Here is a 72,089-nt window from a genome sequence, read left to right on the forward strand (position 1 = left end):
AGCTTCTTACCAACATATTTTCGTATACTTAGTGTACTTACATGACTGGTTATACTTGCATATTTGACACGCACATATTTTAATTATATGTTATATTACATTATTTTGTTACATGCTTTATTTACCTATACATATCGTATTGATATATACTTTATTCATGGTAAAGTTTCTTTTTTATCTACTTTACTTGTATACTTTTACTGCACATATCGGAATTCATGGTTCTTTATGGTCGGAGGTCCCTAGGAAGCAGCCTCTCTGCTCTACAGAATAGGGAGGGACGACTTCCTCTACCTGGGGACCGATAGGTATCCGTGGGTGGAGGAATGACTTCCCTTTTACTTTAGGGTAGAGGAAAGGACTGTCTACATCTAACCTCCCCCATACTCCACTCTAGTGGAATTGGGTATTGTTGTTGTTGTTGTTGTTGTTGTTTGGGGTAAGTGATGAACCTAAAACCCATTTGTTAGTAAATTGGGTATTATGGGTGAATTTGGGTTATGTTGACCCAAAGATGACTAACTAGGGTTTTCAAAGTATTAAACTATGTTTATGAGCCTAAATTGGTTAGTTAAAGTACTAGCACACTTATATATATGTAAATGGGTGTTAAGTGGGTTAGTGGGTGACCCGAAATGGGTGTATTGACTTTAAATGGTCAAATGGGTCATGATGGACCTAAGTGGGTAAATGTATGTGTTTAATGCATAAACCTTGTATTGGAAAGTGTCTTAGGACCTAACTTGGATAATGATTAGGGTTTTAGGGATGTTAACCCAAATATTAGGGTTAGGGTTGCAAATGGGTCAAAATTGCACCATGGGTCAAGATAACCCTAGAATGGAGTTTTAGTGGGTTGACCAACTTGAGTTTGTGATTGATATTATGTATAATGTAATAGGTACGTTACATTGAAGGTTCTCGGACTTGATTATCTTTCACCGAAGGCGTAAGGTGAGTGGAATAATTATATGTGTAGGTATATAATGTATCTATTTGTTGTAGCGTGAAATGTGTAGTGTCGAGGTGCTAAGACACCACGCTTCACATGATGAGTGAAGCATCGAGGTGTTAAGATGCCACTCAGGGTGAAGCATCGAGGTGTTAAGATGCCACCTAGGGGTGTAGTGCCGAGGTGTTAAGACACCACTCCATAAAATAATGAGTGAAGCATCGAGGTGTTAAGATGCCACTCGGGGTGAAGTACCGAGGTGTTAAGGTGCCACCCTAGGGGTTAGTGATACGAGGTGTTAAGTACCCTAACGGATGTTATGAACACCGATGGCGTTTTCGCGAGTGCCATTCCCTTGTACGATTGGTTAACCATGGTTATTTATGTTGTAAGTGTAAGCATAATATATTATTCGAATTATATTATATGCGTTGCTATGCTAGCTTATGGTATTGGAGATTTCTAGCTTGTATTCGAGATTATAAGCTAATTGTGTTGCTAGCATGTATGCGGTGTTTGAGTAAGTGATTTGCAAGTAGGTATATTATATATGTATGTGTATAATTATTGCATTCACTAAGCTTTGCTTACCCTCTCGTTGTTTACCTTTTTATAGGTTCGGTTGTGGACAAGGGTAAGGGCATCATCTTGGATTAAAGATCCCGTCGTTGTTAGAGAATGCTTTTGGGATATTTAGCTTTTGGAGTTTGACCGAGACTTAGGTAGTTTAATCCTAAACACCATGCTCGTAGTGTAGTTTGGTACTTAAACTTTTTGATGGTCGAAACTCATATTTTGAATTAAACTAGTAAAATGGCCGATGTGGGCCCCACTTCGTAAAATTCATTTTATTAATGGAATGTGTTAGTTTTACATATTTGAATATGTTGTTAAAAGCGTTTTGTCTAATTATGTCTGGAAGTGGCCAATCTTTTTAGCATTTCAAGACTTTTGGGACAGACCAGAATGGCGCGCCGCGCGGCCTTCTGGCGCGCCGCGCCATATGCTGTTCCAGCAAAAAAAAAATATTTGATATTTTTCGCGGGTTCGTTTGTGTTTTGGTTAGGGTCGTTACAGTTATGCATTCTGGTTTTACTATGACTACTTCCCATCCTTGGTCTTGTGGAACATAACCGTTGTGACCGTTGACAAGACAACATGTTATAATGTCGTCAAAAGGACGGGGGTTTTGTAATGTCCAACAGCCCCATAATAATCTAAAAACCTTGTTTCTCACCCCAACTACTGAATCCGTCACTTGTGGGAAGGTTTTATTTAAAAGTTGCAATCCGATGTTCTTTTTCTCACTTTGGTAAGAAGCGAACATTACTAACCCGTAAGCATAACATGCTTCTTTATGTTGCATGTTAGAAGCTCTTTCTAATTCACGAAATCCTATATTGGGATATGTTGAGTCAAAATAGGTTCTTAACCCGTAGCGTAAATTTGCATTTGGGTTCCCCGCATTTAATGCTTTAAAGAAAACACGACGTAACTTACGGTCTCCCCAATGTGATATACCCCACCTATCAAAGGAAAGCCTTTTATAAACTAAGGCATTTCTGGAAAGTCTTTCAAATGTTTGACAAGTTAATTTCGCCATAACTAAATGTGCTGATGAATTTTGACCGACTCTAGACAAGATTTCCTCAATCATATCCTCTGGTAGGTCTTCTAAAATATTCGGTTGTCTACCCTTAACGTCCATTTTATTTTTATACTGTAAAATAGACAAGGATTAGATTCGTAAAAGATAATTAACAAACAATACAAGCAATTTTTACATAGAACATAAAAGTACAAGCACACTATATTACATATATTACACAACATGATTACAACTCTTTAATCCGACTCACTCGTTTCTTCTTCTTCGGACTTGGTTCGTTTTGCTAATTTCCTAGGGATATATGATGCTCCCCTAATATGAGCTATCATTTTCCACAATGGTTTAGAAAAACCTGGTGGTTTAGAGGTTCCCGGGTCATTGTTACATTTTAGGAAATACGGATGTTGCCGATACATATAAAGTTCATCGGGGTTGGAATCGGGTTTCTCTATTTTTATACCTTTTTCCTTATTATTTTCTTTCGCTTTATTTAATTGGGTCGAGGTAATTTCTATAACATCATCGGAATCCTCATCGGGATCCGATTCATCGGAAAATTGATAATCTTTCCAATATTTTGCTTCCTCGGCGGAAACACCATTGACCATTATTAACTTTAGTCCGTTGGTTGAGGATTTTCTTTTATTTAATCAATTTACTATAGGTATCAATATTTCTTCTTCCGGAACCTCTTCTTCTTCCGGTTCCTCCTCTTCTGATTCCTCTTCTTCCGGTTCCTCTTCTTCCGGTTCCTCTTCTTCCAGTTCCTCTTCGGGAATTTGTGAATCTTCCCAAATTATATTCGACTCATCATTATTATTAGGTGAGTCGATGGGATTTGTACTAGTGGTAGACATCTATCACACAATATCAGACACATTAAGAGGTTAATATATCATATAATATTTACATGTTAATAATATATAATTTCCAACAAAAGTGTTAAGCAATCGTTTTTAAAGAAAAAACGGTCGAAATCCAGACTCACTAATGTATCCTAACAAACTCGATAAGACACACTAATACAAATTTCTGGTTCTCTAAGACCAACGCTCGGATACCAACTGAAATGTTCCGTTCATATTGATTATAAACGTTCCATATTAATTGATTTCGTCGCGAGGTTTTGACCTCTATATGAGACGTTTTTCAAAGACTGCATTCGATTTTAAAACAAACCATAACCTTTAAAATATTACGACGATTATCAAATAATGAGAATCTAAAATATAGCGTTTTTCACACGACCATTACATAATAGTTTACAATAATATTACACATCAACATAAGTCTTCGAATGCAGTTTTTAAACAATATTATACAAGCATGGACTCCAAATCTTGTCCTTAATTTAGTATGCAACAGCGGAAGCTCTTAATAATCACCTGAGAATAAACATGCTTAAAACATCAACAAAATTGTTGGTGAGTTATAGGTTTAACCTACATATTATTAAATCATAATAATAGACCACAAGATTTCATTTTTATAACACATCTCTTATCAGGCATTTTGCAAACTGCAGAGAGATAAAAATCATTCATATGTTGAACACCTGGTAACCGACGTTAACTTAATGCATAGAATATCCCCAAAACAGAACCTCTCGTCTGTATAATAATCTCGAAGTACTAAACCATCCATAACCTGAATGGGGGTTGTTAAGCCCAATAGATCTATCTTTAGGATTTTCGTCAATTAGGGGCCATTTTCCTAATTCTTAGGCTACCAGACTTGAAGGGCGATATTCGGTTTAATAATCCAACCATAGAATATAATTTTGATCACTTGTGTCTATTTTGTAAAACATTTATAAAACTGCATGAATTCTCATCCCAAAAATAATAGATTTTAAAAGTGGGACTATAACTCACTTTCACAAATTTTTCCTTCGTCGGGAAGTAAGACTTGGCCACTGGTCGATTCAAGAACCTATAACAAATATGTACATATATATCAAAGTATGTTCAAAATATATTTACAACATTTTTTAATACGTTTTAATGCTTTAAATATTTTCAGTCAGCCGTCCTCGTTATTAACCTACAACTAGTTGTCCATAGTTAGATGTACAAAAATAAATTGATATATATTATCTTGACCCAATCCACGACCCAGTGTATACACGTCTCAGGCTAGATCATAACTCAAAGTATATATATTTTTGGAATCAATCTCAACCCTGTATAGCTAACTCCAACATTACTGCATATAGAGTGTCTATGGTTGTTCCAAATAATATATATAGATGGGTCGATATGATATGTCAAAACATTTGCATACGTGTCTATGGTATCCTAAGATTACGTAATATATTAGAATACATGTATAATACAATATAAGTTAGCTAGGATATGATTTGTATAGATTTGTTACCAATTTTCACGTAGCTACAACAAGTAAAAATATCAATCTTGTTTTACCCATAACTTATTCGTTTTAAATCCGTTTTGAGTGAATCCAATTGCTATGGTTTCATATTGAACTTAAGTTTATGAATCTATACAGAAATATTATAAGTTTATAGTCGGAAATACAGGTTACAAGTTGTTTTTGTAAAGGTAGTCATTTCAGTCGAAAGAACGACGTCTAGATGACCATTTTGGAAAACATACTTCCATTTTGAGTTTAATCATGATTTTTGGATATAGTTTCATGTTCATAAGAAAAATCATTTTCCCAGAAAAACAACTTTTAAATCAAAGTTTATCATAGTTTTTAATTAACTAACCCAAAACAGCCCGCGGTGTTACTACGACGGCGTATATCCAGTTTTACGGTGTTTTTCTTGTTTTCAGGTTTTAAATCATTAAGTTAGCATATCATATAGATATAGAACATGTTTTTAGTTGATTTTAAAAGTCAAGTTAGAAGGATTAACTTTTGTTTGCGAACAAGTTTAGAATTAACTAAACTATGTTCTAGTGATTACAAGTTTAAACCTTCGAATAAGGTAGTTTTATATATATGAATCGAATGATGTTATGAACATCATTACTACCTCAGGTTTTGTGGATAAACCCACTGGAAATGAGAAAAATATATCTAGCTTCAAAGGATCCTTGGATGGCTTGAAAGTTCTTGAAGCAGAATCATGACACGAAAACAAGTTCAAGTAAGATTTCCACTCGAAATAAGATTGTTAGAGTTATAGAAATTGAATTAAAGTTTGAATATGAGTATTATATTGTATTAGAAAGATATCTTACTGTAAATAAGAAAGATTTCTTGAGGTTGGATGATCACTTTACAAGATTGGAAGTAAGCTAGCAAACTTGGAAGTATTCTTGATTTTATGAAACTAGAACTTATAGAATTTATGAAGAACACTTAGAACTTGAAGATAGAACTTGAGAGAGATCAATTTGATGGAGAAAATTGATGAATGAAAGTGTTTGTAGGTGTTTTTGGTCGTTGGTATATGGATTAGATATAAAGGATGTGTAATTTTGTTTACATGTAAATAAGTCATGAATGATTACTAATATTTTTGTAATTTTATGAGATATTTCATGCTAGTTGCCAAATGATGGTTCCCACATGTGTTAGGTGACTCACATGGGCTGCTAAGAGCTGATCATTGGAGTGTATATACCAATAGTACATACATCTAAAAGCTGTGTATTGTACGAGTACGAATACGGGTGCATACGAGTAGAATTCTTGATGAAACTGAACGAGGATGTAATTGTAAGCATTTTTGTTAAGTAGAAGTATTTTGATAAGTGTCTTGAAGTCTTTCAAAAGAGTATAAATACATATTAAAACACTACATGTATATACATTTTAACTGAGTCGTTAAGTCATCGTTAGTCGTTACATATAAATGTTGTTTTGAAGCCTTTAGGTTAACGATCCTGTTAAGTGTTGTTAACCCATTGTTTATTATATCAAATGAGATGTTAAATTATTACATTATCATGATATTATGATATATTAATATATCTTAATATGATATATATACAATTAAATGTCGTTACAACGATAATCGTTACATATGTCTCGTTTCGAAATCATTAAGTTAGTAGTCTTGTTTTTACATATGTAGTTCATTGTTAATATACTTAATGATATGTTTACTTATCATAATACCATGTTAACTATATATATATATATATATATATATATATATATATATATATATAATATATATATATATATATATATATATATATATATATATATATATATATATGTAATGACCCAGAATTTTCCGACCAAATTATACTTATGAGATTAATATTTACATAAATTAAACCATACCAACATGATAAGCAATCCAAATTGTTGAGACTTGTGTTTTTGAAAAGAGTTTTACACAACGTTTGACCGTCCAATATGACCGATGATATCACGAACTATATAACATACGATAATTATATGTTTGTGTATATATATGTATTTATATATATTTAACATGATCTAAGGATGGTTTAACATCTCATTGTGTACTAATGACAATGAGTTATAAGTATATTTTGAAACTACTAACTTAAGTTTTCAAAACGATAACTATACGTAACATTCTTTGATATATATACTTAAAATCTATAATGCTTATACATGTATCGTATATATAATGTATTTAATAACTCTTTAAGGACTTAAATACATAAAACAATATAAGTATATTCACAAAAGATAGCTATATTTGAATTCTCGTTCCGTTTTCTCAAGATTTCTATACGTATATCTAGGGTATATGTACCCGTATCATACCCAGCTTCTATACGTATTTACTATTGGTATATACACATAAAATCAACATCCTAATCAACATTATTACTGCTCTAGATATGAGGTAACTAGGATTTATCAAGTAGTATGAATTATTAGTAAGAAAACAAAATTAGGAATCCTTTTCTTTCTTTATAAACTAAAAACGTTTTTATAAATGAACACCATTTCTTCACTCCATTTTCTCATACATACACCCTCATTTCTCTCTTAAAATACTCCTAACTTCATACTTGATCATCTCCAAGCATTTTCCCCATCATTTAGCTTCAATTACAAGCCTGAAACACCATAAGAAAACTCTTTCAAGAACATATCAAAATAACCACCCATTTGAAGAAGTTTACTTCCAACCTTTTGATCTAACTCCACCACTCTTTGATTCCAAGATTATTTCTTATCTTTTGCAGTAACTTTGTCCAAGTAACTTGAGGTAGTAACCTTGTTCATAATCTTATTCAATTCATATTCATATAGCTATCTTATTTTGTGGTATAAAATTTTAACAACAAGAACATAGTTTGAATGATTTCAAACTTGTTCGCAAACTAAATAGATCTTTCTAACTTGACTTTTAAAACACTTCAAGACCTGTAGTATATCATAATGATATGCTAACCTAACAAGGTATAACTTGGTTTTACAAAGAACATCTTAAAAACTGAATATACGTCGTCGGAGAGCAACCGGGGGCTGTTTTGGGTTGGATAATTAAAAACCATCTTGAACTTTGAATTGGAAGTTCATGTTCTGGAAAAATGATATTTCTTATGAATATGTTAACACATAAAAATTTCATGGTTTAACTCAAAGTGTAAGTATTTTTAGAAAAATGATCATTAAATGTTGTTTTTATGATGGAAAATGATCACTTTCATAAGTTTCACCAAAGTTTGACATATAACCTATGATTTCGAATACAAACTAAGGTATTTTCAGTTCATATTCTTAAAATTTGACTCGATCCAAGGAAGTGGCAAGTTGAACCAACAAAAACGGAGTTGTAATGAAGAAACTACGACTAAAACAAGATTGGGTATCCGAAGCTAGTTTAGCTACGAAAATATTTGGAGAAAAAGTAAATTAATCATATCTTGTCTAATTAACATGATATTTTATATATAATTACTTATGATTTGATTTTATATATTTCAGGACCACCCGTAAACAACAAGAGAAGATTAATCATAAGACCTCATGATTGTACGCAACACGTCATTTGACAACACGGTACTTTATGTACGCAACACGTCATTTGACAACATGGTACCATGGGTCAAGATTAATTCTGATCAATACGAATACGATAGGGTCTTTATTTATTTTATTTAAGCAACTAATTGTGGACCACTAACATCGGACTGCTAACTACGGACTAAGAAAATATTAAAAGTATTAAAAGTATATATATATGTAACGATTACTTAAAAAGAAAATATGTTGATATATTATATATATGGTTAGGTTTGTGATATCTATCGGAGAACAAGTCGAATTAAATACCTTCAAGGCAAAAGTGAGTTTCATTTGCTCCTTTTTTAATTGCTTTTGCAATATATATTTTTGGGCTGAGAATACATGCGCTGCTTTTATAAATGTTTACAAAATAGACACAAGTACTTAAAAATATATTCTACGTTGAGTTGTACCACGGGCATATTTCCCTGTAGCTTGGTAACTACTATTTACATGGGTATTGTAAACGCGAATCCTGTTGATAGATCTATCGGGCCTGACAACCCCAACCGGACTGGACGACCAGTATTCAACGGTTGCACAGTACTTCGTTTTGGTGACTACACTTGGTACGGTGTAGTGAGATTTCATAATAAAGGGAATATGCGACGTTGATTAAATGTTAAGTATGGTTACCAAGTGCTCAACCACTTAGAATGCTTTACATACACTTGCGAGTGTGTTATGTTTATGATTATGAAATCTTGTGGTCTATTAACATATTGAAATGATTGTTATGATAAACCTATGAACTCACCAACCTTTTGGTTGACACTTTAAAGCATGTTTATTCTCAGGTATGAATTAAGTCTTCCGATGTGCATTTGCTCAATATAAGGACATTACTTGGAGCCGATCATCGCAATGGGACCAAATGTTGATGACTTCGTCCAGGTGGATTAGGACGGGTCCTTTCAATTGGTATCAGAGCGGTGGTCATAGCGAACCAGGTCTTGCATTAGTGTGTCTAACTAGTAGTTGTTAGGATGCATTAATGAGTCTGGACTTCGACCGTGTCTACATGTCAAAAGTTTTGCTTATCATTTCTTGTCAGAAATCATCTGCTTATCATCCTTAGGAAATTACCTGCTTATCATTCATAACTCTAGACACGTTTTACTGCATTTACTGCATTGATAGTGTATAGACAAATTCTTATATTAGCATATCTGTTATTGCGAACTTTGACTGATATCTTTTCAAAGATTCTCCGTAATTTACGGAATTTTGGTATTATATATACATATGTAAATTATGTATTGAAGAGTACCAAATCTAACTCCTATAATCTATTCCATACAAAAAATTCATTTTCCCCATTATACAAGATGGATTCCGCATCTAGTTCGAATTCTTCAGATTCCGACAGTTATGTCGATATGGATTTCCATTCGGGCTCCGAAAGCAGCGTCACCGGAATGGATCAACCAATTTCCCATCATCTATTCTGGATGAATTGGGGATGGGTTCGTAATATACTAAATCACTGGAGACAAGAAGAAGGTGATCCATTCCATCCACCAAATTGCCCTCTTGGCGATGAACCTGAAGCACTTACCGGCGAACCTATTCGAAACACCATTTTCTCTCTCATTTCTAGAGTATCTCGTCACGATTATATACTATCCCATATTACAAATCTTGTTCATTCGCTCGCTCCAACCGCCAATCATCCCGGTGTACTAGCAGAAGTTAACGAACTTCGCGCTCGCGTGACGGCTTTGGAGAACATGGTGCGAAGGTTGCAAACACCAGCAGCAGCACCAGCAGCATAATCAGCACCACCATCAATAACATCAACAATACCATCATCACCACTAACAAACAACATCCGCATCACACGTCTCGACATCATAATCTGTCCCACAAACATCAACATCAACATCATACGCACCATAGATACCAAGGAGTACCAATAATAATGAACGATGAAGTATTGATCCATAACTTCATTGATATTCTGCGAAGAACATGTGGTTTCAAAAAGTTTTAGAGATTTCTTATTCTAGCTCAAACCGAAAAGCAAATGAGATTAATATCATATTAACTCATTAAATTCATGATTTCATCTGAAGAAAATATATATGTATATATGTTTTCATAAAGATTGTAATTAAAAGTTCTTTTGTACAAAATATTAATGGTGAAAATATTTTTTTAACGGGTAGGTAATACCCGGGGAATAATTAGATTTCATCTTAATAAGTTACATTGTACATTCGTCGAAGCTGATTCAACAGTCATTTACTATCCTACTTACAACCACCGATATACGTATCCGTTCACTGCAGAATAACTATTTTCATTCAATTTCATATTTGGATTTTGACTTCCTAGAATCCAACAAGTGGCATATGAAGAAAACATATGACAAAATAAAATCTGTTAGAAACAAACAAATTAACTATGAAAAATTTTGTTAAGAATCCACGCTAAATGTTCCAGCTAACTGTTCCTAGGTAACTGATTACATTTTATTTATCGCAGTTTATTTATCGCAATTTAATTATCGCACTTTTATTTATCGTCATTTAATTTCTGTAATTATTTTACGCACTTTAAATATCGGGACACGTATACAATATTTTGACATATCATATCGACGCATCTATATATATTATTTGGAATCACCATAGATACTCTATATGCAGTAATGATCGAGTTCTCTATACAGGGTTGAGGTTGATTCTACAATAATATATATAGTTTGAGTTGTGATCGAGTCTGAGACGTATACGGGTCACGACACATATTAATTAATTTGTATATTATATATTAAACTATATATGAATTATTGGACTGTTACTGTGGACTATCGACTGTGGTACTAATGACATTGGACAATTAAAATGAATTAAAATAATGATTATAACATATGAAACTAAACATTTCTTCAAGATTGCCACTTGATTTCATCTTAAACCTCATTGTATCTTGACGATTACAATCAGCGTTCAAATCTATCATGATTCTTAAAAACACCTCAATCGAGAGGATAAACCAACCTCACTTCATCTACGGAAGAAAAGATTGATGCATATAGTTATGCACCTGAAAAACTCTCGGAAACTGAGTAAACGTTTGACACGTATCTGTTCTAGTTCCTTTGACATTGTTATTACCGAAGATCGTTTTGCAATCCCTTTCCAAAGTAGCTAATTTTGTCACAGCTCCAGCAAGTCAACTCCGACTTTTCATCCGAAACAAATTTATTATAACCGCGATATATATGCGTACTCTTTATTGTTACTGGGGAACCTTTTATATTCCACAATATTACCATCAGCGATTAATCATTCTAAAAACACAATTCTCCTGAAACTACTTCGGTTTGATAACCGATGACCCAGATAAGTTAACTTTGAAAATGCTGACGAAGCAGCATGTGGTAGATGATCTTAATAGCCAAAAGTTTGATGATAAAGAAAGGAGTGTTAGGAACGCTCGATAGAAAATTTAGTACCGAAAAGCGGATTATGCGAAACTATGAAGAAAGCCGTGGACAAATCACAAAGAATAAGTTTGCCTTCAAAGAATCTAAATGATTATGTGCCTGCTAAAATCGTTAGCAAACATCTTACTTCTCATTCTAAACCTTCACAGACAAATCTTCTTCATCATCCATTGATATTAGAAATTCTAAGATATTCTCGTATGTTCTATTATAAATATCCTCCATATTTCTGGCGATATTTTCACAACTATTCTTATCTGAGATCATTTATCTCTCCGTAATATCTGCAACATAAAAGAAACTATGTTAGTTTCTAAATTCTGAAACCTTCGAGTTTAAAATATGAATGTTTTGAAGTAGTGTTGGGAACTGAAGCATAGATTAGTATAATATAATGACACTTGATCAACTTCATTATATTACAGTAAGTCATGCTGAGTTTCTAATGAAGCATGATGATTCACAGTACCGTCATCATGTGCCATTTACACGACTCTTACATTCTATCTAATCTCTAAACATATCAAGAGAATATTTTTCTGGATGACTCGGTCGTCTCCAGGGTATTCTGGTAATTTAACAAATCAAAATCGTTCTATTACCATTTTCTTCTTAGAGCATTAGCTATGTTCATTCTGAATTTCATATCTACGAATTCCGGACCATTACTCGCTTGACTCGAAGTCGGGAAGAGAAAACAAAAGCATGAAGCTTCGAAAAATAATGAAGAATATAAACTTCGATAATAACCCCGAAATTACAAACCGTGTATATCGATGCAGATAGCAATATAGAGACACGGGAGAATTAGAAACACTATAAATACATGAGTATAGTAGAAGTAAATAGATTCTTCTGGTGGTAGATGAAAAAGAAGAATGACAGATATAAAAGTTAGGAGTATATCAAGAATCAGGACTGGATGGAGCATATTGATGAATGCTTTAAAGTAAGAATCAAGGGAGAAAGAATAGAAGGTGTGAGTCGTGGAAAATAAGGAAACGAAGGGGTGAATTTATAGTGAAATATCCGACAGAGCAATCGAAACAGATTATTGCATATAATCAAAGAAGATCCTGATTTCCTTAATCACCAAAGAACCAAATCTTATTACGTAAGATTCTCTTTAAATCCCTTAAATCCCGGAAATCAATCATAATTACATCATCGGTTAAGACGAATATATTTTACTCATCTCACTCTTTTACGATAGTCTCATTTATATTCTTCGCATAATCGAATCGGTTTATCTACATTACTCAATGATGATAAAACTCCATTATCACCTTATATTTGTTATGAAAACCTTCTTATTTTTATCCATAACAACCTCTATCAAATTTCGGGGACGAAATTTCTTTAACGGGTAGGTACTGTAATGACCCAGAATTTTCCGACCAAATTATACTTATGAGATTAATATTTACATAAATTAAACTATACCAACATGATAAGCAATCCAAATTGTTGAGACTTATGTTTTTGAAAAGAGTTTTACACAACGTTTGACCGTCCAATATGACCGATGATATCACGAACTATATAACATACGATAATTATACGTTTGTGTATATATATGTATTTATATATATTTAACATGATCTAAGGATGGTTTAACATCTCATTGTGTACTAATGACAATGAGTTATAAGTATATTTTGAAACTACTAACTTAAGTTTTCAAAACGATAACTATACGTAACATTCTTTGATATATATACTTAAAATCTATAATGCTTATACATGTATCGTATATATAATGTATTTAATCACTTTTTAAGGACTTAAATACATAAAACAATATAAGTATATTCACAAAAGATAGCTATATTTGAATTCTCGTTCCGTTTTCTCAAGATTTCTATACGTATATCTAGGGTATATGTACCCGTATCATACCCAGCTTCTATACGTATTTACTATTGGTATATACACATAAAATCAACATCCTAATCAACATTATTACTGCTCTAGATATGAGGTAACTAGGATTTGTCAAGTAGTATGAATTATTAATAAGAAAACAAAATTAGGAATCCTTTTCTTTCTTTATAAACTAAAAACGTTTTTATAAATGAACACTATTTCTTCACTCCATTTTCTCATACATACACACTCATTTCTCTCTTAAAATACTCCTAACTTCATACTTGATCATCTCCAAGCATTTTCCCCATCATTTAGCTTCAATTACAAGCCTCAAACACCATAAGAAAACTCTTTCAAGAACATATCAAAATAGCCACCCATTTGAAGAAGTTTACTTCCAACCTTTTGATCTAACTCCACCACTCTTTGATTCCAAAATTATTTCTTATCTTTTGCAGTAACTTTGTCCAAGTAACTTGAGGTAGTAACCTTGTTCATAATCTTATTCAATTCATATTCATATAGCTATCTTATTTTGTGGTATAAAATTTTAACAACAAGAACATAGTTTGAATGATTTCAAACTTGTTCGCAAACTAAATAGATCTTTCTAACTTGACTTTTAAAACACTTCAAGACCTGTAATATATCATAATGATATGCTAACCTAACAAGGTATAACTTGGTTTTACAAAGAACATCTTAAAAACTGAATATACGTCGTCGGAGAGCAACCGGGGGCTGTTTTGGGTTGGATAATTAAAAACCATCTTGAACTTTGAATTGGAAGTTCATGTTCTGGAAAAATGATATTTCTTATGAATATGTTAACACATAAAAATTTCATGGTTTAACTCAAAGTGTAAGTATTTTTAGAAAAATGATCATTAAATGTTGTTTTTATGATGGAAAATGATCACTTTCATAAGTTTCACCAAAGTTTGACATATAACCTATGATTTCGAATACAAACTAAGGTATTTTCAGTTCATATTCTTAAAATTTGACTCGATCCAAGAAAGTGGCAAGTTGAACCAACAAAAACGGAGTTGTAATGAAGAAACTACGACTAAAACAAGATTAGGTATCCGAAGCTAGTTTAGCTACGAAAATATTTGGAGAAAAAGTAAATTAATCATATCTTGTCTAATTAATATGATATTTTATATATAATTACTTATGATTTGATTTTATATATTTCAGGACCACCCGTAAACAACATGAGAAGATTAATCATAAGACCTCATGATTGTACGCAACACGTCATTTGACAACACGGTACTTTATGTAGGCAACACGTCATTTGACAACATGGTACCATGGGTCAAGATTAATTCTGATCAATACGAATACGATAGGGTCTTTATTTATTTTATTTAAGCAATTAATTATGGACCACTAACATCGGACTGCTAACTACGGACTAAGAAAATATTAAAAGTATTAAAAGTATATATATATGTAACGATTACTTAAAAAGAAAATATGTTGATATATTATATATATGGTTAGGTTTGTGATATCTATCGGAGACCAAGTCGAATTAAATACCTTCAAAGCAAAAGTGAGTTTCATTTGCTCCTTTTTTAATTGCTTTTGCAATATATATTTTTGGGCTGAGAATACATGCGCTGCTTTTATAAATGTTTACAAAATAGACACAAGTACTTAAAAATATATTCTACGTTGAGTTGTACCACGGGCATATTTCCCTGTAGCTTGGTAACTACTATTTACATGGGTATTGTAAACGCGAATCCTGTTGATAGATCTATCGGGCCTGACAACCCCAACCGGACTGGACGACCAGTATTCAACGGTTGCACAGTACTTCGTTTTGGTGACTACACTTGGTACGGTGTAGTGAGATTTCATAATAAAGGGAATATGCGACGTTGATTAAATGTTAAGTATGGTTACCAAGTGCTCAACCACTTAGAATGCTTTACATACACTTGCGAGTGTATTATGTTTATGATTATGAAATCTTGTGGTCTATTAACATATTGAAATGATTGTTATGATAAACCTATGAACTCACCAATCTTTTGGTTGACACTTTAAAGCATGTTTATTCTCAGGTATGAATTAAGTCTTCCGATGTGCATTTGCTCAATATAAGGACATTACTTGGAGCTGATCATCGCAATGGGACCAAATGTTGATGACTTCGTCCAGGTGGATTAGGACGGGTCCTTTCAATATATATATCCATATATATGACATCATATAGCTTTTACAAGTTTTAACGTTCGTGAATCATCGGTCAACTTGGGTGGTCAATTGTCTATATAAAACCTATTTCAATTAATCAAGTCTTAACAAGTTTGATTGCTTAACATGTTGGAAACACTTAATCATATAAATATCAATTTCATTTAATATATATAAACATGAAAAAGTTCGGGTCACTACAGTACCTACCCGTTAAATAAATTTTGTCCCGAAATTTTAAGCAGTTGGAGGTGTTGACGTATCTTCTGGAAATAAATGCGGGTATTTCTTCTTCATCTGATCTTCTCGTTCCCAGGTGAACTCGGGTCCTCTACGAGCATTCCATCGAACCTTAACAATTGGTATCTTGTTTTGCTTGAGCCTTTTAACCTCACGATCCATTATCTCGACGGGTTCTTCAATGAATTATACAGACGAGATGTTCTGTTTTGGGGATATTATTATGCGCATTATATGTTAAGGTCGGTTACCAAGCCAAGCAATGAAAGTAAAGTGAATGTTATGTATCGAGAGAATGATTTTATACACAGGTTATGTGTATGTTATTTTTGTGCACGGAATATGTGTACGGTTACTATGATTTATGAAAAATGGATTTCGTACACGAGAAATGTGTACTGTATTTAAAAGATATCGCATGTACATTACAGGTGGGTATAGGATTCGGGCCCATTTGTACCATGCAACATTTAAATCTTGTGGTCTATCAAAATGGTGAATTTTATTGTTTTATGATAAACCTGTGAACTCACCAACATTTTGGTTGACACTTGAAAGCATGTTTATTCTCAGGTATGAAAGAAATCTTCCGTTGTGCATTTGCTCATTTTAAAGACATTACTTGGAGTCGATCATCGCAATGAGACCAGATGTTGGTGACTTCGTCCAGATGGATTAGGACGGGGTATGACAATATGTGGGTGTCCAAATGTTGTTATAAGTTCGTTTATTAACAAGATCACTCGTGCGGATGTTGTGGTCCAACCGTATGCTATTACTCCAAAGTCATTATTTGTTGGTCATAAGGATTATAAGTACTTGAGATATCAAGTTATTTATTGATACACCGGTATTTTAGATAGGCCGTTTAAATATCGTAATATTATCGAAATGTGCATTACAACAACGTTGGCGCATTCGAGGGCTATTGTGTTATTCTTTCTATATATCCCTAGTTCTTGTCAGTACACAATTGCCCAACAAGTTGCTTTGTTTCACAGTATCAAGTCTCTTTTTATGAACAAACTGTGGATAACAGTTTACAACAAGACCGATTTGCAATCACTATAAGGTATATCGGAGGATGACAAGAAGTTGGTCGAGGAGATGAAGTCGGAAGTAGTTAAGAAGTTGGATACTATATTTTTTTTTAAATGATAGATAACTAATTAGAGATAGAGAGTAATTATTAATACTACTTACCAATTTTGATTCTATTTAGTTAATGAAATGTCATAAATATATATGCTTAAGGTTTATAACAACCAAATGCATTTTCGGCATATATCATTTGTTTGAAAAACGTTTGTTTATAAACTTTAACACATAAGCCAACTTATAAGAGCACGAGGTGACGTATGGTCGATTTAAGTGTCTATTTCAAAATCTAATTTTTTAAAAAAAATTAATAAAGTGAATGAGTGGTTTGGAGTCTATTTTTGAAAGTGTTGGACAAATAAGAAAATATAATGGGTAAAATAACGATAATAAAAAAAATCTTGAAACTCAACGTCCTTTTCGAAAGTGGAACCGAAATCGACTTTGAGACGATGCCGATTGACCGTTGACTTTTGGTGTCAATTTTCAAAAAGGTCGAAATCGACCTCTCGATAGTAGTGCTTAAAGGTGTTCAACAAACTGACGGCTTATAAAAATGAACGACACATCCGAGCCAATTAAATAGCAGATGAAAATGGCAAATAATCCAACAGCTATTACTCCGTTGTATTTAGATAAATTTGCCAAATCTCAAATCTCAATTAAACTTGGTTGGAAAGTAACCTAGTTTTCATTTTCAACTGAATCTTGCGACGTCTTCCAAACAGTCAAAAATTTACAGTAATTTTTAAAAACAAGCTCTAGAAAATGAGTTGGTAAAATATTTAAAGATGGCCAACCAAAGAAGCTACGGAGTATTTAATTTTATTATTTGTATATTTATTTATTTGCAAAGTATAAATCTTCTATATCTATATAGTCATATAAAGCTCTACAAATGATGATGTCATCATTAAGTTAATTATTATTTAATTTTTATAATGATGATATCATAATTATATATTAATTTAATTAAAAAAATAACATGAAATCTTTTATAAAAGGAAATACTAATTTCTCCTAAATTGTTTTAATTTTCTAAAAAAAATTTAAAATGCATTTATTATTACTAGTAATAATTATTATTATTAAAATTATAAATATCTAACTTTGAATTAACTTTATTATTATTATTATTTACTTTTAATATAATAATTATAATAATTATATTATTAATATTCAAATATGAATTCTTTTTACAAGATTAATTACGTTACATATGTACGCGGAAATACATGTCTCTATATATTTATAAAAACAACGACAAGTTTCTTAGTTAAACGGGTCATTAAAATAAATGACTTTAGCAATTTATATTCACTTAATACCTAAAATATGTCATTAAATTGTTTCGTTTAAACAAACCCGTGATTTTACGGGTCATTTTGAAAAAACGTGTAGCCTGGAACACTCATGTTTTGACCTGTCAAACATCAATGCTGTACACGTCATCAACTGAGAGATTTCTAACACAAGTACAAAACCATTATTCAATTATTATTCATTACACCACCTGAAATAGAAATACCAAAATCAACCGCCATATCTCATACTTATAGTTGCATATATCTCTGCAGTTTTGGGGGTTCAGGATCACGTACTAGCAGTTGCTCTAATTAACTAATTTCAAATGGCGTTATTACGTAAATTATTTTACAAGAAACCGCCTGATGGACTTCTTGAGATTTCTGAAAGACTTTACGGTAGTTCTTCCCCCCTTGTTTAATTTATTACTCCACTTGATTTGATTTGATCAATATAATAGTATGTTTAATGTTCAATTATAGTGATAGGAATACATTTACATCTTCAATTTAAAACTACTGTATTTTAATACTTGAATTGTTTGCAGCTAATTTGCACCTAATTAGCTCTTGGACTATTATAGACGGTTAAACTCATAAGGTTTTTCAATTATAGTGATAGTATTTTTATTTTGATTCAGGCCTAACTGGTTATCCGTGACTGTTCGACCGTTTACATATCCCATATATGCTGCTAGGTGGTTTGAATAAACCACTAGACATTAATCCTATTATATAAATCTAAAATTTTGTATGCCTAGATCCCATTATATTTTGTAAATGTACAGGTTTCAGTTTTTGTGTCTGTTTCTTGAGTATTGTAAACGCGCTGCAAGGATCATCAGCTTCTATTCCTTTACACAATAACACAATGTTTCCATGTTTATGATGTGCATTGAGTTTGTTTTTGAGTTAGGATTATTCTGATTATATGATTAATGTCTTGCGCATTTCACGTATAGTATTCGACTGCTGTTTCTCCACCGATGTATGGGAACGAGAAGAATATAAAAGTTATATGGTTAACACCATTGGCCAGCTTAAGGAACATTACCCCGATGCATCGATTTTGGTTTTCAATTTCGGTGATAAAGAATCGAACCAGATCGCCTCTGCTTTATCAAATTATGATTTAACTATTATGGACTATCCTCGACAATACGGAAACTGTCCATTACTCCCAATGGAGGTTATTCATCACTTTTTGAGATCAAGCGAAAGTTGGCTCTCACTCGGACAACAGAATATACTTCTGATGCACTGTGAGCGGGGCGGTTGGCCGGCGTTAGCGTTCATGTTGGCGGCACTTTTGATCTACCGAAAACAGTATACCGGAGAATACAAGACTTTGGATATGGTTTATAAGCAAGCTCCTCGTGAACTTTTGAATATATATTTGAAGTTAAATCCTTTACCTTCTCAGATAAGGTACTTGCGGTATATATCGAGGAGAAATGTGGGTCCCGAATGGCCTCCGTTGGATCGGGCACTCACGTTGGATTGTGTGATAATTCGGATGATTCCCGATTTTGACGGGAACGGTGGTTGTTGCCCAATTTTCAGAATTTACGGTCAAGATCCTTTTGTTTCTGGTGATAGAAGTACTAAACTTCTGTTTTCAACCACAAAGACGAACAAAAATATTCGATACTACAAGCAGGCAAGATTTTTTTAGCTTTAGTATACTTTATATATATGCGCCTTTGGAATCTTTGAACTTTCTCCTTACACGTTACTATTTGTTGCAGGCAGAATGTGAACTGGTTAAAATTGATATTAATTGCCACGTTCAAGGCGACATTGTGCTGGAGTGTATCAACTTTCAAGATGATTTGTCTCGTGAAAAGATTATGTACCGTGCCATGTTCAACACAGCGTTTATAAGGTCGAATATCTTGGTACTTAATCGTGAGGAAATCGACACTCTTTGGGATGCTAAGGATCTGTTTCCCAGGGACTTTCGAGCTGAGGTAGCTTTCATATATATGTCGTATAAAATGAATGTCTAGTTGTCTACATTTTTATTATATTTTACTCCAAAAAATGTCCAATTTAAAAAGGGTAAACATCACATTTCCTATGCTGCTTTTGCATACACATTTTCTTAATAAGTATATAAGGGTAAGATAGACTTTTGACTAATAAAAATTGTAATAGTTGCATATTAAAAAGTGGACGCTTGTTTGGGGACGGATATAGTAATATAGGATGCACGTTTATGTACACGTTTATTTGCATTTTGTTCTATGTATATGTAACCAACATATTTGGATGAAGCTTCTTTTCTCGGATATGGACGATGCAGCTTCTACAGTTCCAGTAGATTTGGCTGGTTTAGATGTGGAGGGTCTCCCTATAGAAGCATTTGCCAAAGTTCAAGAACTGTTTAATAGTGTTGATTGGCTAGATCCTAAAAGTGATGCCGCACTAGATGTTCTCAACCAGATAGTCGGTCAACAACAGTCCGTTGAAGCTAACAATCAGGATAAAGACAACGTCAGATTATCATTAGAAATAAAACGAAAGCACAACGCGGATATGGATAAGGAGAAACATTCGTCTTCTGATGTTGGTAGACCAAAGGTTCAATCACCTATTCAACCAAGATCACCGTCATCACCATCGCGGTCACATTTTTCTTCTAATCAACAATCACAATACGTTTCAAATAATAGAGTAGAAATAGGCAATCTTAATCAGCTTCCTCATGGCCCACCATCAAAGGACACACGGTGTATGACGATTCAACCATCTACGACAGGTCTTGGAACTCTTCTTTCGAGGGACAAAAGTGGTGACATACTTGACACTGATCGATCTAAGCCATCAGATCATCAAAGCGGGGCTCCGTTCCCTTCTTTAATTCACCATCCGAGCCCGTTAATAAATGATAGAACATATATCATAGTTGAACGGTCTCCATCCTCAGCATCTCCACCCGACCCCGCATCTCCACCGCAACGTCCGCCACCACCACCTTCACCTCCACTTTTGTCTTTGAAAGACAATATGGTTACGAGAGCCAGACCCTCTCCTCCACTACCACCGCCACCACCTCCACTCCCGTCTTTAAAAGATAAGCCAGTTAAGGGAGTGGGTCCCCCTCCTCCTCCTCCACCGCCCCCACCACCACCTCCATCTCGTCCTGTTACCGAAGGCACAAAAGAAAGCATTTCATCACCGGTGCCACCACCACCGCCTCCTCCTCGAACTCCTAGTTCTATCGGTCCACCACCTCCGCCGCCTCCGATTACTTCGGCGAAAGGAAATTCAAATAGGGGTGTTGTTCCACCCCCGCCCCCTCCTCTATCGAGAGGAGGAAACGTTTCTAGAGCTCCTACTCCTCCACCGTTGTTCAGGGGCCGTAGTTTGTCAAAAACAGGTTCTTCAAAAAATCAGCAAATCAAGAAGCTGAAACCTTTGCATTGGCTGAAGCTAACACGAGCGGTATCAGGAAGCTTGTGGGCTGAGACACAAAGATCTGGTGAATCTGTAAAGTAAGTTGTTGTCTCCTGTAAGAGGTTGAGTTTTATGTTTTTCAATCCTGTTATTTTTCATTTTTTTACGTGCATATTAGGGCACCCGAGATTGATATATCAGAACTGGAGTCTCTCTTCTCAGCATCAAACCCAAAGGCAGAACAAGGGGGTGCAAAATCAAAATCACGGGCAGGTGTATCTAATAAACCTGAAAAAGTGCAACTGGTATATCATCCTGTTCTATTAAATATGTAATCAATTAGAAGCAGATGAATTAAGTAGCTATAAATAGAATGAGCTTGAAGTTCTTGCACATAGAGTTAATTTTTATGTTGTAATTCTTGCAGATTGATCACAGGAGGGCATATAACTGTGAGATCATGCTTTCAAAGGTTAAAATATCACTGAACGAATTGATGGTATGATCAACGATTTATAATTTGTTCAGGTGTCTAAAGGTTTTATGATACTGCTTAGATTATGAATCTTGACAGGATCATGTTCTTTTTTATTTATTTATTTCAGGATCATGTTCTTACTTTAGAAGACTCAGCAATGGATGCAGATCAAGTGGACAACCTCATAAAGTTTTGTCCGACAAATGAGGAGATGGAGACAATTAAGGTTAGCATTTCAGTTCAACCTTTTAAAAGGTTAAATGACTAAATAAAGCCTGAAATTGTGGCCGATGTGAGTTAAGACTTCATAAATTGACTGCTGCATACTAGGAATGATCTGTTATATTGTTTCTACATCTTTTAAAATCGCGGTAAAATACTCTTAGTGCCTTGCACATTATCTTTTATAAAATGTAACTTGTTTTGAGTGTGTGAAAAGTTCAAAACTTTGAAGTTTTTACATTCACCTAATGACTTGACGTATATTAGTAATAAATATGTTTTTCTCTTCTGGTCAGGGTTACAAAGGGGAGAAGGATAAACTGGGCAAATGTGAACAGGTATCCAATGCACATTTTGCGCATGTGTCATTATGACAATGATTTAGGACAAGTCAGCTCCAAATAAGTCCATAATTTAACTCAATTTGATTATTGAACTTTATCTTTATTTGCAACAGTTTTTCTTGGAGATGATGAAAGTTCCGCGTACAGAATCCAAGCTCAGAGTTTTCTCATTCAAGTTACAGTTTAATGCGCAGGTCCAAAGAATACTATGACAAACATTTTTGCTTGTGATAGGTCTTTTTTTTCTTTCTAACGGCTGAGTTTTATTACTAATTAGGTTTCTGATCTTAGGGAGAACCTTAACACTGTAAATTCGGTGGTGGAACAGGCAAGTTATATTTATCTTGCATTAAATTATTGTTAAATTTATAATATAAAAATTGCAACTCATGGATGTTGATTGTGCTTCTATCAGACTAGGAGTTCGAGTAAATTAAAAAGAGTCATGCAAACAATTCTTTCTCTGGGAAATGCGTTGAACCAGGGGACTGCAAGGGGTGAGTTATTAGCTGATTTGTTTAGCGGGTTAAATGTCTAAAAATGTATCAAACTTCCTCTAAATTTATATTGAATGTATCAAGCTTTTAAAGTTTGTGCTGTCTGTGTTTTATGACAAATTCATCAGGTAAGTAGCGTTTTTTGCTCATGTGGCAGCCATATAAGTTGCCACATCATCTAAAACGTTACCTGTCATCGGTTTACATACAATAGCAACAATCTGGTACATGCGATAGCAATATTGGAAATTTGATGCACATACAAAAATAACTTTTATAGGTGGGGGTACAATCAAAGAAATTTGAGTGAAGATTGATACATTGCGAATACTATACCACTGTTTGATTTGTTAAAACTCCCACCCTTGTGTGCATAGTAACTAATGTATTAAATTTTATTAATTGAGTAGTTTCTGTTATTAGTTTATTTTTCTGGTTAGTGACTTAAGGTCTTTTCTGTTGGGCTTACAAAAAGTAGATTTGGTTTTGTTTTAGGATCGGCCGTTGGGTTCAGGTTGGATAGCCTCTTGAAACTTGCTGACACGCGTGCAAAGAACAATAGAATGACTCTCATGCATTATCTTTGTAAGGTATCCATTTCTTCTTTTTTTTTTTTTTTAAATAGGAAAAAAAATTGGTCTTCAGTTTTCGTTTGAAGTATATTCTTGTCATACATCAATACGTCATCAATGTATCACATGAATATGTGTACGTATGTTGCGTTTCTGTAGGTGCTTGCTGACAAACTACCCGAAGTTCTTGATTTTTCCAAGGATTTGAGCTGTTTAGAACCTGCGGCGAAGGTAGTTAAGCTATGTCGAAATGTTTATACAAGTTCTATGAAGGAATTGATGTTGTGCTTGTTATATGTTTCATTATATTGATTATCATTTTTGTGTCCAGATTCAACTAAAATATTTGGCAGAGGAAATGCAAGCTATAAGCAAAGGATTAGAAAAAGTTATCCAGGAATTGTCAATGGCTGAAAATGATGGCCCCATTTCTGAAAAATTTCGGAAGGTAATAGTATCTAATTGTTAGGATAAAGCCCATAAGCTTTGAGCTATTATGCCAAAATAGGCAGGTGGTAGGGTCGATTAATATGGTGAAAATGGCGATGTATTTGGTACCGTTCAAAAACAACCCAAGTTTACATGTAACATCTTCTTCAGGACAATACCTTTTAATAAATAATCATTGTGTTAAATATCTTTGCTACAACTAATATTATTATTATTATTTGAAATAATATTTTATGTAGTTTTCTTTGACCAGGCCCTAAAGGAGTTCCTTTCTTCGGCAGAAGGTCAAGTAAGGTCCTTGGCTAATCTGTATTCTGCTGTGGTATGTCTCATAATTCCCTTCTTTAGATATATACACATTTCTTATTTGCAAAAAAGAAAAGTACTACAATTGTACAAGTATACTTTTATCTTTTAGTCTTTTTAAGATTTCACAATTGCAAGGAAAAGCTCATACCTTTTGGTATTATAGGGTAAGAATGTGGATTCCTTAATTGTTTACTTTGGTGAGGATCCAGCTCGTTGCCCGTATGAGCAAGGTAACTTTAGATTAATGCATATTAATGCAGTCTGAGGAAAATTACAGAGTATAACCTTTCATATAATCCATTTACATTTACGGTTTCTTGATTTCCGGTAAAAAAATACCATTTTTTTCAGTTGTTTCAACTCTGCTAAAGTTTGTGAGGATGTTTAATCAAGCAAATGAGGAAAATGCCAAACAGTTAGAATTGGAGAAGAAGAAATCGGAGAGGGAAGCCTCAAATGAAAAGTTGAAACTAACTCGGTCTGATATCAAGTCTGAACATGACCAGAACTTCACTCTGCCTCTTCTGAATATCTAGTTCTGCTACACTCTCCACTAAAAAGTATTGAATAGCTATTTTTTTCCTTTTCTTTTTTCGGCCGAGCTTAACTAGATTTAGTGATATGAAGACGATATAAGACGTTTCCATGTTTTATGTCTAAAATGTACAGTTGTATAGCATGGGAGTTTATGCAGCATCATACAGGATTCTGGATTTTCTGTTGAAGGTTAGTTAGTCTCTTAAACCTTTCTATTTCCATTTAACTAGTTGCCTTTTGAGGTCAGGTTCATGATTTTAGAAAAAATAATGTGTTACAATTCATTTTCTTTTTGAAAAAGCTAACATTTTTGCTTTATCGGAGTTGGCTAAATTGGTGTGTTTACAAGTTCATAACGGGTTTGGGTCAAACGGATCATTCTATGGTACAGTTTGAAATAGGGTAGTTGGGTTGGTTGACGTTGAATACTTTTTTGTCCGGATTGTTTGATCGTTATATTACAAATCGGTGTTCGAATATAATTCTGAAGTACATATATTTCAATATAAGAAATTAATCATGTTATTAATATGATTGGTTTCTGAATTGAAAGTACATATTGAGTGACTTTTGACCCGTTCTTATTGAAGCTAATGTTTACATGTTACCCGGTCTACAAGTTAGAGATAAAAACATAACCCTATTACTGGCAATCGGGTTGGGTTGGGTCGAAACGGGTTTGGGTTTGAACGAGTTCGGGTCTAAACGGGTCAGAAATTTTGAACGGGTGCAACGGGTCGGGTCAAGAGCGGGTCGGGGTGGTCGGGTCGAGACCCATTTTTTCCCGGGTTGGGTCGAGTCAAGACCCTTTTTCTTTAAATTTTTTTTTTTTGCGTTTTCGATTTTCGTTTTCATTTTCAAACTCGCGTTCCCAATTGAAGTTTTCGGATTCACAATGCGAAAATGCACACCGAAAACGCGCCTAGAAAACACGTGTCGAAAATGGGCTCCGAAAACGTGCTGAAAAAAATCGCGTTGAAAAAACCCGCGGCGAAAAAACGCGTCAAAGAAGCGCGTCGAAAACACACGTCGAAAACGCGTGTCGAAAACGTGATTAGAAAACGCGCGTCGAAACGCGTTGCGAAAACACGCGGCAATAACTCGCTAAGAAAAAGCGCGGCGAAACCCGCTGCGAAACGCGCGCCGCGAAAAAGGAGCGTCGAAAACGCGCTGTAAAATCGCGCGCCGAAAACACGCTGGAAAAACTCGCTGCGAAAACACGCGCCGAAAATGCGCGTTGAAAACATTCGGCGTAAACGCCATGCAAAAACCGCGCTGAAAACACGCACCGAAATACGCGCTGCAAAAAACTTGCGCCGAAAACTCCTGCGAAAACGCGCGTTGAAAACGCCATGCAAAAACCGCTGCGAAAACGCGAGCAGAAAACGGGCGATGAAAACGCGCGCCGAAATCCCGCAGCGCAAACGGGCATCGAAAGCATAGGACCCATTGGACCCGAACATAGGACCCGTTGGACCCGTCACTTTTTCCTTGTGATATAAGTAGTTCAATTTTGGACCCACAAGATTTCTCATCCTTTATAAATTTGAGACCCTATTGGATCCTAATATTAAGATCCAATGAACTCATTTTTTAGGCTATGGGTTTGATTTGCCAGGCATACTATTAATTAATGAATGGACTGAAATCACCAAACACTAGATGTCAAATGTGATTATCAAACTTTATACTGAAGCTAAGCAACTAATGTCATAGTTCGTTATTATGACATTCCAGTTTGACCTCGAAAGTCAAACTGTGATCATTTTCACTGTGATGTGGTTGAATTGATTAATAATCTGGTCCGCTACTTTGCAGAGTAGGAGCAAATTTTGCGCAGTCTGACAGCTTGTAAATATACACTAAATTGAAGTTTGTTGTTTGTAGTGAAGGTAAAGACCTGATGTATCTCATCCCTGAAACACATTTTGCTTAATCTATGCAGTTTTTTCTTACTTGGTAACTCTATCTGTTGTAATATCGTACCGAATTGTTGCATATGAATATAAGGAAACTATTCAAATTTGTTTTCACTGATTTGGTTGACTCGGACCTGTATGTATATTATATATCTGGCAGAGTAACAAATTAAATCTTCATATCCTGATATGAGAATAATATGTATTTTCAGGGGTGATGAGCTGTGAGTGTCTTTAATGTTCATTTTGTATTTGCAATACAAATAATAATACAAGTATACACTCTATTGTCATTTGAAGTTTCATCTTCACTTCATAGTTGCTAATGTATTGCCCCTGCAAAAAATAAATAGAAAGGTGTTTCATAAAAGACCTAACAATGTTGCAAACATTTTTTTTTTTTTTTTGAAAAGCAAGATAATTTTATTGACAAGTAAATGATACAAAGAGGATTACAACATGAGTAACACTAATTTGAGCGAAACTCGAGGACCTATACTAGATATAAAGTAAGAGACTAACAAGATGTAGAATACCCTGATTTCGGAGCAGTATTATCAAACTTAACATCAATCACCATTACCCTCATCATCTACTAATACATAAAAATGATTGTTTGTTTCACTTCTATCTTTGGAATATGTCTTATTATTACCTTCACCATCAATGCCCTTTCCTTTATCTCTTTTCCTTAAAATATTATGATTTCGATTTTTCTGGGACTCCACATTCCAATCTGTTTCCTCCACAACAATATTGTCTTTAATACCATAATTATTCTTAACTGCATTTTGCTTGATACCTTTTGCTTCTGTTGACTGCCATTGACTTTTATTATTATCAAAATTCAACTTATGAAATACCCTTCCTTTCTTACCAACAACTTTAGAGCCGTCCTCAACACACTGGTTATTTAAATCAACTGTTTCACCATCATTGTTGATTTTCAAAGCGTCTTTTAACACTTGTGCAGATACTTCATCTTCTGTTTTAGGCCTAATTTTACAAGTATTAAAAGAGTGCCCAAACACTTTGCAATGAGTGCATAAAGGCGGTTTCCATTGATAAGTCACCTCAAGTTTACCCACTTTGGCTGGAAAAGAACCAATCACAGGATAGGAAAATTCGACAAAGCTAGGAAGGTCATCAGCTGCATTGACTTCAGTCAAAACTCTAGCAAAACCTAGTCTTTCACTTTTACTCCAACATCTCTCTGAAGTAACTTTGTCCATCAACATTGGCCTACCAATACCACTAACAAGTTTACCTATACTTCTGCCACTCCATAGTTCAATGGGTATATTGTGAATGCAAATCCAAATTGGAACTTTTTCAGGTTCAATTTTTTCAAGCCAAACCCCAGGTTCCCACTGATTCACGAAAAAAGGAACATTATTAACTAACCATGGACCACTCTCAAGAACCTCCTTCATACCCTTTTCATTTTTAAATTTGCATAAATAAAATTTTGCAGCTGTTTTGACGATTTCTTTAAGGTCATACCTCCGCCACATTCTCCTTAGATGGGCATTAACAACCCTATAATCCATAGAAGTTCCAATAAAATACCCATATAATTGAAGAGAAAATGCACTACCGCCCTTCTTAACCTCCTCAGCGGAGAAAAATACTCTCTTTTGACCATTAGACATTAAAACAGGAGGAATGAACTCCATTTTTAATTCTTCATCTTTGTTTTGTTTTAAGAAGTCAGCAAAAGTGATGTTTGGATTTACCCATGCTCTTGGGGTTTTAGTATTTGTATTGCCTTGCCCATCACTAGTCTCAACCCCTTCCATTGTTGTAGATTTAATCCCAGAAACAACATTATCTTTATCACCGCTATTATTATCCCGCGTATTCATTAATGTTACATTTCCACCCAATGTAAATTGGGAGAAATCATCAGGAACAACAATTGACTCTCTAATACCATCATTCTTAAATAACTTAACAGCATTCTCAGCAGCAGCCACTAGGTTTACATCAACCTCATTATAACTACCATCTTTTGAACTCTTAAAAAATACAACAGGACTAGAAGAAACAGTCGGTTTAGCAACAACAATTGTTTCACCAATAGATTTAGCAATAATATCATCGTTACTAACTACAATATCATCAATAGAATGATCAGTTACAACAGAATTCTTACCATACCCACCTTTCTTCCTGTTACCCTTGCGTTTTTTAATTACTTCAGGGAGTATTTTTTCATTAGCAGGAATAGAAGAATCACCAGCATAAGGAACAAATTGAGCACTCTTCTTTTCTTTAGACGGACCATCCCCAACATCAATCAGCTGGTTCACTTTACCCTTCCTCTTTCTAGAACTATAGGTTTTCAGAATCATCCCCTCTGAATCACGATTATCCTTCCCAGGTTGATCAATTGGCACATCTTCCTCGTTCTTATTTGGCTGATCAACTTCATCTACCATCAGATTGGAACGTACGACATTGCAAACATGACCTTCAATCAAATGATTGACAAAACTACTTAAATGCGTTAGATGATTTATTAATTTATAATAATTAGACCATATGATCTAATATACATACATCAAGTTTAAATATTAACTAGTGAAATGACCCGTGATATCACGAGTATTTTTTAAACGAAACAATTTAATGACATGTTTTAGGTATTAAGTGAATGTAAATGCTAAAGTCATTTATTTTAATGACTCGTTTAACTAAGAAACTTGTCGTCGTTTTACAAATATATAGAGACATGTATTTTCGCATACATATGTAACGTAATTAATTTCGTAAAAAGAATTCATATTTGAATATTAATAATATAATAATTATAATTATAATTATTATATTAAATAAATAATAATAATAAAGTTTTTTCAAAGTTGAGTATTTATATTTTTAATAATAATAATAATAATAATTAGTAATAATAAATGCCTTTTAAATTTTTTTAGAAAATTAAAATACAATTATTATATAAAAGTTGTACAATATGCTTTAAAATTTGAGTGTTCTGTAGAAGATTTTACAATTTAGGAGAGATTCGTATTTCTTTTTATAAAAGTTTTCGTATTATTTTTTTTAATTAAATTAATATAAAATTATGATATCATCATTATAAAAATTAAAGAGTAAATTAGCTTAATGATAATATCATCATTTTAGAGCTTTATATGACTATATAGATGTAAACTTATTAACGCCATTGATTGATTCGATCATATATTAGCCTTTATGATTGGATGAGTCTCCAATAACATAATTACTTAGAAAGCTCAAGAGGCTTTCCCAAATCAGTTATGTGGTATTTTAACAGGGTTAAATAACTGATTTCAATCAATTTTGGAAGTATTAATAATACAAGTGTTCTATAAATACCATACAACGTGGTCTCTCTTATTTCAGTAGTTTCTTAAACTGTGTTCAAACATATCCGTAAGGGAAGAAGTATATATCTAAAATGGGTGGCGGAAAAGGTGGTGGTGGCAAATGTGGTGGTGGTAGTGGAGGCGTCAAAGGTGGCGGTGGTTGTGCTAGTGGTGGCGGTGGCAAAAGTGGTTTTAGTGGTAGTGGATCAAGTTACATGAAGGCTCCGGGTGGTGGTGGGTCATACATCTCAAGGGCTGGATTCGAGAGCAACCCGAAAGGGTATTTTGATGGACTTCGTGGTGGGTCAAAGGGTACATGAACCACACCTATAATATATGAAACTGATACATGGTTTTCAAGTTGTCATTTGCGAGTATTATATATATTATAAATAAAATAGAAAAAAACTTAAGTGGTTCCCAATTTGCTCCTCAATAGCTATGTTATTATTTTTCTTTTTCTTTTTTAAAATCAAGCATTTTATAACTCGAAAAAATGTACAAGGAGATATATACAAAGCGAAAACCAAGAAAACTATACTAAAACAACTATACAATTATATTTTGAGGAACCCGAAGATTACTCAATCCCTAATCTATTATTTAAATAAAAGCTATGATTGATCAACTATTGTTGTCATTCCAAGGAAGACTTTTAACCGCTTCGAAATTTACTCGAAAGATGTTGATTGAATCCTTACGAATTCAATTAAAGTACTCCAATCTTTGTTGGCAAAAATCACATCAATTCTCATCTTTCATATGTGATATCCGATCACCCATTTAACACCTTGCTAAATAACTCTACTACGAATCAATGAATTTGAAGAGTCGTAGAAGTCATCAAATGCAGATACCAAAGAGTCGAAGTCGCGGTATGGAATGTTCCATCGGATAAAGATGTTCCAAAGCTCCACCACTTTATTACATATGATTAAAACTAGTTTACGAACCCTCGCTTCGCGTCGGGGGTTCGGTTTTCAATGTATTTTAGTGCGTTTGTTTGTAAAATTATTTCGTGGCTAACGATGATGTTGTTGAAGCGAAACTCGAGTCGAACTAAAAGGTATAATCCGTGAAAGATTTAAATGTTATTTTAAATTAACAATATATGTGCATTTCCGCGTTTCGCTATGGAATTGTCGACTTTTAAAATTTAAAGCAAAATCAACGTGTATGAAAAGTACCTCAAATATTTAGCGTTTCTTTAAAAGAGTCCGTTTTGCGTATAGTTAGTGACATTGTGTTCCTAAAATTATTTCAAGTTTAACGATGGTGTCGGAAAAATTTAACTCGTTGCAAGCGAGAAGATATTACCCGTTGAATATTTGGGTGGAGTTTAGTTAAGATTTTTTTTATGAAAATGGTTATTTGATACTTTACCACCTTGTTTGGGGGGCCGGTTTTAATTTTTGAACAAAGTTTGGAGATTTTTTTTTGGAAAAAAGTAAAAAAAAGGTGAAAGGATGAAATATATTATATAATATTATTATAGTTATAATAACGGGGAGGCGAGTCGGGTCGGGTCGGGGTAAGCGGGTAGGGTTGGGGGTGTTTTGTATTTTGTCGAAGGTGTGGGGTTTTTTTAGTAAAATTGAGGAAGGGGCCGATTCGTACGTTGGATAAAGTTTGGGTCCTTAGTGTGGGATTGAGATAGTCCAAATAGGACTATTCATTTGAACTGTCTCAATTAGATATATAGTATAATATGATATGATTCGTTGTTTCGATTTGTCTTTCACTAATCAATCATGCAAATACTACAATGATTACAACTTACAACACATATCGTTGGTGGACTGTTAGTCTATATAATCGCACTTTAGCAAACTAGTCTATATTTTTTGACACCGTCTAGGAGCCACTGTGTAACATCCCGAAAATTTGGGGTATTATTTTATTATATTTTAAATAGTAATTTAATGATACCGAAGGTGATCGAGATGTTTCGGGAAGTAAAGGTGACTTGAAATATTATTATTTTTAATGATAATATAGTGTTGGAGTGCTGGGTGTTAGATGTGTAAAAGTTTAGTGTATGTTGCGAGGTTATGCGCACTCTCACCAATTTGATCATAACTTTCTCGTACGGACTCAGATTGAGGCGAATCAAAAGCCCAGACGACTGTAAATCGAGCCCGGACGTTTTTAATTTCAAGTTGTGAGCTGGAAGGCTCCAGGAGCACCGCTTTTGGGCTAGGAGCGTCGCTTTTGGGCTAGGAGCGCTGCTTTTGGACCTGCTTGGGTGCTGAATGTATTTTTGGACTTTTAAATGAAGGGCATATTGGTCAATTCTCTTGTGAACGTGTATATGGCTTGAAAAGCAGATTTCTATCTCATTCTTATCCTTATATCACCCACACAAATCCTCTCATCCATTCTAGAGAGAGGAAGAGCTTTTAGAGTGAGAAAGCTCTAATGGAGGAAGAAGATGATGTTGCATGCTCAAATTAGAGCTCATCCTTGATGTTGCTAATGTCTAGCATCATTTAAATGCTAAGGTAAAGCTCTAAATCAGAGTTATTGTGTTTAATCTTTCTCTTGTGTTAGGGTTTGAGTTCATGATTGTTGTAAACCCCATTTCACTTGAAAATTTGGGGTTAATGGTGTCCATTGATGTATGTAAACATCTTTAAAGGTGAGTTTGTGTAGGATGACGAATTTTGTGAGTTATTCATCATAAGTTGGGTATTACTAACTAGTTAAATTGTGTTTTGGTGAATTGGTTGGTCATAAGAACATGTTTGAGGTGTTAGATGGTCAAAAGAGAGTCATGCACACTAAGTGTTTGACGAAATGCCTCAACTAAAATCTTGTGTTGTTGATGATAATTTTTGTTGTTAAAATGAGTCATTTATAGGTGTATGAACTGATTTTGATCAAATGAAAGTGTTGTGGTTCATTTTGAGTTGAAATGGTGTCATTTTGAGTGAAACCCGTCACCATAAGAACTGCACAAATCATGATTTTGTAAAGGTCATATTTTGCAAAGTGTGACTCCGTTTGAGGTGTGTGAGCACTTTTCAAAAAGGTCTTTGAGTCTACTTTCAAAAGAATAAGTTTTTATTTATTGTTGTGGTGAATAAATGGGTCAAAATCTGCTGTCAAAAGGGGCTGTTCGGCTTGGGTAAATTGGGTGAAAAGTGAGCAAAGTATTATTGTTTGGGACTTTGAACATGGTGTATGTGTCTATAATTTTAAGGTGTTTTTGGGCTCAATTTACCACATGTAGTGGTGATGGTTCAGGTCTCTTGGGTCGAGTGAAATTCGGTTGAATGGAACTTGTTGTGTGTGAGTTAAAATTACCACCCGTAATGGAAATTTAGTGATGTCCATTTAGATGTCTAAATGGGCGAGTGTTAGTAAGCAAGGTGGAAACCCTTGGTTAAGAGCAGTGGGAGTGGGCGAGGTCAGTTGCCTCATCGAGACCCTCGTCGCTAGTCGGCCCACTCTCCCACTGTAGTGACCCGAACTTTTCCATATTTATATATATTAATTGAGATTGATATTTACATGATTAAATGTTTCCAACATGTTAAGCAATCAAACTTGTTAAGACTTGATTAATTGAAATATGTTTCATATAGACAATTGACCACCCAAGTTGACCGGTGATTCACGAACGTTAAAACTTGTAAAAACTATATGATGACATATATATGGATATATATATAGTTAACATGATACTATGATAAGTAAACATATCATTAAGTATATTAACAATGAACTACATATGTAAAAACAAGACTACTAACTTAATGATTTTTAAACGAGACATATATGTAACGATTATCGTTGTAAAGACATTTAATGTATATATATATATATCATATTAAGAGATATTCATACATGATAATATCATGATAATATAATAATTTAAAATCTCATTTGATATTATAAACATTGGGTTAACAACATTTAACAAGATCGTTAACCTAAAAGTTTCAAAACAACACTTACATGTAACGACTAATGATGACTTAACGACTCAGTTAAAATGTATATACATGTAGTGTTTTAATATGTATTTATACACTTTTGAAAGACTTCAATACACTTATCAAAATACTTCTACTTAACAAAAATGCTTACAATTACATCCTCGTTCAGTTTCATCAACAATTCTACTCGTATGCACCCGTATTCGTACTCGTACAATACACAGCTTTTAGATGTATGTACTATTGGTATATACACTCCAATGATCAGCTCTTAGCAGCCCATGTGAGTCACTTAACACATGTGGGAACCATCATTTGGCAACTAGCATGAAATATCTCATAAAATTACAAAAATATGAGTAATCATTCATGACTTATTTACATGAAAACAAAATAACATATCCTTTATATCTAATCCATACACCAACGACCAAAAACACCTACAAACACTTTCATTCTTCAATTTTCTTCATCTAATTGATCTCTCTCAAGTTCTATCTTCAAGTTCTAAGTGTTCTTCATAAATTCCAAAAGTTCTAGTTTCATAAAATCAAGAATACTTTCAAGTTTGCTAGCTCACTTCCAATCTTGTAAGGTGATCATCCAACCTCAAGAAATCTTTGTTTCTTACAGTAGGTTATCATTCTAATACAAGGTAATAATCATATTCAAACTTTGGTTCAATTTCTATAACTATAACAATCTTATTTTAAGTGATGATCTTACTTGAACTTGTTTTCATGTCATGATTCTGCTTCAAGAACTTCGAGCCATCCAAGGATCCATTGAAGCTAGATCCATTTTTCTCTTTTCCAGTAGGTTTATCCAAGGAACTTAAGGTAGTAATGATGTTCATAACATCATTCGATTCATACATATAAAGCTATCTTATTCGAAGGTTTAAACTTGTAATCACTAGAACATAGTTTAGTTAATTCTAAACTTGTTCGCAAACAAAAGTTAATCCTTCTAACTTGACTTTTAAAATCAAGTAAACACATGTTCTATATCTATATGATATGCTAACTTAATGATTTAAAACCTGGAAACACGAAAAACACCGTAAAACCGGATTTACGCCGTCGTAGTAACACCGCGGGCTGTTTTGGGTTAGTTAATTAAAAACTATGATAAACTTTGATTTAAAAGTTGTTATTCTGAGAAAATTATTTTTATTATGAACATGAAACTATATCCAAAAATTATGGTTAAACTCAAAGTGGAAGTATGTTTTCTAAAATGGTCATCTAGACGTCGTTCTTTCGACTGAAATGACTACCTTTACAAAAATGACTTGTAACTTATTTTTCCGACTATAAACCTATACTTTTTCTGTTTAGATTCATAAAATAGAGTTCAATATGAAACCATAGCAATTTGATTCACTCAAAACGGATTTAAAATGATGAAGTTATGGGTAAAACAAGATTGGATAATTTTTCTCATTTTAGCTACGTGAAAATTGGTAACAAATCTATTCCAACCATAACTTAATCAACTTGTATTGTATATTATGTAATCTTGAGATACCATAGACACGTATACAATGTTTCGACCTATCATGTCGACACATCTATATATATTTCGGAACAACCATAGACACTCTATATGTGAATGTTGGAGTTAGCTATACAGGGTTGAGGTTGATTCCAAAATATATTTAGTTTGAGTTGTGATCAATACTGAGATACGTATACACTGGGTCGTGGATTGATTCAAGATAATATTTATCGATTTATTTCTGTACATCTAACTGTGGACAACTAGTTGTAGGTTACTAACGAGGACAGCTGACTTAATAAACTTAAAACATCAAAATATATTAAAAGTGTTATAAATATATTTTGAACATACTTTGATATATATGTATATATTGTTATAGGTTCGTGAATCAACCAGTGGCCAAGTCTTACTTCCCGACGAAGTAAAAATCTGTGAAAGTGAGTTATAGTCCCATTTTTAAAATCTAATATTTTTGGGATGAGAATACATGCAGGTTTTATAAATGATTTACAAAATAGACACAAGTACGTGAAACTACATTCTATGGTTGAATTATCGAAATCGAATATGCCCCTTGTTATTAAGTCTGGTAATCTAAGAATTAGGGAACAGACACCCTAATTGACGCGAATCCTAAAGATAGATCTATTGGGCTTAACAAACCCCATCCAAAGTACCGGATGCTTTAGTACTTCGAAATTTATATCATATCCGAAGGGTGTCCCGGAATGATGGGGATATTCTTATATATGCATCTTGTTAATGTCGGTTACCAGGTGTTCACCATATGAATGATTTTTATCTCTATGTATGGGATGTGTATTGAAATATGAAATCTTGTGGTCTATTATTATGATTTGATATATATAGGTTAAACCTATAACTCACCAACATTTTTGTTGACGTTTTAAGCATGTTTATTCTCAGGTGATTATTAAGAGCTTCCGCTGTCGCATACTTAAATAAGGACAAGATTTGGAGTCCATGCTTGTATGATATTGTGTAAAAACTGCATTCAAGAAACTTATTTTGTTGTAACATATTTGTATTGTAAACCATTATGTAATGGTCGTGTGTAAACAGGATATTTTAGATTATCATTATTTGATAATCTACGTAAAGCTTTTTAAACCTTTATTGATGAAATAAAGGTTATGGTTTGTTTAAAAATGAATGCAGTCTTTGAAAAACGTCTCATATAGAGGTCAAAACCTCGCAACGAAATCAATTAATATGGAACGTTTTTAATCAATAAGAACGGGACATTTCAGTTGGTATCCGAGCGATGGTCTTAGAGAACCAGAATTTTGTATTAGTGTGTCTTATCTAGTTTGTTAGGATGCATTAGTGAGTCTGGACTTCGACCGTGTTTACTTGAAAAATGATTGCTTAACAAATTTTGTTGGAAACTATATATTTTTAACATGTGAATATTATGTGATATATTAATCTCTTAACGCGTTTGATATTATGTGATAGATGTCTACCTCTAGAACAAGTCCCATTGACTCACCTAATAATAATGAAGAGTCAAATGTAAATTGGAATGATTCGTGGACTGATTCACAAGTTCCCGAAGAGGAACCGGAAGAAGAGTCGGAACCGGAAGAAGAATCGGAACCGGAAGAAGAATCGGAACCGGATGAAGAAATAGAACCGGTGGGGGAAATAATAAAACGGTTAAGTAAAAGAAAATCCTCAACCAACCGACCAAGGTTAATTATGGTCAATGGTGTTTCCGCCAAGGAAGCAAAATATTGGGAGGATTACCAATTCTCCGATGAATCAGATTCCGACGAGAATTCCGATGATGTTATAGAAATTACCCCAACTGAATTTAAAAAGGTAAAAGAAAATAATAAGGGAAAGGGCATAAAAATAGAGAAATCTAATTCCAACCCCGATGAACTGTATATGTATCGTCAACCCCCGAAGTCCTTAAGTTGTAACAATGACCCGGGAACCTCTAAACCACCAGGTTTTTCTAAACCAATGTGGATAACGACGGCTCGTATTAGGGGAACATCATATATCCCTAGAAACTTGGCAAAACGAACAAAAATCGAAGAAGAAGAAACGAACGAGTCGGAATAAGAGAGTTGTATTCGTGTGGTGTAATATATGTAATATAGTGTTCTTATGCTTTATGATATATGTAAAAATTGCTTGTATTAATAAGTATTTTTTATGAATCTAACTCTTGTCTATTTTACAGTTTAAAAACACAAAATGGATAGACAACCCAATATTTTAAGAGACCTACCCGGAGACATGATTGATGAAATCTTGTCTAGAGTCGGCCAGAATTCCTCGGCACAACTATCTAAGGCGAGATCAGTTTGTAAGACATTCGAAGAACGTTCCAAGAATGTCTTGGTTTATAAGAGACTTTCGTTTGAAAGATGGGGGATATCACATTGGGAAACCCATAAGTTACGATGTGTTTACTTTGACGCATATATTGCGGGGAACCCAAATGCTATTTTACGCAACGGGTTAAGAAATTATTTTGACTCAATATATCCGAATATTGGACTTCGTGATTTAGAAAAAGCGGCTAACATGCAACATAAAGAAGCATGTTATGCTTACGGATTAGTAATGTTCGCTTCTCACCAAAGTGAGAACAAGAACATCGGGCTACAACTATTAAACAAAACATTTCCACAAGTGACGGAGTCGGTAATTGGGGTAAGAAATGAGGTTTTTAGATTGTTACGGGACTGTTGGACATTACGTAACCCTCGTCCCTTTGATGACGTTACAACACGCTGTCTTATCAACAGCCATAACGGTTATGTTGCACAAGACCAAGGATGGGAAGTAGTCCTAGTAAAACCAGAATGCATGACTTGTTTCTGGACGTATGAATTACGTGTCTTTATTGCCTTTGCTGAACGACTTGTGTATTAGCTAGAATTATCTTCACAACTATCTTGTATCAAAGTTATTGAGTGCTATATTTCATGCTTTATGTAAAATAAGCGGTATTGTAAGTTTGTAAAATATTGTATAAAAGTTTGAACGCGAAATATTATTATAATCAGTTTTTCATATAGAATTGTAGTAGTTGAATTGTATATTAGCTACTAAGTATGAACTTAACGGGTAGGTACTACCCGAATTTAAACTTATAAAACGCTAATATGAAGAAAAAGCTTTTATAAATGAGTTCATATTATGCTACGAAATACTATTAACTACTCTTAATATTCTATATGATTAACTTGTTCCATTTAACTATTTTGAAGGAAATGGCACCGACTACTCGACACACCGTGAATATGAATGAAGAGGAATTCCGTACTTTTCTAGCTTCAAACATAGCCGCAGTACAGGCTGCGCTACATACCAACAATAACCTTGGATCTAGCAGTACAGGAAATCGTGTAGGATGCACCTACAAAGAATTCACTGCCTGCAAACCTTTGGAATTTGATGGAACCGAAGGACCGATCGGATTGAAACGGTGGACCGAGAAGGTCGAATCGGTGTTTGCCATAAGTAAGTGTACTGAAGAAGACAAAGTGAAGTACGCTACGCATACCTTCACAGGTTCTGCGTTAACATGGTGGAATACCTATCTAGAGCAAGTGGGACAAGACGATGCGTACGCACTACCGTGGTCAGCATTCAAGCACTTGATGAACGAGAAGTACCGTCCCAGAACCGAGGTCAATAAGCTCAAGACAGAACTTAGAGGGTTACGAACCCAAGGATTTGATATTACCACGTACGAAAGACGATTCACAGAATTGTGCCTATTGTGTCCGGGAGCATTCGAAGATGAGGAAGAGAAGATCGACGCGTTTGTGAAAGGATTACCGGAAAGAATCCAAGAAGATATAAGTTCACACGAGCCCGCCTCCATACAACAGGCATGTAGAATGGCTCACAAACTAGTGAACCAGATTGAAGAAAGAATTAAAGAACAGACTGCTGAAGAGGCCAATGTGAAGCAAGTCAAAAGAAAGTGGGAGGAAAATGGTGATAAGAATCACCAATACAACAACAACAACAATCGCAACATCAATCGCAACTACAACAAACGGCTCAACAACAACAACAACAACAACAACAACAACAACAACACCAACAGCAACTACAACAATCATCCCAACAACAATAATAACCGCAACAACAACAACAATCAGAAACAGTTATGCCAAAGGTGTGAAAAGTATCACTCGGGGTTCTGCACCAAATTTTGCAACAAGTGTAAAAGAAATGGTCATAGCACGGCGAAGTGTGAGGTCTACGGACCAGGGGTTAATAGAACAAAAGGAACAAATGGTGTCGGAACGAGTAATGGCGCAGCAAGTAGTGTCGGAGCAAGCTATGCCAATGTAGTTTGTTATAAATGTGGAAAACCGGGCCACATTATTAGAAATTGCTCGATCCAAGGAAGTGGCAAGTTGAACCAACAAAAACGGAGTTGTAATGAAGAAACTACGACTAAAACAAGATTGGGTATCCGAAGCTAGTTTAGCTACGAAAATATTTGGAGAAAAAGTAAATTAATCATATCTTTTCTAATTAATATGATATTTTATATATAATTACTTATGATTTGATTTTATATATTTCAGGACCACCCGTAAACAACACGAGAAGATTAATCATAAGACCTCATGATTGTACGCAACACGTCATTTGACAACACGGTACTTTATGTACGCAACACGTCATTTGACAACATGGTACCATGGGTCGAGATTAATTCTGATCAATACGAATACGATGGGGTCTTTATTTATTTTATTTAAGCAACTAATTGTGGACCACTAACATCGGACTGCTAACTACGGACTAAGAAAATACTAAAAGTATTAAAAGTATATATATATGTAACGATTACTTAAAAAGAAAATATGTTGATATATTATATATATGGTTAGGTTCGTGATATCTATCGGAGACCAAGTCGAATTAAATACCTTCAAGGCAAAAGTGAGTTTCATTTGCTCCCTTTTTAATTGCTTTTGCAATATATATTTTTGGGCTGAGAATACATGCGCTGCTTTTATAAATGTTTACAAAATAGACACAAGTACTTAAAAATATATTCTACGTTGAGTTGTACCACTGGCATATTTCCCTGTAGCTTGGTAACTACTATTTACATGGGTATTGTAAACGCGAATCATGTTGATAGATCTATCGGGCCTGACAATCCCAACCGGAATGGACGACCAGTATTCAACGGTTGCACAGTACTTCGTTTTGGTGACTACACTTGGTACGGTGTAGTGAGATTTCATAATAAAGGGAATATGCGACGTTGATTAAATGTTAAGTATGGTTACCAAGTGCTCAACCACTTAGAATGCTTTACATACACTTGCGAGTGTATTATGTTTATGATTATGAAATCTTGTGGTCTATTAACATATTGAAATGATTGTTATGATAAACCTATGAACTCACCAACCTTTTGGTTGACACTTTAAAGCATGTTTATTCTCAGGTACGAATTAAGTCTTCCGCTGTGCATTTGCTCAATATAAGGACATTACTTGGAGCCGATCATCACAATGGGACCAAATGTTGATGACTTCGTCCAGGTGGATTAGGACGGGTCCTTTCAAAACTTGTCAAGGTATGGTCCACACACTCGGTTCATAAGGTCCATGAACACAGCTGGTGTATTAGTTAAACCAAACGGCATGACCATAAACTCGTAATGACCGTAACGTGTTCTGAAAGCAGTCTTTGGAATATCATCTTCTTTCACCCGCATTTGATGATACCCGGAACGTAAGTCAATCTTTGAATAAATAGACGAGCCTTGTAGTTGATCAAATAAGTCGTCGATTCTCGGTAGTGGGTAGCGGTTCTTGATGGTAAGTTTGTTCAACTCTCGGTAGTCGATACACAATCTGAATGTACCATCTTTCTTCTTGACAAACAAAACAGGAGCTCCCCACGGTGATGTGCTTGGTCGAATGAAACCACGCTCTAAAAGTTCTTGTAATTGGCTTTGCAGTTCTTTCATCTCACTGGGTGCGAGTCTGTAAGGAGCACGAGCTATTGGTGCAGCTCCTGGTACAAGATCTATTTGAAATTCAACGGATCGATGTGGGGGTAATCCCGGTAATTTTTTCGGAAATACATCGGGAAATTCTTTTGCAATGGGAACATCATTGATGCTCTTTTCTTCAGTTTGTACTTTCTCGACGTGTGCTAGAACAGCATAGCAACCTTTTCTTATTAGTTTTTGTGCCTTCAAATTACTAATAAGATGTAGCTTCGTGTTGCCCTTTTCTCCGTACACCATTAAGGGTTTTCCTTTTTCTCGTATAATGCGAATTGCATTTTTGTAACAAATGATCTCTGCTTTCACTTCTTTCAACCAGTCCATACCGATTATCACATCAAAACTCCCTAACTCTACTGGTATCAAGTCAATCTTAAATGTTTCGCTAACCAGTTTAATTTCTCGATTCCGACATATATTATCTGCTGAAATCAATGGACAACTTAATTTAGCACAAAAATCTCTACTCATATAGCTTCTATCCGCACCCGAATCAAATAAAACGTAAGCAGATTTATTGTCAATAAGAAATGTACACGTAACAAGCTCCGGGTCTTACTGTGCCTCTGCCGCATTAATATTGAAAACTCTTCCGTGGCCTTGTCCATTCGTGTTCTCCTGGTTCGGGAAATTTCTAATAATGTGGCCCGGTTTTCCACATTTATAACAAACTACATTGGCATAACTTGCTCCGACACCATTTGTTCCTTTCGTTCTATTAATGTCACGACCCGGAAAATTTCGACTAATTTTAAACCAAATTCTCGATACGATGTAATATTCTTGACACGATCAGAAAAATCTGTTAGGTTGAGTCTCAAAAATTTTGAGTTTTTTTTTTTATAAATTCATTTGACCTTCGACTGCTCTCGACGATTCACGAACACTTAATTGTAAATAGATATTCGTGTATGTATATATAAATAATAATTCGGCTGCATTACTGTGTTATTAAGATTCACATGTTTTATTATAATTAAGATATTATAGATATATATACTGTTAATTATACATCCGTGAATCAACATGAAATTGTTTGGTGATACAGTATGGTTGCCTTTTTGCTTCTCTTTACAACTAGTTATAGATATATATATACATACATAAGGCATAATGAAAGAAAATTCACTTCATCCCTTAATCCCACATCTATTTCTTCGATTATCATGATGATCAACCATCATCTTCTTCTTCCTCTCTCTCTAAACTCGTATAAGAACAACAACACCTTCATTATCCTTTGATCATCATCACTATTATCATCATACAAACCACACTCACTTCCATCTGGAAACTCATGAACACACTTACACAAACTCATCGATTACCATAAACCGTCACTCATCACTTGAACCACTAAACAATCAACCCTTGATATATTTGCTACTGTTTCGGTTAAAGCACACACATGCACGAACACATATCTCCTCTGTATATACATATACATATCTATGATCATGAAACCTATCACCTAAACCATCACCCAAATCCCCTTGAAACCATTGGTTATCACAACCATTCAACTATCCAACGAAAACCCTTTTTGGTTGCTATTCGATTCGATAGCCATCACCTTTTGTCATCACAACGACAACCACCATAAAACCACCGTGACCACCACTCTCATCACCACTATCTCTCTCTTGTTATACCTCTCTCTTTTCGATCTCTCTCCAAAGTTATATATATACACGATACATACGCATATAGTGATATGTACACAAAATCCATTTCACCCTCAATAAAACCACCACAACATCACCTTTGTTTCCTCTGTTCCCGTTACAAACGTACAACTTGATGATTATAACAAGGAATTTGTTGCTCTTTCTCATCTCTTGCTATCAAAAATTTTCTTAACAAGTGAACTAAATCTCTATATTATAAAAAGGGGGTAGAACACATGATGTCTTGTACATGTTATATAATAAGGTTTTTTTTTAACAGATGGCAATTGGTTGTTATCCCAAAAGAATTCACTTTCAAAAGTTTTCTAGAAACCGAGACCCACTTGTCTTCCATTTTCTGTTTTCTAATCGTTTTTTTTTTCCTACCGACAATAAGACTTTAATATGATGGGCCGTTGATGGACTGGTGGGAAACTGATTTTTTTGTTGGGCCTATTCTTAATAAGTGGGCCGTAAATTGATTAAAATAGGATGGGCTGAAACGGCTTAGGCCCATTAAGTTTTAGGGAATTTGCTGTTGAAAATTTACGGGATAGTAAATGATGAAGATGTTCGTGTATCATGATGACGGAAAGGATAATAACGTAGTGATAACATGAATGGTTTATAGTAATGAAGATGATATAGTGTTATGGTTATATAGGGTGTATGATGATGGCAAGGATAAGGATATGGTAATCGTAAAGATGATAATCTGGGTTTTAAGTTCAAGAAGATAAACAAACAGTTCAATACCTGTTATATCATTTAAACCGTGAGATATTTCAAGAAAGTAACAAGTGGTTCAACGGTTTGGAGTGTTTGTGATAGTCTAGAGGTCCTGGGTTCGAACCCAGGCTACTACAGTTTTATTTTTATTATTTAAGAGAAGCTAGACAGTGTTAAAAGCTTGGGCATGGGCCGGATACTTGTGTTTCGAGTTGGGTCGAGTAAATCCTACTTGTGTGTTGAGGCCACTAATTAATTAAGTGGGTTATATAATTTAACCCGGTATTTAAAACTGAAATTAGTAAGTAGAGCATTAGTATGGCGAGTTTGGTTTGTTCGAAAGGTCGTGGGTTCGAGTCCCGTCCTAGCCATTTCTTTTTAGCAAATCTTTTTGAAGGTAGTTCTCTAATCTTGTTATTATTATTATTATTATTATTATTATTATTATTATTATTATCATTATTATTATTAATTATGTTAAGTATTATTATCATAATTAAATCTAAATATCATTATTACTATCACTAATTTATTATTAGTATAATTATTATTTGAACAAATAAATTATATTTATATAAAATTATATTTATTATATTCCATGCTATTGTGTCATTTTAAAAATAAGATGTTATTATTTAAGTTACATATTATATAATTATTTATATAAATTTTAGTACATTATTTATATTTTAATGAAAATACTCTAATAAGAATTCAATATGAAAATATTAACTATTTATTAGAAATATATAAAATAGTTATAATTAATCTATTTATTAAAAACATATGAATTATTAAGATAACAATTATATTTATAATAATAAATAAATTTGTTTAATATTATTACGTGTATTAATATATATATTGGATATAGGTTCGTGAATCCGAGGCCAACCTTATACGTGTTCAATGATGTTGTATGTATTTTTACTACAAAATACATTAGGTGAGTATATAGTTCCCTTTTAAACTCTAAATATTTTTGGGCTGAGAATACATGCGCTGTTTTTATAAATGATTTACGTTATGGACACAAGTGATCAAAATAAAATCTACGTTGAGTTGTACCATGGCATATTTCTTTATACTTGGTAGCTAATATTTACGTGAGGAGCGTAAACGCGAATCCTGTTGATAGATCTATCGGGCCTGACAACTCCAACCGGGCTGGACGACCAGTTTTTAACGGTTGCACAGTACTTCGTTTCGTTACTACACTTGGTACGGTGTAGGGTTTATTTAAGAATATGCTGCTGTGATTTAAATGTTAAGTATGGTTACCAAGTGCTCAACGACTTTTCCTTACACTTGCGAGTGTATTATGTATGTATATGAAATCTTGTGGTCCATAGTTATAACGCTGCTAGCATCAAACCTATATATCTCACCAACTTTATGTTGATGTTTTAAAGCATGTTTATTCTCAGGTACGAATTAAGTCTTCCGCTGTGCATTTGCTCATATTAAGGACCTTACTTGGAGCCGATCATCGCAATGGAACCAGATGTTGAAGACTTCGTCCGGATGGATAAGGACGGGTCTTTACAGTTAACCCCTGGTCCGTAGACCTCACACTTCGCCGCGCTATGACCATTTCTTTTACACTTGTTGCAAAATTTGGTGCAGAACCCCGAGTGATACTTTTCACACCTTTGGCATAGCTGCTTCTGATTGTTGTTGTTATTATGGTTATTATTGTTGTTGGGATGATTGTTGTAGTTGCTGTTGCTGTTGTTGTTGTTGTTGTTGTTGTTGTTGTTGTTGTTGTTGTTTTGTAGTTACGATTGATGTTGCGATTGTTGGGATAATTGTTGCGATTATTGTTGTAATTGCTGTTGTTGTTGTATTGGTGATTCTTATCACCGTTTTCCTCCCACTTTCTTTTGACTTGCTTCACATTGGCCTCTTCAGCAGTCTGTTCTTTAATTCTTTCTTCAATCTGGTTCACTAGTTTGTGAGCCATTCTACATGCCTGTTGTATGGAGGCGGGCTCGTGTGAACTTATATCTTCTTGGATTCTTTCCGGTAATCCTTTCACAAACGCGTCGATCTTCTCTTCCTCATCTTCGAATGCTCCCGGACACAATAGGCACAATTCTGTGAATCGTCTTTCGTACGTGGTAATATCAAATCCTTGGGTTCGTAACCCTCTAAGTTCTTTCTTGAGCTTATTGACCTCGGTTCTGGGACGGTACTTCTCGTTCATCAAGTGCTTGAATGCTGACCACGGTAGTGCGTACGCATCGTCTTGTCCCACTTGCTCTAGATAGGTATTCCACCATGTTAACGCAGAACCTGTGAAGGTATGCGTAGCGTACTTCACTTTGTCCTCTTCAGTACACTTACTTATGGCAAACACCGATTCGACCTTCTCGGTCCACCGTTTCAATCCGATCGGTCCTTCGGTTCCATCAAATTCCAAAGGTTTGCAGGCAGTGAATTCTTTGTAGGTGCATCCTACACGATTTCCTGTACTGCCAGATCCAAGGTTATTGTTGGTATGTAGCGCAGCCTCTACTGCGGCTATGTTTGAAGCTAGAAAAGTACGAAATTCCTCTTCATTCATATTCACGGTGTGTCGAGTAGTCGGTGCCATTTCCTTCAAAATAGTCAAATGGAACAAGTTAATCATACAGAATATTAAGAGTAGTTAATAGTATTTCGTAGCATAATATGAACTCATTTATAAAAGCTTTTTCTTCATATTAGTATTTTATAAGTTTAAATTCGGGTAGTACCTACCCGTTAAGTTCATACTTAGTAGCTAATATACAATTCAACTACTACAATTCTATATGAAAAACTGATTATAATAATATTTCGCGTTCAAACTTTTACACAATATTTTACAAACTTACAATACCGCTTATTTTACATATAGCATGAAATATAGCACACAATAAATTTGATACAAGATGGTTGTGAAGATAATTCTAGGTAGTACACAAGTCGTTCAGCAAAGGCAATAAAGACACGTAATTCATACGTCCAGAAACAAGTCATGCATTCTGGTTTTACTAGGATTACTTCCCATCCTTGGTCTTGTGGAACATAACCGTTATGGCTATTGATAAGAAAGCGTGTTGTAACGTCGTCAAAGGGACGAGGGTTACGTAATGTCCAACAGTCCCTTAACAATCTAAAAACCTCATTTCTTACCCCAATTACCGACTCCGTCACTTGTGGGAACGTTTTGTTTAATAGTTGTAGCCCGATGTTCTTGTTCTCACTTTGGTGAGAAGCGAACATTACTAATCCGTAAGCATAACATGCTTCTTTATGTTGCATGTTAGCCGCTTTTTCTAAATCACGAAGTCTAATATTCGGATATATTGAGTCAAAATAATTTCTTAACCCATTGCGTAAAATAGCATTTGGGTTCCCCGCAATATATGCGTCAAAGTAAACACATCGTAACTTATGGATTTCCCAATGTGATATCCCCCATCTTTCAACCGAAAGCCTTTTATAAATCAAGGCATTCTTGGAACGTTCTTCGAATGTCTTACAAACTGATCTCGCCTTAAATAGTTGTGCCGAAGAATTCTGACCGACTCTAGACAAGATTTCATCAATCATGTCTCCGGGTAGGTCTCTTAAAATATTGGGTTGTCTATCCATTTTGTGTTTTTATACTGTAAAATAGAACAAGAGTTAGATTCATAAAAAAAATACTTATTAGTACAAGCAATTTTTACATATATCATAAAGCATAAGCACACTATATTACATATATTACACCACACGAATACAACTATCTTATTCCGACTCGCTTGTTTCCTCTTCTTCAGTTTTGGTTCGTTTTGCCAAGTTTCTAGGGATATATGATGTTCCCCTAATACGAGCCGTCGTTTTCCACATTGGTTTAGAAAAACCTGGTGGTTTAGAGGTTCCCGGGTCATTGTTACAACTTAAGGACTTCGGGGGTTGACGATACATATAAAGTTCATCGGGGTTGGAATTAGATTTCTCTATTTTTATGCCCTTTCCCTTATTATTTTCTTTTGGCTTTTTAAATTCAGTTGGGGTAATTTCTATAACATCATCGGAATTCTCGTCGGAATCCGATTCATCGGAGAATTGGTAATCCTCCCAATATTTTGCTTCCTTGGCGGAAACACCATTGACCATAATTAACCTTGGTTGGTTGGTTGAGGATTCTCTTTTACTTAACCGTTTTATTATTTCCCCCACCAGTTCTATTTCTTCTTCCGGTTCCGATTCTTCTTCCGGTTCCGATTCTTCTTCCGGTTCCGATTCTTCTTCCGGTTTCGACTCTTCTTCCGGTTCCTCTTCGGGAACTTGTGAATCAGTCCACAAATCATTCCAATTTACATTTGACTCTTCATTATTATTAGGTGAGTCAATGGGACTTGTTCTAGAGGTAGACATGTATCATATAATATCAAACACGTTAAGAGATTAATATATCACATAATATTCATATGTTAAAAATATATAGTTTCCAACAAAAATGTTAAGCAATCATTTTTAAAGAAAACACGGTCGAAGTCCAGACTCACTAATGCATCCTAACAAACTCGATAAGACACACTAATGCAAATTTTCTGGTTCTCTAAGACCAACGCTCGGATACCAACTGAGATGTCCTGTTCTTATTGATTAAAAACGTTCCATATTAATTGATTTCGTTGCGAGGTTTTGACCTCTATATGAGACGTTTTTCAAAGACTGCATTCATTTTTAAAACAAACCATAACCTTTATTTCACAAATAAAGGTTTAAAAAGCTTTACGTAGATTATCAAATAATGATAATCTAAAATATCCTGTTTACACACGACCATTACATAATGGTTTACAATACAAATATGTTACATCGAAATCAGTTTCTTGAATGCAGTTTTTACACAATATCATACAAACATGGACTCCAAATCTTGTCCTTATTTTAGTATGCAACAGCGGAAGCTCTTAGTATTCACCTGAGAATAAACATGCTTTAAACGTCAACAAAAATGTTGGTGAGTTATAGGTTTAACCTATATATATCAAATCGTAACAATAGACCACAAGATTTCATATTTCAATACACATCCCATACATAGAGATAAAAATCATTCATATGGTGAACACCTGGTAACCGACATTAACAAGATGCATATATATAAGAATATCCCCATCATTCCGGGACACCCTTCGGATATGATATAAATTTCAAAGTACTAAAGCATCCGGTACTTTGGATGGGGTTTGTTAGGCCCAATAGATCTATCTTTAGGATTCGCGTCAATTAGGGTGTCTGTTCCCTAATTCTTTGATTACCGGACTTAATAAAAAGGGGCATATTCGATTTCGATAATTCAACCATAGAATGTAGTTTCACGTACTTGTGTCTATTTTGTAAATCATTTATAAAACCTGCATGTATTCTCATCCCAAAAATATTAGATTTTAAAAGTGGGACTATAACTCACTTTCACAGATTTTTACTTCGTCAGGAAGTAAGACTTGGCCACTGGTTGATTCACGAACCTATAACAATATATACATATATATATCAAAGTATGTTTAAAATATATTTACAACACTTTTAATATAATTTGATGTTTTAAGTTTATTAAGTCAGCTGTCCTCGTTAGTAACCTACAACTAGTTGTCCACAGTTAGATGTACAGAAATAAATCGATAAATATTATCTTGAATCAATCCACGACCCAGTGTATACGTATCTCAGTATTGATAACAACTCAAACTATATATATTTTGGAATCAACCTCAACCCTGTATAGCTAACTCCAACATTCACATATAGAGTGTCTATGGTTGTTCCGAAATATATATAGATGTGTCGACATGATAGGTCGAAACATTGTATACGTGTCTATGGTATCTCAAGATTACATAATATACAATACAAGTTGATTAAGTTATGGTTGGAATAGATTTGTTACCAATTTTCACGTAGCTAAAATGAGAAAAATTATCCAATCTTGTTTTACCCATAACTTCTTCATTTTAAATCCGTTTTGAGTGAATCAAATTGCTATGGTTTCATATTGAACTCTATTTTATGAATCTAAACAGAAAAGTATAGGTTTATAGTCGGAAAAATAAGTTACAAGTCGTTTTTGTAAAGGTAGTCATTTCAGTCGAAAGAACGACGTCTAGATGACCATTTTAGAAAACATACTTCCACTTTGAGTTTAACCATAATTTTTGGATATAGTTTCATGTTCATAATAAAAATCATTTTCTCAGAATAACAAATTTTAAATCAAAGTTTATCATAGTTTTTAATTAACTAACCCATAACAGCCCGCGGTGTTACTACGACGGCGTAAATCCGGTTTTACGGTGTTTTTCGTGTTTCCAGGTTTTAAATCATTAAGTTAGCATATCATATAGATATATAACATGTGTGTAGTTAATTTTAAAAGTCAAGTTAGAAGGATTAACTTTTGTTTGCGAACAAGTTTAGAATTAACTAAACTATGTTCTAGTGATTACGAGGTTAAACCTTCGAATAAGATAGTTTTATATATATGAATTGAATGATGTTATGAACATCATTACTACCTCAAGTTTAGTAGGTAAACCTACTGGAAGTGACAAGAAATGATCTAGCTTCAAAGGATCTTGGATGGCTTGAAAGTTCTTGAAGTAGTATCATGACACAAAAACAAGTTCAAGTAAGATTTTTACTCGAATTAAGATAGTTTATAGTTATAGAAATTGAATCAAAGTTTGAATATGAATATTAACTTGAATAAGAAAGATAACCTACTGTATATAACAAAGGTTTCTTGATCTTAGATGATTACTTGGAATGGATTAGAAAGCTTGGAAGTAAATTAGTAAACTTGAAGGGATTTTTGAAGTGTTCTTGAAGTGTTCTTCCTATGATGATTATAGCTTGATTCTTGAAGTGATTTTTGATGAAGATGATGATTAACTACTGGAAAAATATGTTCATAATAGTGTGTGTGTGTGTGTGTTGAGAGAGAATTAGAAAGAGAATTGGAAGTGAAATGGAGTGAATGATGAGTGGTAATTGGTGAGTGGTGAGTGGGGTTAAAAGGAGTTCTAGTTAGTTGACTAGCTCATGGTAGAAGTTAAAATTGATTAGTCATACATGACATAATCAAGAGTAGAATCCTATGCTAGTTCCTATTGGTATATACTCATAGTAAGTACGTTTTGAAGCTGTGTATAATACGGGTAAGAATACGACTAGAATTCTTGATGAAAGAAAAGAATGGAAAAGTAACTGTAACCATTTTCGTTAAGTATGAGTGTTTTGATATATGTCTTGAAGTCTTCCAAAAGTATTTTAATACATCTAAATACACTACTTGTATATACATTTTAACTGAGTCGTTAAGTCATCGTTAGTCGTTACATGTAAGTGTTGTTTTGAAATCTTTAAGTTAACGATCTCAATTAATGTTGTTAACCCATTGTTTATTATATCTAATGAGATGTTAAATTATTATATTATCATGATATTATGATATATTAATATATCTTAATATGATATATATACATTTAAATGTCGTTACAACGATAATCGTTACATATATGTCTCGTTTCGAAATCCTTAAGTTAGTAGTCTTGTTTATATGTATATAACTCATTGTTAATATACTTATGGAGATACTTACTTATCATAATCTCATGTTAACCATATGTATATCCATATATATATCGTCATGTCATTTTTATAAGTTTTAACGTTCGTGAATAGCCGGTCAACTTGGGTGGTCAATTGTCTATATGAAACATATTTCAATTAATCAAGTCTTAACAAGTTGGATTGCTTAACATGTTGGATTGCTTAACATGTTGGAAACATTTAATCATGTAAATATCAATCTCAATTAATATATATAAACATGGAAAAGTTCGGGTCACTACATTTTCGGGGTTTCCCACTTTTCAACGGTTTCAATCTTTGCTGGATCCACCTGAATACCTTCTTTGTTCACTATATGACCGAGGAATTGAACTTCTTCCAACCAAAATGCACACTTTGAAAACTTACTGTATAGTTTTTCTTTTCTCAGCAACTCTAGCACTTTTCTCAAATGTTCTTCGTGCTCTTGATCATTCTTCGAGTAAATAAGTATGTCATTAATGAAAACAATGACAAACTTGTCAAGATATGGCCCACAAACTCGATTCATGAGGTCCATGAACACAGCTGTGCGTTAGTCAATCCAAACAGCATAACCATAAACTCATAATGACCGTAACGCGTCCTAAAAGCAGTATTTGGAATATCATCCTCCTTCACCAGCATTTGATGATATCCAGAACGTAAATCGATCTTCGAATAAATAGACGAGCTTTGTAGTTGATCAAATAAGTCGTCGATTCTTGGTAGTGGGTAGTCAACTCTCGGTAGTCAATACACAACCTAAATGTACCATCTTTCTTCTTGACAAACAAAACAGGAGCTCCCCACGGTGATGTACTTGGTCGAATGAAACCACGCTCTAAAAGTTCCTGTAACTGACTTTGTAATTCTTTCATTTCACTGGGTGCGAGTCTGTATGGAGCAGGAGCTATTGGTGTGAAAGGACCTGTTCATATACATTATAAACGATTCACAATAGTTGATTATATCGCGAGGTATTTGACCTCTATATGATACATTTTACAAACATTGCATTCGTTTTTAAAAGACAAACTTTCTTTACAACGAAAGTTGACGGCATGCACACCATTTCATAATACATCCAACTATAATTGACATAATAATAATCTTGATGAACTCAATGACTCGAATGCAACGTCTTTCAAAATATGCCATGAATGACTCCAAGTAATATCCTTAAAATGAGCTAATGCACAGCGAAAGATTTCTTTAATACCTGAGAATAAACATGCTTTAAAGTGTCAACCAAAAGGTTGGTGAGTTCATAGGTTTATCATAACAATCATTTCAATATATTAATAGACCACAAGATTTCCGTTTATAAATATATGTACACTCGCAAGTGTATAAAAGTATTCTATAAGTTGTAGGCACCCGGTAACAAGCCTTAACGTTCATGTTTTACCCTCTGAAGTACACCAGATCAGGTGTTTTTAAAATAACCTCGAAGTACTAAAGCATCCCATAGTCAGGATGGGGTTTGTCAGGCCCGATAGATCTATCTTTAGGATTCGCGCCTACCGTACATAGACAAGTAGTTTAATGTTACCAAGCTAAGGGTATATTTCTGGTTTAAACCCACAAAGAATTAGTTTTCGTACTTGTGCCTATTTCGTAAAACATTTATAAAATAGCGCATGTATTCTCAGCCCAAAAATATATATAAAAAGGGAGTAATGAAACTCACCATACTGTATTTCGTAGTAAAAATACATATAACGTCATTTAACAAGTGCATGGTTGGCCTCGGATTCACGAACGTATGAATATTGAGATTCAATATTGCAGGAAAGTACGTAGACGCAACGGATATGATAAACACTAGATTGACCTCACGAGCATACCCATGAACCATACCCATCACCTCCATAGCTATAACCCATAATTTCCTTAGCTTCGACTCATTCAAAAAAGCTATTTTGAAATCACTCGGACATCACTCCGTCGTAATATTTTATGTATACTAATAATATCTTGAAATAATACAGAGCATATATATATATATATATATATATATATATATATATATATATATATACATATATATATATATATATACATATATATATATATATATACATATATATATATATATATATACATATATATATATATATATACATATATATATATATATATATACATATATATATATATATATATATATACATATATATATATATATATATACATATATATATATATATATATATATATATATATATATATATATATATATATATATATATATATATATATATATATATATATATGTAAATCGATTGAGAGAGTTTAGAAAAATATATTTTCAAGTTTCTATGAAATAATGAAACCTATTGAATTCTATTTATAATAGATTTTTGAATTATTAAAGTGAATTATTAAAGTATGAATTATTAAAGTGAATTATTAAAGTATGAATTATTAAAGTGAATTATTAAAGTATGAATTATTAAAGTGAATTATTAAAGTATGAATTATTAAAGTGAATTATTAAAGTATGAATTATTAAAGTGAATTATTAAAGTATGAATTATTAAAGTGAATTATTAAAGTTAAAGTAAAGTAAAAGTAAAGTAAAGGTAGAGTTAAAGTATAGTAAAAGTATAAAAACTATGTATGTATAATACGCGTATAAATATATATAATATTAATTTAAATCGTTATATATATTTAATGAAATAAAATATAAATATCGTTATATTTATTATACTGGTTAAGTAATGAGTTGTAAAAAGTGATTCTAGATATTTATAAAAGTTATATACGTTTTAATAATAAAGTTCTTTTTAAACTGAAAACGTTTTTGTACGTTTGAAAATAGATTAATAGAATATTATGGAAACCAATTCTCCACTAGCTTTTGTCTAACTTTCGTAAATGACACTTTTTATTTTTATTTATAAATAGCTTTACAAATTATTCCAAATATCGTTAAGAGGAATAGATTTTCTCAAATCATAGTGGACCTCTCAACAGAGACTTGTAATCATAATTCAATGTTTCTGATAATTCAATCATTTAATATATTTTTTTTAATTTCGTCGATAATCATATTGAAACAAATACGTTCATATAAAGCATTATACGTTTAAATACTTTGTTGACATTTTCAATTTATAACATATACACATATACATACATATTCATATATGTTCATTTAATGGTTCGTGAATCATTGGAATTTGGTCGAGGTTTAAATGAATGTATAAACATAGTTTAAAATCCTTGAGATTTAACTTAACAAACATTGCTTATCGTGTCAGAATAATATAAAGATAAAGTTTAAATTTAGTCGAAAATTTCCGGGTCGTCACCGTACCTACCCGTTAAAGAAATTTCGTCCCCGAAATTTGATAGAGGTCGTTATGGCTAACAATGAGAATGTTATTATGACGTAATGATTATGAAGTTTTATCATGTATAAGAAGTATGGATAAAATAATTCGATTACTCGAAGCGTATGAGGGAAGTTATCGTAAATGAAGGAAATAAGATTATAGTGATTCGTCATATCTTTTGACGTCATCACAATTGATCTCCGAATTTAACGAAAATATTTGTAATCTATGTTGGATTTGATGCTTCGGTGATTAAGGAGATTATGATTCTCTTCGAATTAATACGATAATCCATCTTGATTTCTCTGTCGGGTATTTCACTATAAATCCACCTCCTTCGTTTCCTTACAACTCACACCTTCTATTCTTTCTTCCTCAACTCATATTTTAAAGTATTTGTCAATATGCTTCATCCAGTACTGATTCTTGATATACTCCACACTTTCATATCTGTCATTCTTCTTTTTCATCGGCCTCCGGAAGAATCTATTTACTTCTACTATACTCTCGGTTTTATAGTGTTTTTAGTTCTTCCGTGTCTTTATATTGCTATATGCATCAATATATACGGTTTATAATTTTTGGGTGGTTGTTGGGTTTTATATCTTCCCTTATATTTCAAAGCCCCTGCTTTTGTCTTCTATAATCATTGACATCCATAGTTAATGCTCCCTTCTATTTGCTGCGATTTATACTCCAAATTCTATTTTGGAGTTTTGTCCTTTCGTTTCTTCTTCTTGCGATTAAGCAACATTTGTAATGGTCCATTATTCGCAGATATGAATTTCAGAATGAACATAGTTAGTGTTCTAAGAAGGAAATGGTAATGGCACGATCTTGATTTGTTAATTTACCAGAATACCCTGAAAAGACCGAATCATCAAGAAAATATATTCTTGATATTTTTAGAGATTAAATAGAATACAAGAGTCGTGTAACATGGAACATGATGACGGCATGGTCTGTGAATCGTCATGTCCCATTAGAAACTCAGCATGACTTACTGTAATATAATCACGTTGATCAAGTGTCATTATATTATACCAACTCTTGCTTCAGTTCCCAACACTACTTCAAAACATTCATAATTTAAACTCGAAAGTTTATAGAATATAGAAACTAATAGTTTCTTATATGATGTGACACTGATAGCGCAAAGAGATAAATGACTTCAGATAAGATTAGTTGTGAAAATATCTTCAGAAATATCGCGGATATTTATAATGAAAGATATGATAATATCTTAGAATTTCTAATATTGATGGATGATGATGAAGATTTGTATGTAAAGGTTTAGAATAAAGAGTAAGGTATTCGTTAATGACTTTAGCAGGCACTGAATCATTTGGATTCTTTGAAGGCAGATTTAGTCTTTGTGATTTGTCCACAACCTCCTTCATAGTCTGTTCAATCCGTTTTCCAGTTCTAAACCTTCTCTTTTTCTCAGCTTTACCACCTTACTATTCTTTGTCATCAAACTTTTTACTGTTAAGATTGTTTACAGTTTTTGATGCTTCGTCAGCATTTCAAGAACTAGTTTGCAGTTCAAAATATTTTTTAGAACTTCACATTCAAAGTATGTAAGTCCAGGAGATAGACGTTTTACGTACACATATAACTGTTGGCGTAGACATGCTGCGAGATTTCAAAATACTGGTTACTGTTTTCCGATGATTCGTATGACAATTCTCGTTACAAGATGCGAATGAGTAAATGATGTGAATTCAATAAATATAATGATTTTTCGAAAAGTCAAAGATAATTGAAGTTGTTGGTAAGTTTATTGCTAAGGTGGCAAGATATGAAATGTCCCCAGTAACGATGATGAAAGGGCAACGTATCTATCAAGGTTATAATAAGACTAGTCTGACTGAAAAGTCGAAGTTGACTTGCTGGAGCTGTGACAAAACTGTCTACTTTGAAAAGGAATTGAAAAGTCATATTAGCTAATAAATGCCAAAGGGTCTGATACGGATACGCGTCGAACTATGACTTTATCTTCGAGAGCTTTTTAGGTACATAAATGTGGGTAATATGTGGTTGGATCATCATCTCGATTGTTCATTGTTTGAAGTGTCTTAGAAAACTACGGAGAGTTTGAACACAGTTTGTAATCGTTAATATACATATGATGTTCTAACACAGTTTTGAAGTCAAAGTATAGCTTTGAAAGATGTAGGAATCTAAGAGTGATGTCTTCTGTTAAATCATGACTTGGATTTTGATTTGTCAAAATCAGAATGCGTAATCAAATTTGGGTGAGAATGGTTGTTTTGATTACTATACAAGAATGTATATTGTTGTGAGATTTTGGGAGTATAGTTGATGATTTGCTTAATCAGATTCGAAAAATGTAACATATTAATTGTGAATTTATATATCTCTCGGGTATTACCTACCCGTTAAATTTTTTTTTCACAATTAATATTTTGTACAACAGAATTTTATTACAGTCTTTATGAAAATATATATGTGCATATTTTCTTCAGATGTAACATAAATTTAATGAGTTAATATTAAATTAAACTCATTTGATTTACGGTTGAAACTAGAACTGAATAATCCCTAAAGACTTTAGAAATTACATAACTTTTACGGAGTATTTATTCAATAAAATTGAAATTATGAATTAATACTTCGTTATTTGTTGGTGTTTGTAACCCTTGCACCATATTCTCTAAAGCCACTACTCGAGGGCGAAGCGCGTTGACTTCTTCTATTACACCGGGGTGATTGTCAGTTCGAACAAGCGGATAAATAAAATCTAGAATTTGATGTAGTATATAATCGTGACGAGATACTCTGGAAATGAGAGAGAAAATGGTGTTTCGGACCGGTTCGCCGGTAAGTGCTTCAGGTTCATCGCCAAGAGGGCAATGTGGTGGATGGAAGGGATCACCTTCTTCTTGTCTCCAATTATTGAGGAGGCTACGAACCTATCCCCAATTCATTCAGAATAGATGATGGCTAATTGGTTAATCCATTCTGGTCACACTGCTTTCGGAGCTTGAGTGGAATTCCATATCGGAATTCGAGGGACTTGAACTAATGACGAATTCCATTTCGTTCAATTGAATAAAGGATTTTTCGATATGAAATGATTTTTCGGCTATCGGGTGGTATTCTAATTACATAGAATATCTTTATATATAGCGCAAAAGATTTCATAGATTACGGAGGAATTTACGGGATATATCAGGCAAAGTTTACAGTAACAGATACGCTAAGATATGGATTAGCAGATACGCTAAGATATGAATTTTGTCTATACACTATTCATGCAATCAATGCAGTAAGACGTGTCTAGACTAAGAATGATAAGCAGGTAATTTCTGACAAAAATAATAAGCAAAACTTTTGACATGCAGACACGGTCGAAGTCCAGGCACACTAATGCATCCTAACGACTATCAGTTAGACACACTAATGCAGACCTGGTTCGCTAAGACCACCGCTCTAATACCAACTGAAAGGACCCGTTCATATACATTATAAACGATTCACAATAGTTGATTACATCGCGAGGTATTTGACCTCTATATGATACATTTTACAAACATTGCATTCGTTTTTAAAAGACAAACTTTCTTTACAACGAAACTTGACGGCATGCACACCATTTCATAATACATCCAACTATAATTGACATAATAATAATCTTGATGAACTCAATGACTCGAATGCAACGTCTTTCAAAATATGCCATGAATGACTCCAAGTAATATCCTTAAAATGAGCTAATGCACAGCGGAAGATTTCTTTAATACCTGAGAATAAACATGCTTTAAAGTGTCAACCAAAAGGTTGGTGAGTTCATAGGTTTATCATAACAATCATTTCAATATATTAATAGACCACAAGATTTCCGTTTATAAATATATGTACACTCGCAAGTGTATAAATTATTCTATAAGTTGTAGGCACCCGGTAACAAGCCTTAACGTTCATGTTTTACCCTCTGAAGTACACCAGATCAGGTGTTTTTAAAATAACCTCGAAGTACTAAAGCATCCCATAGTCAGGATGGGGTTTGTCAGGCCCGATAGATCTATCTTTAGGATTCGCGCCTACCGTACATAGACAAGTAGTTTAATGTTATCAAGCTAAGGGTATATTTCTGGTTTAATGAAAGGACCCGTTCATATACATTATAAACGATTCACAATAGTTGATTACATCGCGAGGTATTTGACCTCTATATGATACGTTTTACAAACATTGCATTCGTTTTTAAAAGACAAACTTTCTTTACATCAAAAATTGACGGCATGCATACCATTTCATATTACATCTAACTATAATTGACTTAATATTAATCTTGATGAACTCAACGACTCGAATGCAACGTCTTTCAAAGTATGTCTTGAATGACTCCAAGTAATATCCTTAAAATGAGCTAATGCACAGCGGAAGAATTCTTTAATACCTGAGAATAAACATGCTTTAAAGTGTCAACCAAAAGGTTGGTGAGTTCATTAGTTTATCATAATCCATCATTTCCGTAATAGTAATAGACCACAAGATTTCAGTTTCTATAAATATCCGTACACTCGCAAGTGTATAAAAGTATTCTATAAGTTGTAGGCACCCGGTAACAAGCTTTAACGTTCATGTTTTACCCTCTGAAGTACACCAGATCAGGTGTGTTTAAAATAACCTCGAAGTACTAAAGCATCCCATAGTCAGGATGGGGTTTGTCAGACCCAATAGATCTATCTTTAGGATTCGCGCCTACCGTACATAGACAAGTAGTTTAATGTTACCAAGCTAAGGGTATATTTCTAGTTTAAACCCACATAGAATTAGTTTTAGTACTTGTGCCTATTTCGTAAAACATTTATAAATCAGCGCATGTATTCTCAGCCCAAAAATATATATAAAAAGGGAGCAAATGAAACTCACGCATATAAATATTGTAAAACAGTTAATAAAGCATTTGCATGTATTCTCAGCCCAAAAATGTAAAAAGTAAAAAGGGCAAATGAAACTCACGCATATAAATATTGTAAAACAGTTAATAAAGCATTTGCATGTATTCTCAGCCCAAAAATGTAAAAAGTAAAAAGGGCAAATGAAACTCACAATACTGTATTTCGTAGCAATTATGTATATGACGGCACTGAACAAGTGCAGCGTTTGTCTCGGATTCACGAACCTATATTAAGTATATATATTTATATGTTGGTCAATATCTGTCTAACAATTTAGGTCAAGTCGTAGTGTATCACAATCCTAATGCTCGAGACCGACATGCAAAAGTCAACAAAAGTCAACTTGACCCAAAATGACTTCCAAAATCTATACATATTTATTATATAACTTATATATAGTAGTTTTATATATTTAAATATATTTATCAGATCTTATTATACTAAATAATACAAGTCATTTATTAATAAATAAAAATTTATATTAAAATTCATATATGATAAAAATATACTTTTATATTTCTCAAATAATAAAATTTATAAAATTCACTTAATATCATAAAAATATAGTGGTATGTATTATTAATGTAATTACATTACGTGTGGTAAAAATATCTTTGTACGCATATTTATTTGATAAAATAATATAATATTGATAATAATAATAATGATAAAAATAATAAAATGATAGTTTCAATAAAAATATTAATTTTTAGTAATAAAGATAATTTTAGTAATAACATCAACTGATAACAGTTATAATAATCGTTGTAATAATAATATTAAAATTAATGATAATTCAGTTGACCATATCTTTTAATCCGTTCATCGAAACCACACGATTTCTAAATGAAAAGTTATTAATTTTTTTCTTCAGATTTTCAACGACATGCATATCATATAACTTATCTCAGTAGCATATGTATCAAATTCGTGATTTATCATAAACTATTTAACGACGAAACTAAGCATACAAACATGCATAATCATATATACTCGAGCACTAGTCAGGGATACAGTATTAATATATAAAAGATAAGATATAAATGCTCACGTATCAATATTGTGATTCAATATTGCAGGAAATTACGTAGACGCAACGAAAATGATAAACGTTAGGTTGACCTCACGAGCAATACCCTCGATCAATACCCATAACCTTCATAGCTATAACCCATAATTTCCTTAGCTCTATCCCATTTGAAAACTTATTTTGAAATCGTCTGAATATAACTCCGTCGTAGTATTTTATGTACACTAATAATATCTTGAAATAATACTAAGTAAATATATATATATATATGTAATTCGATTGAGAGAGTTTAGAGAAATATATTTTCAAGTTTCTATGAAATAATGAAACCTATTGAATTCTATTTATAATAGATTTTTGAATTATTAAAGTGAATTATTAAAGTATGAATTATTAAAGTGAATTATTAAAGTATGAATTATTAAAGTGAATTATTAAAGTATGAATTATTAAAGTAAATTATTAAAGTATGAATTATTAAAGTGAATTATTAAAGTATGAATTATTAAAGTGAATTATTGAAGTATGAATTATTAAAGTGAATTATTAAAGTATGAATTATTAAAGTGAATTATTAAAGTATGAATTATTAAAGTTAAAGTAATGTAAAAGTAAAGTAAAGGTAAAGTTAAAGTATAGTAAAAGTATAAAACTATGTACGTATAATACGCGTATAAAAATATATATAATATTAATTTAAATCGTTATATATATATATATATATATATATATATATATATATATATATATATATATATATATATATATATATATATATTTAATAAAATAAAATATAAATATCGTTATCTTTATCATACTGGTTAAGTAATGAGTTGTAAAAAAAATAGATTTCTTAAATCACGGTGGACCTCATAACATAGGCCCGTAATCATATCATAATGTATCTGATAATTCAATCATTTGATATTATCTCTTAATTCTGTCGATAAATATATCGAAACAAATATGTTTATGTAAAGTATCATATATCTAATACTTTGTTAATGTTTTCAGTTAATATTATATATTATATATACATATCTATATACACATAATTGTTCGTGAATCGTCGAACACAGTCAAAGGGTAATTGATTACATGAATGTAGTTCTAAACTTTTTGAGATTCAACATTACAAATTCTGCTTATCGTATCAGAAACATATAAAGGTTAAGTTTAAATTTGGTCGGAAATTTCCGAGTCGTCACAGTACCTACCCGTTAAAGAAATTTCGTCCCGAAATTTGATCGAGGTCGTCATGGCTAACTATAAAAATGTTTTCATGACGAATATGAGTTGATAAATAGAGTTTTATCATCATTGAGTAATATAGATAAAACAATTTGATTACGCGAAGAGTATAAGTGAAGCTATCGCAAGAGAGTGAAATGAGTAAACGTATATTCGTTTTAACCGATGACGTAGTTATGATTGATTTCCGGAATTCATGGGATTTAAAGAAAATCTTTGCAATAAGATTTGGTTCTTCGGCGATTAAGGAAATCAGGATCTTCTTTGATTAAATGCGATAATCTGTCTCGATTTCTCTGTCTGATATTTTACTATAATTCCACCCCCTTCATTTCTTTATTTCCATAGCTCACACCTTCTAGTCTTTCTCCCCAATTCATACTTTAAAGCAGTCGTTAATATACTTCATCCAGTATTGATTCTTGATATACTTTTAACTTTCATATCTGTCATTCTTCTTTTTCATCTACCACCGGAGGAAGTTATTTTCTTCTACCATTACCTTGGGGTTATTGTGTTTTTCATTCTCCCGTGTCTTTATATTGCTATACGCATTTATATACACGGTTTGTAATTTCGGGGTTGTTATCGGGCTTTATATTCTCCATTATATTTCGAAGCTTCATGCTTTCATTTTCTCTTCCCGATCTTAAGTCAAGCGGATAATAGTCCAGAATTCGTAGATATGAATTTTTGGATGAACATAGTTAATGTTCCAAGAAGAAAATCGTAATGGCACGATCTTGATTTGGCAAATTACCAGAATATCCGAAAATATAGAGCTATCAAGATGATATGTTCTTAATATGTTTGAAAATTGGGTAAAATGTAAGAGTCGTGCAAACAGTACATGATGACGGTATGTTCTGTGAATCATCACGTTCCATTAGAAACTCAGTATGACTTACTATAATATAATCACGTTGATCAAGTGTCATTATATTATACTAACTCATGCTTCAGTTCCCAACACTACTTCAAAAACATTCCTATTTTAAATTCAATTTTTTTTTAAATTTAGAAACTAACACAGTTTCTTTTTATGTTGTAACGCAGATATTGCGAAGAGATAAAAGATATCGGATAAGAATAGTTGTGAAAATATCTTCAGGAATATCGAAGATATTATAATAAAAGATACGATAATATGGATGATGAAGAAGATTTGTCTGTGAAGGTTTAGAATAAGAAGTAAGGTGTTTGCTAACGATTTCAGTAGACACTGAATCATTTGGATCCTTTGAAGGCAGGTTTAGTCTTTGTGATTTGTCCACAGCCTCCTTCATGGTATGCTCAATCCGTTTTCCAGTTTCAAACCTTCTCCTTTTCTCAGCTTTACCACCATACTATTCTTTATCATCAAACTTTTGACTGTTAAAGTCATTTACAGTTTTTGCTGCTTCATCAGCATTTTTCCAATTTCAAAGAACTAGTTCATAGTTTGGGATGTTTTTCAGAAAATTCACATTCGAAGTATGTAAGTCTAGGAGATAGACGTTATATGTATAACTTTTGACGTAAAATTATCGCGAAATTCAAAATACTGATTGCTAATTCCCAGTAGTTGGTGTGACAATTATTGTTACAGGATGTAGGTGAGTACATGATGGGGTTTTAATGAATGAGTATAGTGGCTTTTCGGAGAGGCTTAATTCGAAGGTTAATGAAGTTGTTGATAAGTTTACTGCTAATGTGGCGAGATATGAAAGGTTCCCCGGTAACAATGATGAAGGGGTAATTGTTATAATAAGGTTTATTCGTATAAACAAATGAAGGTGATTTGCTGGAGCTGTGACAAAACTGTCTATTTTGGAAAGAGATTGAAAAATTCTATTTGGTAATAAATATCAAAGGATCTGACACGGATACGTGTTAAACTATAACTTTGGTTTTGAGAGCTTTTCAGATGCATGACAGTGGGTAATATGTGGTTGGATCATCATCTCGCATGTCTTTAGGAATTTCGAAGTGTTTGAACACATATTGTAATTGTTAATATGCATATGATGTTCTAAGATTTTGAATGATACAAATATTTTTGTGAGTTCCATGAATAGAAATGAGGTTCTAGGACAGTTTTGAAGTCAAAGTATAGTTTTGAAAGATGTAGGAATCTAAGAGTGATGCTTTCGGTTATATCTTGAATCGAATTCTGAGATTTCAAAATCAGAATATGTAATTAGATTTTGAATGAGTATGGTTGTTTTGATTTCTATAAAAGAATGTATATTGTTGTGAAAGTAGGGAGTATAATGGATTATTTGCTGAATCAGATTCGAAGAATGTAACATATTAATTGTGGATTTATATATCTCTCGGGTATTACCTACCCGTTAAAAAAAATTTCACAATTAATATTTTGTACAAAAGAATTTTATTACAGTCTTTATGGAAATATATATATGTGTATATTTCTTCAGATTTAATATTGATTTAATGAGTTAATATTAAATTAAACTCATTTGATTTATGGTTAAGGCTAAGATAGATAATTTCTAAACTTTAGAAATTACATAATCGCCGTAGAATGTTTCCCCAATGAAGTTATGAATCAATACTTCATCGTTGTGGTATTCCTTGGTATCTACATGGCGAATGACGTCGATGCTCGTGGGACAGATTGTGAAGTTGAGGTTTGCGATGCGGTTGTTGTTGGTGGTGGTAATGGTACTGTTGATGTTGTTGATGGTGGTACTGGTTATGCTGCTGGTGCTACTGCTGGTGTTTGTAACCTTTGCACCATATTCTCCAAAGCCACTACCCGAGCGCGAAGCTCGTTGACTTCTTCTATTACACCGGGGTGATTGTCGGTTCGGACGAGCGGATAAATAAGATCTAGAATTTGGTGTAGTATATAATCATGACGAGATACTCTGAAAATGAGAGAGAAAATGGTGTTTCGGACAGGTTCGCCGGTAAGTGCTTCAGGTTCATTGCCAAGAGGGCAATGTGGTGGATGAAAGGGATCGCCTTCTTCTTGTCTCCAATGGTTAAGTAGATTACGAATCCATCCCTAATTCATCCAGAATAGATGATGGCTAATTGGTTGATCCATTCCGGTCACGCTGCTTTCGGAGCTCATGTGGAAATCCATATCGGCATAGCTGTCGGAATCCGAGGAACTCGAACTGGTTGAGGGATCCATCTTGTATGATCAGGGAAAGAATTTTTTTTTTTGTAAGAAATAGATTGTAGAATTTAGATTTGGTATTCTTCAATATATAATTTACATATGTATATATAATACCAAAATCCCATAAATTACGGAGGAATCTTTGAAAGATGTCAGTCAAAGTTCACAGTAACAGATATGCTAAGATAAGAATTCGTCTATACACTATTATGCAATAAATGTAGGAAAACGCGTCTAGACTTAAGAATGATAAGCAGGTAATTTCCTAAGGATGGTAAGTAGATGATTTCCGACTAAAAATGATAAGCAAAACTTTTGACATGCAGACACGGTCGAAGTCCAGACTCACTAATACATCTTAACAACTATCAGTTAGACACACTAATGCAAGACCTGGTTCGCTAAGACCACCGCTCTGATACCAACTGAAAGGACCCGTTCATATACATTATAAATGATTCACAATAGTTGATTACATCGCGAGGTATTTGACCTCTATATGATACGTTTTACAAACATTGCATTCGTTTTTAAAAGACAAACTTTTTTTACATCAAAAATTGACGGTATGAGTACCATTTCATATTACATCCAACTATAATTGACTTAATATTAATCTTGATGAACTCAACGACTCGAATGCAACGTCTTTCAAAGTATGTCTTGAATGACTCCAAGTAATATCCTTAAAATGAGCTAATGCACAGCGGAAGAATTCTTTAATACCTGAGAATAAACATGCTTTAAAGTGTCAACCAAAAGGTTGGTGAGTTCATTAGTTTATCATAATCCATCATTTCCGTAATAGTAATAGACCACAAGATTTCAGTTTCTATAAATATCCGTACACTCGCAAGTGTATAAAAGTATTCTATAAGTTGTAGGCACCCGGTAACAAGCTTTAACGTTCATGTTTTACCCTCTGAAGTACACCAGATCAGGTGTGTTTAAAATAACCTCGAAGTACTAAAGCATCCCATAGTCAGGATGGGGTTTGTCAGACCCAATAGATCTATCTTTAGGATTCGCGCCTACCGTACATAGACAAGTAGTTTAATGTTACCAAGCTAAGGGTATATTTCTGGTTTAAACCCACATAGAATTAGTTTTAGTACTTGTGCCTATTTCGTAAAACATTTATAAATCAGCGCATGTATTCTCAGCCCAAAAATATATATAAAAAGGGAGCAAATGAAACTCACGCATATAAATATTATAAAACAGTTAATAAAGCATTTGCATATATTCTCAGCCCAAAAATGTAAAAAGTAAAAAGGGCAAATGAAACTCACGTATATAAATATTGTAAAACAGTTAATAAAGCATTTGCATGTATTCTCAGCCCAAAAATGTAAAAAGTAAAAAGGGCAAATGAAACTCACAATACTGTATTTCATAGCAATTATGTATATGACGGCACTGAACAAGTGCAGCGTTTGTCTCGGATTCACGAACCTATATTAAGTATATATATTTATATGTTGGTCAATATCTGTCTAACAATTTAGGTCAAGTCGTAGTGTATCACAATCCTAATGCTCGAGACCGACATGCAAAAGTCAACAAAAGTCAACTTGACCCAAAATGACTTCCAAAATCTATACATGTTTATTATATAACTTATATATAGTAGTTTTATATATTTAAATATATTTATCAGATCTTATTATACTAAATAATACAAGTCATTTATTAATAAATAAAAATTTATATTAAAATTCATATATGATAAAAATATACTTTTATATTTCTCAAATAATAAAATTTATAAAATTCACTTAATATCATAAAAATATAGTGGTATGTATTATTAATGTAATATACAAGTCTATGGTATCTCAAGATTACATAATATACAATACAAGTTGATTAAGTTTTGGTTGGAATAGATTTGTTACCAATTTTCACGTAGCTAAAATGAGAAAAATTATCCAATCTTGTTTTACCCATAACTCCTTCATTTTAAATCCGTTTTGAGTGAATCAAATTGCTATGGTTTCATATTGAACTCTATTTTATGAATCTAAACAGAAAAAGTATTGGTTTATAGTCGGAAAAATAAGTTACAAGTCATTTTTGTAAAGGTAGTCATTTCAGTCGAAAGAACGACGTCTAGATGACCATTTTAGAAAACATACTTCCACTTTGAGTTTAACCATAATTTTTGGATATAGTTTCATGTTCATAATAAAAATCATTTTCTCAGAATAGCAACTTTTAAATCAAAGTTTATCATAGTTTTTAATTAACTAACCCAAAACAGCCCGCGGTGTTACTACGACGGCGTAAATCCGGTTTTACGGTGTTTTTCGTGTTTCCAGGTTTTAAATCATTAAGTTAGCATATCATATAGATATAGAACATGTGTTTAGTTGATTTTAAAAGTCAAGTTAGAAGGATTAACTTTTGTTTGCGAACAAGTTTAGAATTAACTAAACTATGTTCTAGTGATTACAAGTTTAAACCTTCGAATAAGATAGCTTTATATGTATGAATCGAATGATGTTATGAACATCATTACTACCTTAAGTTCCTTGGATAAACCTACTGGAAAATAGAAAAATGAATCTAGCTTCAACGGATCCTTGGATGGCTCGAAGTTCTTGAAGCAGAATCATGACACGAAAACAAGTTCAAGTAAGATCATCACTTGAAATAAGATTGTTATAGTTATAGAAATTGAACCAAAGTTTGAATATGATTATTACCTTGTATTAGAATGATAACCTACTGTAAGAAACAAAGATTTCTTGAGGTTAGATGATCACCTTACAAGATTGGAAGTGAGCTAGCAAACTTGAAAGTATTCTTGATTTTATGAAACTAGAACTTTTGGAATTTATGAAGAACACTTAGAACTTGAAGATAGAACTTGAGAGAGATCAATTAGATGAATAAAATTGAAGAATGAAAGTGTTTGTAGGTGTTTTTGGTCGTTGGTGTATGGATTAGATATAAAGGATATGTAATTTTGTTTTCATGTAAATAAGTCATGAATGATTACTCATATTTTTGTAATTTTATGAGATATTTCATGCTAGTTGCCAAATGATGGTTCCCACATGTGTTAGGTGACTCACATGGGCTGCTAAGAGCTGATCATTGTAGTGTATATACTAATAGTACATACATCTAAAAGCTGTGTATTGTACGAGTACGAATACGGGTGCATACGAGTAGAATTGTTGATGAAACTGAACGAGGATGTAATTGTAAGCATTTTTGTTAAGTAGAAGTATTTTGATAAGTGTCTTGAAGTCTTTCAAAAGTGTATGAATACATATTAAAACACTACATGTATATACATTTTAACTGAGTCGTTAAGTCATCGTTAGTCGTTACATGTAAATGTTGTTTTGAAACCTTTAGGTTAACGATCTTGTTGAATGTTGTTAACCCATTGTTTATTATAACAAATGAGATGTTAAATTATTATATTATCATGATATTATGATATATAATATATCTTAGTATGATGTATATACAGTTAAATGTCGTTACAACGATAATCGTTACATATATGTCTCGTTTCGAAATCATTAAGTTAGTAGTCTTATTTTTACATATGTATTTCATTGTTAATACACTTAATAATATATTTACTTATCATTTAACATAATTAACCAAGTGTATCAATATCTTAATATGATTCATATGTACCTAGTAAGACGTTGTTATAACGATAATCGTTATATATATCGTTTTCGAGTTTCTTAAATTAATAGTCTCATTTTTATGTATATAACTCATTGTTAAAATACCTAATGAGATACATACTTATAATAAAAACATGTTAACTATATATATAACCATATATATGTCATCGTATAGTTTTTACAAGTTTTAACGTTCGTGAATCACCGGTCAACTTGGGTGGTCAATTGTCTATACGAAACATATTTCAATTAATCAAGTCTTAACAAGTTTGATTGCTTAACATGTTGGAAACATTTAATAATGTAAATATCAATCTTAATTAATTTATATAAACATGGAAAAGTTCGGGTCACTACAGTACCTACCCGTTAAATAAATTTCGTCCCGAAATTTTAAGCTGTTGAAGGTGTTGACGAATCTTCTGGAAATAGATGCGGGTATTTCTTCTTCATCTGATCTTCACGCTCCCAGGTGAACTCGGGTCCTCTACGAGCATTCCATCGGACCTTAACAATTGGTATCTTGTTTTGCTTAAGTCTTTTAACCTCACGATCCATTATTTCGACGGGTTCTTCGATGAATTGAAGTTTTTCGTTGATTTGGATTTCATCTAACGGAATAGTGAGATCTTCTTTAGCAAAACATTTATTTAAATTCGAGACGTGGAAAGTGTTATGTACAGCCGCGAGTTGTTGAGGTAACTCAAGTCGGTAAGCTACTGGTCCGACACGATCAATAATCTTGAATGGTCCAATATACCTTGGATTTAATTTCCCTCGTTTACCAAATCGAACAACGCCTTTCCAAGGTGCAACTTTAAACATGACCATCTCTCCAATTTCAAATTCTATATCTTTTCTTTTAATGTCAGCGTAGCTCTCTTGTCGACTTTGGGCGGTTTTCAACCGTTGTTGAATTTGGATGATCTTCTCGGTAGTTTCTTGTATAATCTCCTGACCCGTAATCTGTCTATCCCCCACTTCACTCCAACAAATCGGAGACCTGCACTTTCTACCATAAAGTGCTTCAAACGGCGCCATCTCAATGCTTGAATGGTAGCTGTTGTTGTAGGAAAATTCTGCTAACGGTAGATGTCGATCCCAACTGTTTCCGAAATCAATAACACATGCTCGTAGCATGTCTTCAAGCGTTTGTATCGTCCTTTCGCTATGCCTATCAGTTTGTGGATGATAGGCAGTACTCATGTCTAGACGAGTGTCATAACCCGTCCTTAACCATAAGAACGCGTTAGATAACGTATGATTTCATTGCGAGGTATTGACCTCTATATGAGACATTTTTTAAAAGAAAAACTGCATATATTATACATTACAAACCACAACCATTATTTTTGTTAGAAGCTTAAGACAATAAAAAGAAGATTAACGTTTAGCGATAATCTTCGACTTACAAACTTTACAAATGATGACAACAACCCGGTTTCTAGCATATTTTACAATACAACATCTCGGATATGCAGTTTTATTTTTGACACAAACATGCGTACGCAAGATCCTGGTTAGATCCAACATGATGCAGCGGAAGCTTTAGAAATCACCTGAGAATAGACATGTTTTAAAAGGTCAACATAAATTTGGTGAGATATAGGTTTAATGCCGGCAGCAATATATATATAGACCACAAGATTTCGTATATAAACAGTTTAATAAAAGTATTCTAAGTGGTTGAGCACTTGGTAACCATACTTAACATTTTCACGTCGCATATTCCCTTTAATATGAAATCTTACTACACCGTACCAAGTGTAGTCACAAAACGAAGTACTGTGCAACCGTTGAATACTGGTCGTCCAGTCCGGTTGGGGTTGTCAGGCCCGATAGATCTATCAACAGGATTCGCGTTTACAATACCGCTGTAAATATTAGTTACCAAGCTACAGGGAAGTATGCCAGTGGTACAACTCAACGTAGAATATATTTTTCAGTTACTTGTGTCCATAATGTAAGACATAAAATACATGTATTCTCATCCCGAAATATTTAGAGTTTAAAAGTGGGACTATATACTCACTCTTGTCTTGATGATATATATAATTTGACTCGGTCTTCCGGTTGATATCACGAACCTATCCATATATAATATATCAATATGTTTTCATTTTAAAACAAACGTTATATATATATATACTTGTTATACTTTTAATACTTAGAATAATTCCTTAGTCCGTAGTTAGCATTTCTTTGTTAGTAACTCAATTTTAATGGTTCATTTTTAGATGTTTAATATACCCGCAATGAAATAAACCAAACCCCCAACGAAATAAATAAAACCCCAACGTATATGAATTGGTCGGGATTAATCTTGACCCACGGTACCGGTGTTGTCAAATGACGTATTGCGTACATAAAGTACCGGTGTTGTCAAATGACGTGTTGCGTACAAACATGGGATCTTATGATTAATCTTCTCGTGTTGCTTACGGGTGATCCTGAACCATA

At 33.4% G+C, this 72,089-nt stretch overlaps 1 protein-coding gene and 1 long non-coding RNA gene across 2 annotated transcripts; both read left to right on the forward strand.

Moving 5' to 3' along the window:
- Positions 1-19,039: 19,039 nt before the first annotated feature.
- On the forward strand, positions 19,040-25,520 carry LOC139843076 (formin-like protein 18). The gene is made up of 18 exons (XM_071833155.1): positions 19,040-19,112; positions 19,502-19,594; positions 19,676-20,363; positions 20,497-20,683; positions 20,991-22,210; positions 22,291-22,417; positions 22,540-22,611; positions 22,718-22,816; positions 23,109-23,150; positions 23,270-23,350; positions 23,434-23,484; positions 23,572-23,653; positions 24,149-24,303; positions 24,385-24,456; positions 24,557-24,673; positions 24,929-24,997; positions 25,148-25,214; positions 25,336-25,520. The coding sequence occupies exons 1-18, from the start codon at positions 19,040-19,042 to the stop codon at positions 25,518-25,520; spliced, it is 3,480 nt and encodes a 1,159-aa protein (XP_071689256.1).
- Positions 25,521-25,523: 3 nt separating this feature from the next.
- Positions 25,524-27,435, forward strand: LOC139904153 (uncharacterized). The gene is made up of 3 exons (XR_011778680.1): positions 25,524-25,544; positions 25,654-25,710; positions 27,340-27,435. It is a non-coding gene; the product is annotated as an uncharacterized lncRNA (long non-coding RNA).
- The last annotated feature ends 44,654 nt before the right edge of the window (positions 27,436-72,089 follow it).

This window comes from Rutidosis leptorrhynchoides, chromosome 4 (genome assembly GCF_046630445.1).
Source record: "Rutidosis leptorrhynchoides isolate AG116_Rl617_1_P2 chromosome 4, CSIRO_AGI_Rlap_v1, whole genome shotgun sequence".
Classification (NCBI taxonomy): domain Eukaryota; kingdom Viridiplantae; phylum Streptophyta; class Magnoliopsida; order Asterales; family Asteraceae; genus Rutidosis; species Rutidosis leptorrhynchoides.

Excerpts from the sequence above, each read along its gene's own strand:
- LOC139843076 (XM_071833155.1), top strand. The coding sequence starts at position 19,040 with ATGGCGTTATTACGTAAATTATTTTACAAGAAACCGCCTGATGGACTT. Across the intron at positions 22,817-23,108 it reads AGGAGATGGAGACAATTAAG|GGTTACAAAGGGGAGAAGGA; the intron begins GTTAGCATTTCA and ends TCTTCTGGTCAG. Across the intron at positions 24,304-24,384 it reads AAAATTGGTCTTCAGTTTTC|GTGCTTGCTGACAAACTACC; the intron begins GTTTGAAGTATA and ends GCGTTTCTGTAG.